Below are 71,685 nucleotides of genomic sequence, written 5' to 3'. Positions count from 1 at the left end.
GCTTACCAACAGAAAAAAGTTATCGAAATAATCTTTCTAATAAAATCTATAAATTATATATAGGGTTATTTACTCAACACAATTTATTAAATGCTTCATTTAAGATTTATTTTTTTATGAGGACCCTTTTAAAATTAAATTATTAACTTTTAATTAATTTTATGTATGTGTGAGTATAATAAAATATTATTTTAGTAAATAATTTTTAGCTATAATTTTTGTATATATTTTAAGATGGAGAATATAATAAAAAAAATAAAAACAATAATGCAGGAGAATTTGAAAAAAAAAATTTCCAGAAGAAAAAAATTCTATTAAAATCTTGAAAAAAGCGAAAGAAAAATTTTGAAAATTTTTATTTATAATAATATATAAAAGCTCATTAAAAAAGTATATAAAAGTTAATGGCTATAAAAATTAATGACTTTTTGAATACTAGCTCACTTTTAAAGACTTTATAAAGTTGTAATTGAATACTTCTAATTTTTATAAATTTTCTTAAAGTCTTTAAAAGTCTATATTTGAATAGCTATGACTGAGTTTGAGGGACTATTATCCATGAAATTCAATATTTCATTCTAAAATTTGAAATATATCAAATTTCGAGTAAAATAAAATTGAATATCCACAAATATATATATATAAAAGCTAACCAATTAGTACGAACGGGATGTAAATCAAAGTTATGAATTATATTATGGTTGTCATTCCGGATTTGTCATTGAAACAAAATATTTCGGTACTAGAGCATTTTGGCATCCCATTTAGGATTGTTCCAGATTATATATATAATTTAATTTTAAATCATTAAAATACAACACTACAGAATTATTACCCATAATCTAATTAAATATCATATTGGAAAGCAACAAATACATATATACCCAACTTTTCATTATTATAGAATTATAATAATGAAATTCCTTTCTATAATGTAACTGACTAAATTATAAAATATTATCTTGTGGGATAAATTTATGAAAATCAAATTACATAAGTTTTAAGTTGTTATTATTAAATAATATAGATTAGATCATAAAAAATTATAAATTAGTGAAAAGAAATATGGTTAAACTATGGAGCGTAAGATGATGTGATAGATAGAAATAAAAAGATGATTATTTGAAGTTTTAGATTTAATTCGTTTTTATTGATAAAGAGAAAATATATTTTATTGTGTTAGGGTTAAATGTTACCAAATTGCTTAATTCAGCTTAATAGTATATTTAAATTTTACCGAACTATTTAACTCAATTTAATGATATATATTTTTTCTATAAAGTTGTCTCATTTTAACATATCTCGTTAGTTTCGGTCAAAATAACAATTTCGATTATTCCGATTCTAGATAGTCAAGATTTTCACCGATATAGAACAAAAAAATTTTTATTATATTTTATTTTAATAAAATGTGATATCTCGACTATAGATGAAAGGAATCAATTTCAATAATGCTGAGAGCATTCTTATATAATGTCAGAGTAATTCGCAACGTGAAAAGTACAAAAATGCCCCCACGCAGGATCGAACTACGGACCTTCAGTTTACAAGACTGACGCTCTACCACTGAGCCATAGGGGCGCTTGCTTAGTAAGGCTGTTATTATTTTTTAATATCTTAACTATGGTACCGGAATAAAACTTTCATTGTGTTTATCCACATATATGCAAACGTAACGTTAGACCTTAATACAGTAAAGAGATTAGCGAGGAAAATTAGTACAAGGAGTCATTTTGGGGCCAGCGGGCAGCAGGGAGAGGTCAAAGCAACAGAGCATGCCCAAACAGCAATCTCTGCGGAAAGAAACCTCAAAACACCCTCGTGTGTGTTACTGTTACATCACCGAAAAGTTGTGGGAACATGATTCATTTAGATAGAGAGAGAAGAGAGAGAGAGCTTTTTCCACGAAAACTTACAACATTCATCAACATTGTGGGCTACTCCATCATATATACATGCGTGGGGAGACACTATTACAAGTTATCAATTGAAGTGTATACATATAAATTTCATCAAATGCTACAAAATCAAGTGCGCCCTAACTCGTAGCATGATCATATGACTATTAATAATGGAAAATCCTTTTTCTTTTTCTGATATGATCAGATACTAATTTAAAAAGATTTTATTGAAAGAGCTCAGCTCAGCCTAAGGAAATAGGGAATACTTAGCATGTTTCATACTATAATGGATCTTATCTGAGTCACAATTATTGCAGGAATGTGTGATATGTATGAAAAAGGACTATTGCATCAGTTGAAATGATAGAGTTTTTATTTATCTAATTTTACGTGCGAGTCACATGAACCAGCTGCAGCTTTAGCATTTACATTCGAAAATGGATAAATGACAAAGGGTATCACCGCCATTAATAGTACTAAGCTCGTACACTCTTATAGAAATATCTATCCACATGAACCCCTTTTTTTAAACAAGTACAATAACTCCTTCTCACACTCAGTTATTGTTACTCTCTTCTCTTCTCTTATTACACATCTCTTCTTTCTTTCTTCCTTTCTTTTCATTAAACTTCAGGCCCCCACCAGAGTTTCCTCTTCAATTATTGTACCATATTGTCCTAAAGTTGCTTCTTTAATAAAATAGTTTTTTTTTTTTTTCCTGAGAGGAGCCCAGAAAGGAGGATAAGCATATGTAAGAGTTCTTTGCAGGGATATAGCAGTTGAACTTCAGATGTTGTCATGTAGACAAGTGTACACCACGCTCCCTTATAGGGTTGTTTAAAATGTCATTCACCTATTGCATCTTATCAATTTGACAGTCAATTTGATGTGGAAAGGAATAGTTCATAAAGAAAAATAAATGATCCAGTCAAATTTTAAGTTGCACTATCAGCAATTTTTCTGGGGGCCAATTGTAACAAATACTATGACCCTTTTTTGAGTAAATATCTGTAGATCAAATTGATGGGTTTGGAAGAATAGAAAAGAAAAAGAAAAAATGGATGATGGGTATGCAAAGGAACAGAAGAAATACTGTTATTTCTTGAAGAATTAATGCATCACTTTCTAGTCCAACAATGCACTCATTGACAGATAGTTCCCAGGCAGGCTGCAATATTTCTTCCCTAGAGCTAGCTACTAATTAAGAAACTAAATGATTCCACGTTTAGTTGTAAATTTTATCTTGAAATATATTTTGTCCAGTCAATCACGTTTCTTGTAAATAAGAAGTGAGCATCAATCTAGAAACAGAAAGAGAAAAAAATGGACTGAATCATTGGCCTGAAGAGAGAGAGAGAGAGAGGGGTTCACTTTCATTCATGAATTATGAATATGACATAGAGTTTGCTGTTGTATTGGACAATACTCTTTGGACTCTATAAAAGTACCTAATAACTTAAACTTCTAGGCTAGCTAATCTTTTAAATCATACAAAGTATCTATACTAGTTGGTGGGATTTAAAGGAACAGGACCCACTTTGAACTTTGCATGATCGTGGCTAGCTTTCAGTATGTGATTTTATTCCTAAAAAGAAAAAATAGTATGCAATTTTCTTCTTTCTTGGTTAATGGTAAAAGAAAAAACCTTTGAATGTTCCAACTTCAATGAATCAATATTGATTATATTGTTGTAGAATGTAGGTCTGGCTAAAGTGACAGTGGACTAGCAGCACAAATAAATAATTTCTAATTAATAAAAAAAATTAAATGACCAAATATTTAATTAGTTCTAACTTTTAAAATGGTCCGGAAAGAATTTTAATATGGATTCTAATCTGAAAACATCTTTTTTAATTTGAAAAACAACCATACCTGGCTACTATTTTCTTTCTTTTGCCGCCTTTCCTAGCTAAAGCCATCTGTCTATCCATATTATTTAGAGCCCACTGCACATCGGTGATGACCGATGCCATACCACATAACTAAATTCCATCCAGTTTTGTGTACATAAAGGCAAGAGCATTTTTGGATAAAAACAATGATAATAATAATAATGCCCAATTTGGAGGTATTTTTTTTTTAATTATATATATATAGGTATATAGGTGGAGATAGGTATATGGATTGATTTGATAGATTAGTTTGAAGTTCGTGTTTATTTATGTAAGAGCTTTCGACTTAGCTAAGCTTTTGGGGTCTATATAAATAAATCTCTAGTTTCTCTGTAGTTTCACTTTTACCAATCAAAGACAACAAGAAACTTGACTAAACCTCTCTCCTCTCTCTCTCTCCCTCTCTCTGATATCTCTCTCTCAGACACAGAGATAAGAGTGATCACATATTCTATATATATATATATATACACAGTATGAAGTCAGGTAGTCCTAGAGTAACAAAGAGGATGTGCAATTCCAGTGAAGAGGAAAGTGAGCTAAGAAGGGGTCCATGGACTCTTGAAGAAGATACTTTACTCACTCATTACATTTCTCGCCATGGTGAAGGTCGTTGGAATATGTTAGCAAAATATGCAGGTAACTTACAACAGAATAGTTATATATATATATATGTATAGATTACATTTGATGTCTCTTTCTAGCAATAAATTATTTCCTCTGCATATATATATATATAAAAATATAATATGTATGTATGTATTAACCATGTTTTATCAATATACAACTTTTCAGGACTGAAGAGAACTGGAAAGAGTTGCAGATTACGATGGCTAAATTATTTAAAACCTGACATTAAGCGTGGAAACCTTACTCCACAAGAACAACTCTTGATTCTTGAACTGCACTCTAAGTGGGGTAACAGGTAATAAGAGCCTCAATCTGGTGTGGAATTTTATATGACTGGACTTTTATGTGTTGATATTATGTCACTTTTTGTAAAAATTTCTATTGTTTTGAAAAAATTATTAGGTGGTCAAAAATTGCACAGCATCTGCCGGGCAGGACAGACAATGAAATCAAGAATTATTGGAGAACAAGGGTGCAAAGGCAGGCACGTCAAATGAATATTGAGTCTAATAGCAAGAGGTTTCTTGATGCTGTTAGGTGTTTTTGGATGCCAAGATTGCTTCAGAAAGTGGAGCAAACTTCTTTTTCTACTGCTTCTTTAACAAACCCTGACTATTTACAGACTATTTCAGCTACTTCTTCATTATCAGTACCCAATTTCACAACCAATCCTTCTTCGTCAGAATCTTTTGATCCACAAATCCATAAATTAGTACAGTACTGCTCAAATCTTGGAAGTGAGCATTCAATAAGTTCAGTCACTACTAGCCCTAGTACTACTGTCCTTTCCACAGATTCCATTGCAATCCAACACCAGCCTGAAATTCTTGAAAACCCAAAAACTCCCCCTGTACTTGATGACACTGGCGTCTACAACTACAATAACCTAATTCTCAGTGAAGGTTACCATGTGGAGAGCAATGGGTATGACATGGATCATGGACTCAATCCTGCTGCAGCTTCAATGCCTGAAATTGGCACTTTTGATGATTCACTATCAGAATGCCAGATGGCAGAAAGCAATTGGGTCTTTGAGGATGAAATGGCAGATGCTTTATGGAACATGGATGACATTTGGCAGTTTAGGCTTTAGTGAAAAAGAAAAAGGCATCTACCATATCTAGGATGGCTCTGTTATTATGGTTAGGGTCCATCCATCTACTCATCTTGACCCCAGGCATTACACTGATCTACATTAGATTTTTACAGATTTAAGTGGTGATTACTATTATTGTACTTTACAAGAATGCATAATGTAATCACTCATCTATGAATTAAGAGTGACATAGTCTTATTGTAGTTCAAAAGATTGTATGAATTTATGAACAATTATGTAGTGAACTTGATTTAAATGTCGATGAGTACCTTTTCTTTTCCTAATTCTTGATAAAACATATAAAAGATGTACAATCCGTAAAGGTTAATGACAAAGACTATGTATTCTTTAAATTATGAAGATGATGACGACCAAGACTTTGGTAAAGAAAAATTTAATGTTCATAAAGGCTGTATATGTATATCCAACTTTGTTTTTTCTTCTTACATTTGTAACTGAAAAAAGATAAAAGAATAGAAAGGTGGTGGTCAATTCAAGGAAATGATGGGTAGAAGTGACAACACAAAGGATTCAGAGGTGGAGTCATCTCTCTGTGTACATGGGACACTAACGCCTTCGAGGACTCGAAGGAAACCCAAAGGATTTTTTTCAGAAAAAAAGCTAAAATACATATAGTCCAATAATATTTTAAAAGATATTAATCATCAGGCTTTAATAAAACGTACAAGTGTCAATCTCATCACTAAATTTGACGAATTATTTCCTATAATCAAGAATCCCTCCCCTTAATACTGTCATTAGAAACTAATTATTGAAAGTAACAAGAAAGCCATGCAAATTGAAGTGGGTGTCCTTAAAAAAGGGAAGTAGAAAAATGGCCCTTATAGCTCTTTCCCCACATACATCATTTCAAATAAAGTTGTTGACAATGTATAAACAAGCAATGTGTATGAGGTAAAAGTAGTGGAGATAAAGAAAAATGTCAATTTTAGAACTTTTTTCTTTAAAATTCTTTAAGTGTATCAACTAACTAGATGAGGCACTAAGAACCCTTCACACAAAATTATATCTTGAACTTGCTATTTCATCACTAAATTTGTTTAGTTGAGTTATTTTATTATAAATTTATTATTTCATATCAGCTCATTATATAATCTCCCAACCATTCATGCTCATCTCCACTATGCTATGGGAAAATATATATAAGTACTTATGCTTCTCAAACTGGAAGCAATAAATATAGATTCTTGACATGCCACCACATAATAATCCCCCATTACAAGTCATAGAAACCGCCCTATAGCACTAGGTCTTTCTAAACATATATATATATATATATATATATATATATATATATATATATGCTATTTCAAACTTTTTTTTGAGATTGAGAAATCTGATCATTTCTTATTTTCTTGTCAAGTTGAGTCCATAATAGACCAGTTTAGCGAGGGATATAAATGCAAAGGAACCCTTTTGGTTCTTTATGAATATATAATTATTAGAGAGAATTTTGTAATACAACTAATATTATTTTCTACTTTGATGGCCATCACCACCAAAAAATAGAAACTTCAATATATTTTTCTATATGGAATTATCTTAATTTTGTCTTTTGGGATTAAACCCAATTTCAAGAACAAATTGCATATGGAGCCTTACAATTAATATGGTTATTGGAAAATTAAAAGGGAATATGTAGCTTCTCAATTGGGGTTGCAAGGTTGCATATTAAACTTTGAGCTTTCAACTCAGATTGAGACATTTCTCAGGAATTTATATATATATGTTCTTTTGCTTTCCTATGACTCATTTGAAGGGTAATAGAGTAGGGCAGTAAATTTTTCTTTTTGTTTATGGTTAATCCTTACCCCGCCAACGATATCATTTAGGAGACTTAATAAAATGTTGATTGATATATAGTCTTTATTTTGACTGTGAAAGTGATTGCAAGGAGCTACTATTGTAAGTTCAATCCATGCTTAATTGAGCAACGGGTAATATGAAAAAAGTTTAAAATAATAATAATAAAGATCCATAAGTACAAATTGGTAGCTTGCTTACAAAGAAAGGACAAAATAGAGGTGCATGGAACTCTCTCTCTCTCTCTATATATATATATATATATAACTATCAAATGCCACAGGACACGCATATGGAAAGACTCGAGTTTAATGAAACTGGTGTTTTGCAGTTCTAAATAACTATATCAATGTCTTTAGTCTTTTTATCAGTTTCAAATTATAACTTTTATATGAACAATTGCATTAATTTAAGTATAATAACTAAATTATCTTTTTCTATTTTTAGAATTTTACATTAAATTTTTTTCTTAAAAAAAACCTCTTTTTCACTATAAATTTTTTCAAAATATAATAACTATTCACAGTTCTATCATACATAATTATTAATTAATTATCAACTATAACAGCTAGCTATCAGCTATCCGTAATACCTTAGCCAAAACATGCTCAAAGCCTTTTTTTGCATTATTTAGTATTACATGATATTAGCTAATGTCATAAAAATTTTACTTTTAATAAAAAATAAAACTAATATTTTTTTAAAAAAATTATATAATTAATGGTAAAAAATAAATATTATTGGATTTTTTTACTTATATTATCTGTAATCCGTAAAAGAATAATATATTATTTTATTAATAAATTTTTATTCAACAATTTTAATTAAATTTAATAATTTAAAATATCCATGAGACTTCTATCATATAATTCCGAATCAATTTCTCATTACAAAACTCTAGAAAAAGAAAAAAGATTTAGTAATAATTACACTCCACCGGCTTCCGGTAACCGCTTAACCAAACATGTCAAAAGTCTTCCTTTGCATAACACGACTCTGGAAATAATTTAGCAATGATACACTTCATTTTAGGCGCGCAAAAGATGATTATGATTGACCGATTACTTTAATTTTCTTTCGCCTCCTTACCTTTTTAAAGAATAATTAAGAAGTTTTCACTAATCAATTTGTAATTTTCAACTACTTTGTGGGTGCGGGAAAGCCAGAATTCCATTTGTATTGTATTAAAATATTATTAAAAGTTAAGATCATCAATATATTTTTTAAATTGGTATAACTAAAATTAAAATAGACTAGTCATTTAAAAATATTAATTTTTAATATTTTAAAAATAATAGTAAATTAACTATTTTTAAATATTTTTAAAAATTTTATTAATATAATAATATAAAAATTAATTTAAATTATTTATTATATATATATATATATTAATATTATCAATATAATTGATATTACTATTTTTTAGGATTAAATATTTATTATATAATTTAAAATTATTTATTAATTGATTTTATACTATATATATTAATATTATCAATATAATTGATATTACTATTTTTGAATTAAATATTTATTATATAATTAAAATTATTTATTATTAACATAATTTTAAAAATATAATTTAAGATGTTTTCTAAAATTAGAATTATTATATAATTAAAAAATTAATTTATTTATTAATATAAAATGAAGATATATTTAATATATTAGAATAGTTAGAAAACTATTTATTAGTTAATATAATATTAAAGTATAATTTAATATATTATTTTTTAAAATCGAGTCGGTGCTTAATTAGAAATGTAATTTATTGATTAATAAATTAATAGAAGAAATTTATAATATTACACATAAACTTAAATCTCATGTGTTAAAAATAAGTATACATATAAAATTCTACAAAAATTAAATATACATATAAAATAATTAGATTTTAAGAATTAATGAATATATATATATATATATATATATATATATATTTATTTATTTATTCATTTTGTGTTGAACTTTTAGGCTCGTTAATCTTATTTTGATGGTTACAAACAATTAAGAATGACTAGTTTTATTTTTAAGTATTTATGTACAAGGATTGAAAATGGGTTCTTCTAAATCTGGGCAGATTCATGCTCGTAAACTCTTATTCACAACCGTAAAACTTCAGTCTTTCAGCCGTGAACAAAAGTTTACAGTTATCAAGAATTTTCGCCTCAAACAGAAAAAATGGCAGTAGTATTCACAGGATCCTTTCTAGCCGTGAAATGAGAATTCACAGCTGTGAAGAAATGTTCAAGCCTCTGAAAAATATTTTTCTCCAAAAACTTGAAGAAACTGCAGAAGACTTCACGGGAAAAGTTTTCAAGCCGTTAACAAGAGTTCCCAGCCATGAAGAAAAAGTTTACGCCCGTGAATGATGGGAACTCTCTAGAATCTTCAAAAAATCACAGTAGAGGTCACGGTCAAAATTCCCAAGCCATGAAATATAACTTCCCAACCATGAACAAAAGTTCCCGGCCATGAAAGCAGTTTTCACGGCCGTAAAAAAATATTCACAGCCATGGCGGATTCCAACTTTTCAAATATGCTTTTTATGGTGATGCTTCACGGCCGTGAAGAAATATTCACGAGCATGACGAGTTTCAACTTTTCAAATATGCTTTTCATGTTAATGCTTCACGGCCGTGAAGAATTGTTCACGCCCGTGAAGCTGCATTCATGAAGGTTATTGAAATGACTATTTTTGCATCTAATTAGGGTGCAACGTCTTTGTTTCACTTAAAAGTATTTAAACATTATTTCTAAGTGATCAAGGTCAAGCAAGAGCATTTATTTTGAGTTTCCTTTGTGCATTTACTCTCAAAAAATTTAAATCTTTATTTTTCTCATCTTGTATTAAGGATTCAAGCTTAAGATTGAGTCATTGGTAGTTAGGTATTTAATTCTTGTATTCAAAACTCAAAAGGTAAGATAAAGTGTTTGGATAAAGGATTAAAAAGCTCTTGAAACTAAGAATGAAAATCTTAGAGTGGGTTAGAGTGTAAGCATTTAAAAAAACACTTGGATTAATTTTTACTCTTGTAAAAGAACATAAATAGAGTTAGGTTTATAGTTCTATTTGATAGTGAAAATCTCAAGAGAATTCTTAAAGAATGAATGTAAGCAAGAGTTGAATTGAGGTATTGTGAGTTGTGCTTAATTTTCATTGTTTGTTTAAATTTATTTTTTATTTATAATTTCAACCAATTTACCTCCTCTTAGTTGCCATTAGAATTATAATTTATACCAATAGACTTAATATGATAGTAGGTGTCAAATATTTTCTTTATATTGAAAAAGAAAACTTCTTCATTTTTCAAAAAATTAAAAGCGGAATCATCTTCTTTCTCTTGTAAATGGCTTCACTGCGGATTGTAAATACATTAAAACTTTTCTATAGTGATAATTTATATAAAAATGATCTTATGCATTATAAATAAAAATAATTCTCTATAAACAATCAATTTATGAATGAATTATAAATTTTTTAAATTTCATCTTAAAAAAAATATTCTTCTAGATAATAATATTTGTATATAACTTCAAAAAATATATGTTGTGTTACATTTTATTTTATTATAGTATTATTTTATTTTATCAGTCATTTTTTATAATATGACAAGATATTAACGTATCTTATCTTTGGTTAAATCATTTAGTCTCTAAGATTAAGTACTAAGTTCAAAGAAAAATTTAAGTATTTCAAATCTCTATTAAGTTATAATCTCATCATAATCATAAATTTTATTTGGTTCTAAATGTATGACTATAAGTGCTAATTAGATCAATAAAAACCTTATTTGAAGTCTTAAAAGAAACTTTATTCGTAGAATATATAACATAAAATTATAGTTGTAATATATCTAAATTAACTTAGAACAAATTTCTGCTGGTTTATGAAGAAAGTAAATTTAGAATTTTTTAATTTAATCCACTATTTTTTTAATTTTCTCTACAAACTATTTTCATCTAATTTATTATGTAATAAACTATTTTTTATCTAATTTTTTAGAAAATAGTTGTTAAATTTAAAAGAAATTTTAAAAAAAATTGATTATTCAAAGGGGCTTCATTCGAATAAACTAGTCAAAGAAGTGAAGTTTTATGCCATTAAATAATGGGAGATTTGTTGACATCATAAGGATTAAGAGCTATAATAAGAAATAAAGGTGCTTTTGGAGCAAAGAATCTCAAACCAAATTCCGTCCTTTCTTTCGTTTCCTTTTTGAGTACTGTTTGGGAATCTCCCCTGGAAACTGCCTCCATGATCATCAATCTTATCACCTTCATTATGCCTCACAGCTAAAGTATCTCTTCGTTTTCTTTCTTAAATCTTCTTTTTCCCTTTTCTCCTTCTGCAATCCAAAATTTGATAATCTTTTAAAAATTATAAAGAGGTTCTTTTACATATAACAAAAAATAAACTCTGAAATTTTGCTCAACTTTCTTTTTACAACATAAGATTTAAAGTTTCTTTTATTTATTCATACATTACTTTTAAAAAGGGTCATTGTAAATTTATACGTTCATCTTTTAAAAAAATCATCTTCCATGAAGTTCCTTAAAAAATAAATAAAAAAACTTGTGACATTTATAATAACATGTACAATAAGACCTTCTAATAACTAATATATTTAGTAGATTAAAAATTTATTAATTATTAGAAGTATTAATTTATTGAATTTATAATAATAAAAAGTTAAAATAATTACTGACCAATATACTCATAGTATAATACATTACACAGATTTAAAATTAATAAATTACTATAAGAAGAAATATACATTCAATAAGTGATTATGGAAAAAATTCACATATACTTTATTTTTTAACTTCTTCATATTAATAATAATTTAACTTGCTCATATTTTAATTTTCCTTGAAATATTTCCTGTAATAATTAGTAGTTACAAAAAATGATTATCAAAATTTATTAACTATTAGATAATAGAATTATTATTTATCTAGTATAAAATGATGTTTAATTAATATTATTAAATATTATATATAAAAGAGTCGACTGTAAATATAAAAAATAATTCAAATATAATAAGCTGAAAAGGGAAGTCTTCACGAATGAAATGGAAAACGTTTTGGTGGATAGGGTGCTCTCTATAATTTAGGGTCCATCTATTTACACAAAGTGTGGTTTGGAAATGTCAAATCTTAAGTTTTATTTAGATATCAACATCAAATTTATCATGCCTATTAACTGTGTAAGTTGACATGTGAAGAAACATGCATTCAACAAAACCATCCATTATTATTTCAAGAAAATTCTTGCTATTGATCAGGGAAAGGCTGTCGGTTTTATTTAATTTTCACTCTGCTGTGGGCGTGGCTAAACACTTTGACTAATAAGTTCTAAAGACAAACAAAAATGCTTGATGTTGATACTTATTAGGTATGGTGGATTGAGTTTTCTTACAGATTAAGTAGACTAGTAACTTTCATGAACAACTCATTATATAAATAATAGTACTGTAGTTATAAAATAGCATTCACGGATTTAGCTCGGTGGCGGATGTATATTTCAATTTGAGTAAGATGTCAAGTTTTTTTTTTTTTCCTCGTTCATATCTTAAAAAATTACTTAAAAAACAAAAGTGATAACATGCTTAACAGAATAATAACTGTGTAATTAGTTATTAATTATTGATATAATAAATCATTAGATTTATCATTAGTTTTTTTTTTTTTTTGGATAGTCTTGCCTTTCCCATTTTTTATTTTATTTTTTGGATATAGGAAGGGAGTTTGCGCCTGAAACAGAAATAAAGGAATTAAATAAACAAAATATAGGAAAGCAATTTGTTTGTATTATGGCATGTAGCCAAGGATCTAGGAGAGAAAATGGATCGAGAATAATAAAAGGCTAAAATAATGCAATCCAACTAATATTTCAAGTTGTATTCCAACTGAGAAATCAATTGGCGAAACTAATTCATTGGGAGAAAGTAAAAGATTGAATAGGGGAAATTATGTGTTGTACCTTTATTTGCATTTGATTCACCGATTACCCTTGTGATTAATGGTATAAAGCAAGTGAAATTAACTTCTTAGCCGTTAAATTTGTGTATTCTTAAAGGTCTATTAATTTCTTCTTCTTCTTTTTTTCCTTTTTTCCCCTAATCAGGGTCCGATATAAAAGATTTAGCAAGGGTCTAAAGCAAAAACAAAGAGAAGGGTTGATTCTGCTTGTGTCATGGCATGTAGCTAAGGATCTAGGGAGGGAAGGAAAGTATCAGAGAATAAAATGGTTAAAAAAATGATACAATCATATGAATTTATGCTATAGTGCTAAACCAGATATTATACCAAGTTGACAAAATAATATGGTCCAGGGCAGCACTATATGATCAGTATCTTATTCCGAGATGTTATTGTTATTGTTATTCTTCTTCTACTATTTCTATTCTAAAGCTTGCAAGTAAAACTAGCGAAGTTATCCTTTTGAAAAAGAGTTGGACTTCATCATGTGACTTAAAGAATTTACTTAGATACTCATCCTTTCAAAATCTCTATCAAATCAGTCTTTCACTATCATACATAAAGCGTGAAGAGACTAAACTCTCATGATAGAGAGGGCCTTTGTTTCCATGACTGGCAAGAGTTCCTGACCTCCCTTATTGGTCCTTTCTAAGCTCTTTAAATTTCATGACCACTTCCTTCATCCATCTCCACACATAACACCCAATAGATTGACAGAGGAAAAAAATTTCCTCAAGCTTTTATGGTGCATGAACTAAGGAGGCCCTTTCAATGATGGTAGGTCCGGTGAAGTGAAAGCCACCTTCTCTCCCCCATTGTTAAAACCACCGTTTGTCCTGTGAAAAGCCTCAAATATGCGGCTTCAAAAATGGGATGGATAAGAATATGCCCACCAATTTTTTAACTACCTTTTCCCTATGTCTCCTAAAGGACTATTATCACATTGCTCTAAAACTACTAAAAATCTTATCACCTTACATTTGAAATAAAATTGTCTGGCCAAGTATGCAAAAGATGTATGATATCTCCCTCAATATATGGTTTGAAGGTGCAGGAACATTATTTATTCAGAAACATTTGCAGGAACACTAAGGAGTTCGGAAGTTTGTAAAATAATATCAGGCAGTAATCGAGTTCAGATGCAACTCATCTTGTTTCCAGTTTTCTTCAAAGTTAGACAATTTACCAATTTCCAGATATAATTAAAAGCGTGACTACTTTAAATCATGGAAAGAAAGAGTATTTATCAGAGGCAAATACAGAAATTGGAGTCAGAGCATCACATTTCAATATCAAAAGAAACTAATGCTATATTTGGTTAAAATTCATAAAAAAACTTATTTCATTTGAAAAAAAAAAATTAAAATAATAAAATTAAAAGAGATATTCACTTACAAATAAATTCCATAAACTTTATGGATTGCAACCAAATACTATGTAAAAGAATAAATTTAAACTCAAAGGAAAAGAATAAACCATTTAACTGTGAAGGATCATAGAACTTCCATGCAAATTTCTAATAGCCATAATGGGTAAGACTTACAAAATGAGGTATATTATGATGATTTCACTATCCAGGAAACAAAATGTACATAGTTTATGGTAAGAAAAAAAGACTAATTCTTCAAACAATTTATACACACGTATGAGATAAATAACAAAAAGTGTTTGCTCTAAATCGCTCATCACATTCCTTGGTCAAAGAACCTACTTCCCACCCTTACCATAGCTGTCTCGCAGAGTAACAGTGCGATTGAAAACAAGTTTTTCAGGTGTTGAGTCCTTATCAACAGTGAAATAGCCTGGGTTGGAAATTTAAGAAATTGAAAATATTAGATCAGTCGAGAAAACAAAGTGTCACTAGTGGACACAATAGTATCCAAATAGTAAACAGAGGATATGATTGATTACCACAGCAAAAGAAGCAAGCAATAGTTACGGTAATATTAGGTAGAATGACAAAGGGCAATTGGCAATTTAGCATTTCGACACCAATTAAAACAGAAGATTCAAATATCATGAACAGAAGATAGAAATTGATGTGCAACTGCAATCAACATTTGACTTTCCAAGTCAATCTATATTTCAAGCCATCCTAAACTGAAATAGGGCTCTAAAATCTTACCAAGGCGTTCAAACTGGAAACTTTCCCCAATAGTGGCATTTTTAAGTAATGGTACAGCATATGCACTTGACATGACGACCTTGGACTGTGGGTTCAGATCAGCAAGCCAATCATCAAGTTCAGCAGGATTCTGATGCATCAATGATTGGATAAGTTATCAGAAATTGCCATCTCCAGAGTGTAAAACAGCCGATAATTTTTTTTTTTTTTTTAAAAGCAGTGTAAATTAAGCAATTCACACCTCTGAATTAAACAGTTTCTCAAATAATCTGACTTCCACCTTCAATGGATCAACCCCAGGGGAGGATTCAGCGACCCAGTGTAGAACGCCCTGTACAGAGACATCCATTCACAAAACATTAGCAACTTATGAAAATACTCATTTTGCAAGTACACTACAATATGTAAGAGGAAGGGAGAAGAAGAAAAAAGAAAGAAAAGAGAGACCTTTGGCTTTGTCTTCTTGGAAGGATCATATTCAGCCCGGATCTCAATAATAGTTTCATTATCATCAGCCAGGACTACTTCTGTGCATTTTATAGGAAAAGCATATCTGCACAGAAACAGAATCAGAAGCAAAATCCTCAATGTATAAGCAAACTTCTCATAGCAGGATTTGTCATACTGAAAGACCAAATCTACTGCATCAATTTTCTTGTATACCTGAGTAAGACGGATTTACCCAGTGCAAGCCCATAGTAATCCTTCGAATCTTTCATCCGAAAATCAGAATTTTCGATGTATACAACATTAGAAAATGGAACCTAAATTAAAAGGAAAAAAAAAAGATGTAACAAATTATGAAGAGTGACATTGAGGTACAAAGGCCAGGCCACGAAATCACATTTCATATAAATATAATCCAAGCCATAAAAATGTTTCTCTTCAGATCAACAATGGTATGTAACTCCGGTATGTTATAAACATCCAACCCAAGCCGAATAAGCCAAGATCTAATAGCTAAAAGGGAGAAGACATCTTATGGTAACAAATATCTTAGTTTTGAGCTGCAGTGTCCCCTTGTCAAAAGGATAAACATCTGTACATTTTGCATGTCAGTAGATCTCTATGCCCCAGTTAGACCTAGATGGAGAGCTACAAGCCAGGTCTAATTGGTATTTTAACTGAAAACTATAACAAACATATAATCATAATTAACATTTATCACTTAACATAAGCAACCCCAAACTTACATTCTTTCCTATCTATGCTCTTCTCATCTTCTACATGTTCCTCTTTATATCCTTTATTTTCCTCCAAATTCGACCCCTCAAAAATAAAAAGAGTCAAACTAAAAAGTAATGCGTAATATCAAGCCTACATTGCATTCCTTTTACTAAAGTATAATTTGTGTTATGCACTTATGAGTCACTGGTAAATTCTAATATCATGGATGCATTTAAATTGTTATTGTATTTTTGATACAGCCTAATCAAACTTGACAAAATCTACTTCTTAGGACAGCTCCATAAATTCAAATAAGCTGGGGCTAACTAGCACTATCTGAAACTCAAGCTAGGATTGCTAGGGTGGTCTGGCATCCAGACTTAGCCGGAATTCCACCCGCTGTCAACAGCTGATGCTATACAAAGTAAGGCACTGAGATGGTCTTCAATTTGAAAACATTATAGCATTATGGGAATTTAAAACTCTGGCTTCGACCAGACCTATATATTCACCTTATAAAAAGCAGAAGCATCATCAGTTTGTGCATCGGGCCATTTCTTTGCCTCAAGATCCATAATTGAGCCAGGTTCTAGGTTGGTAATGACCACCTAAGAACACAGAAAGTTGGACAGGTAAGCTAAAACACATTCAATAAAATAAAACAAAGAAGTAACACAGATAAGATGCATACCTTTAGAGGATGCAAGACAACCATTGTACGGGGTGCAGTTCTGTTAAGTTCTTCTCTTATGTGATGCTCAAGACGATCCAAGCGTATCAAAGTACTATCACTGCAGCAAATATAACAACAGAGTACAATAGCTATAATCAGTCCATCACTTCATCTAACAAAAATTAATATGATTAGTCAAGTATGTCTCTAACTAAGTGCAACCAAATATAAACCTTCTAGTGATTCCAATTCCTCGGACAAAAGCATTAATTGCAGTTGCAGTAACACCCCTTCGCCTTAAACCAGCAAGTGTCATAAGACGAGGGTCATCCCAACCATCAACATAATTCTTAGTCACCAAGAAATTTAACTGCAAGAACATAGCACACAGAATGGCAATTATATTAATCACAAAATAGCATGGCATTATCAGATTTGAAACTTAACAAAAAAGGGTGGATCAAAACTCTGCTCACTTTACGCTTTGACATCACAGTGTTTGCAACATTCAACCGTGAGTATTCCCATACATAAGGCTGATAAACACCCAATGCATGTAACAACCAGTAATATGAAGCACGCCGTGTCTCAAATTCCAGAGTACAGAGCTGTACAAAAGGAGGGAAAAAGGGTTGAAAGGAAAATGAAATAAAACCCCAAATGATATCCAGCATATGCATATAGAAATCAACATTCGCAAGGTTGGAACTCAGATAAGGAATCACATGAAGGATTTGAGGAAAAAATACAACACCAGCTTAAACAGTTGAAATTGGAAGTCTTTATTATGGGAATGGCATCTTTGACTTGTCACTCATTTATTGTCTACAGAATCCTAGAAATTAAAATAGAAGAAAATACTGAAACATGAAGAACAAATACACTATACCGAATGAGTGATATTCTCTAGAGAATCCACGATGCAGTGGGCATAATCATAACTTGGATAGATACACCACTTGTCTCCTGAATGTGGATGAGGAGTAAACTAAACAAAAGAAAGTCAAACCCATTAATGCACACCAAAGAAAAAATAGTTTTGCTCTATCAAATGAAGGTATGTTATATACTTGCCTTGATTCTATAAGCAATTAGATCATACATATTAAAATTATCACTCTGCATGTCTTGCTTCATTCTGAGTGTTGCCTTGCCTTCTTCAATCATTCCCTGTCGCATTTCATCAAAAAGTTTCAAAGACTCTGCAATAGGTCTATCCCTCCAAGGACTGTTCATCTTCTTTTCTCTGTATTCCTTAATCTCATCAGGTGTCTGCAAACAGCATTTAATTCCTTAAATCAGCACTTCTGACTTCTATGTTAATCAACTCAAAATAAAATGAAATGAGTGCAGAATTTCAGTAGCTATTCCATTCAAATCTCCCCCATTGACAAAAGAAGTTGCCAATAATAAGACTACTCCATAACTAAATAGTGAATACTTCAATATACATGTATGTGGGTGTGTGCGTATGAGTATGTGATGCAAGCAACCCAACATAGCATGCAGTCACTCAAGGAATAGGGATATGGCCAATCCAAATGGCTATAATAACTGAATTCTGGGGCAGGCACAGCAGCGGTCACCAATATCACACTAAAACTAAACCCAAATGACAATTATTTGGGTTATACCTGGTGATCAACATATGCATGACCTCTTCGTATCAGCTCCACGGCTAAATCATAAAGATCTTGGAAATAATCGCTAGTATATGTGATCTGCAAAAGGAATACGTACATCACAAAAGGCACATCCACATAAAAATATATGCCAATCAAATAGAGAACCAATAGTACCTTGAATGGTTTCCAACCCATCCACTCAACAATTTCTTCAATGTGATCGATATATTCCCTCTTTTCAGCTTCAGGGTTTGTATCATCATATCTAATTGTATCAAACGCCAGGCGTTAAGCTAATGAATAATGGCAGATGAAACATCCATAGTTCATTTGTATCACAGATGCAAATAAATTTCAAGTAACTATGCTTTATATCTGGCATGCTAGACTTTGCAAGATCCTCCATTCTCATATAATATGTGACCTCCAGGAGAGTGACGAATGATTAGAAAGTAGAAAGGTAACAACAAAAATTACAGGAAGCAAATAAATAAACCATATAAAACACTAGGAACCAATCGCTAAGATAAATCCATGGCAGAAACTATTTTAACCTTTTCTCACAATCATAAAGATTTTCTAGGTAATTTAATTACCTGTTTGCATATTTTCATTAGTCTAAATAACAAAAGATTTACATAACTCTTCATCTAATAACCAATCACTAAGTAACAACTGTTATCATGACTGGCAATGGCCTGTTATTGATGTAAAAGGCATCTATCCTTTGCTTTTGCCGCCAATTTCAGGTCTAAAAATACCCTTAAAAATATGATTTCAACATATTTCTCTCCCTCCAAAATTTATGATTTTATTCTTTTAGAAGTCTAAAGTCACTCATCTCTCCTTATTTTGCTTAAATTTCACTTAATAATTGCAATTATATTCTTAAAAAGGTAGCATATGCCCTTTTGACATAGATTTATAAATACACATTAATTTGGACCAATATCCATAAAATTTTGAAACATTTAAAAGTATTTATGGTGCACAGGAGTATGAAGCTTAAAGCTCTCGAGAAGACACTCAAGACCCTCCTAGACACTCTTTTTGGTGATGATAGTATGTTAGATTTGTAATCTTTTGGAATTCTATTGTGTTTTTGTGCTAAAAATTAAAACTACAGACTTATTGTCCTGTCTTTAATGAATTTATGCTCAATAGATGGTTGTGTTTCTTTAATCCAGTGAAATCCTTTAAAATCTATTAATTCTGAGTATTTTGCAATCTACAATAGCAATAGTCCTTTACCATTACATTACAATTGTTGCAAGCTTATTTCTGTTACAAGTGGTTGTGACCACTATAACGGCAGTTCTTGTTAATTAAATCGATGCATGCAACATGCTTAGCTGGATTTATTAGTTCTCAAAAGACCAAAAGGTAAACAGCATATAGTAGCATGACTATTGTAAATCAGAAAAAAAAAAATAATAATAATAATAAGCCCTCACCTAAGGTAGCAACATCCACCTCGCTCTTTCGCCAGACCAAAGCTAACAAACATGGCCTGAAATATTTTTCAAGATGAGGATAACCATGACTATGATAAGTGATAATTCTCAATGCCTAGTTCTCTTCCTTCCTGTGAATTGTCTCAAACAGAATTACTGATAGATGATACCTTAGCATGACCAATATGTAGATATCCATTTGGCTCTGGAGGGAAGCGAGTATAAACTTTCCCACCTGTTTCTTTCAGGTGTTTATCAAGCATTTCCTTTGTGTTGCAACATCTCAAAATGGACTTATCACTGAATAATATTTCAGTATGCACCTGAAAAAAAAAAAAAAAAAGAGGTTATCAGATGTGCTTTAACATAATGAGAAAACCTTGACTGAATAGGATAATGAGAAACAGACAGTTGAAGATTTAATGAGAAAATTTGCAGCAAGGAAGCAAATAACAAAAGCGTAAACATCTCAAATTATTTTGCAAATTTAAATCTAAGACAATATTTTAACTTACACAATGATGTGGAAAATCATAAAGCAACTACCGGTAATCAAGAGGAAAGCCCAATTTGGCATTTTGATTAAACCAAAAGCCTAATAATCCTGACATCACATTCAAATAGTACCTTAAAATTTTCATCAGGATTGGGAAATATCAGGAATGGATTAAGATCTTCCTCAGACGGCTGCACTGGACAATCAGCAACCTTTTTCTCCTGCACAATCTCAAAATCCACAAAACTGAAGTGTGAAGGAAAAAAAAATAAACAAATTATATTTAACCCAACAAAGGCAACTGCATGCAAGTCTTCTCACCTGAACTTTAGCAGGCTTTTCCTTTTTCTGCTTTGAGGGCTTCTCATTATCAGCTGCAGTCCTTTCACCAAGTAATTCAAATAATTTTGCATCTATGAGTTTCTAACAAACAAGAAGACATGGAAAGTAGAGGAGTATCAATAAATAAGATAAAACATAAACATTGCTATCATTGACAAATTCATACAAAAAACATAAATAATCACCTTGACAATTTTAGGATCAGCCCAAGGAAGCCTCTTGCGAACATGCCCAAATAGATCGCCCACTACAAACAAACGTAGAAGCCAAATGAAAACACATATGAATGCACGCAATAATATAAATAAATCAATAACAAACACATAAAGCAAAATAATTATAAAACCAACATTGCATAACAATGAAATAAATAAAAAACTTTGAATTCATTACTAACCATTTGTTCGGTAGCGCAGCTCCAAAATTGACACCTTGTTCTGTTCAAATACTTCATTAGCAGCCTTTTCAATGTCATCAGCAGAGACCTCAACACCTGCTCAGAAGGACCAGTTAATCATCATCTTTTCTCTTGAACTGTTGAACAAAAAATGATCAATTAAAGGATTCCAAATAACAACCCAAATAGGTAGTAAATATTTGAAACAGTGATGAAATAAAGATGAGCAACTATTGTGGAAATTAGAAAAACTGGCAATAAGGGAAGGAAAAGAAACACTAAAGCACAACCCCATAAAATCTAGCGTGGTTAGTTAACTTAATGAAAAAGGAAAACTTACCCACACCACATGCTTCTTCAAAATCATTCAACTTGAAACTCTCTGAAGCAGTATTAGATAAAAAGGAAAAAGCAGCTTCTAGTTGAGCTGACGTTTTAATCTGCAAATATTTTTGAAGAACAAGTGTTTCTCGTTTAAATTCCAAAAGGCAAAACTTTTTTCAAGTAATAGGGCAAAAGAAGTATATTAAAACCTTGGAAGAGACAATATATTCGAGCAAAGCAGGCCGATGTACAAGTGCATTTGTTGGATACTTCGTAGCAACCTGTCAACCATAAAGAAAGCAACAACGTTTTTCAAATTGTGCGAAAAGAAAACCAATAAAGACCACAAGTTTCATAGAACTGGAATAAGTCACAATTCAATTCCTAAAATACTCAGTTGAATTACATTGCAGAAATGTACAATTTGCACATAAAAATGAATCAACTTACAGTATAAAGGAGGTTTCCAACTGTTCTACTGCATCCTTCATTAACACCCGCCTGAAGGCAAGAAAACAAATTTAAAAGAGTAACAAATGCTGCACTATTTGCACCTTAATTTTGTGAAAATATAAAGGTCAAAGTTCTCGAAATCAGAGGAACTAAACAAAGAAAAATAAAAATGAAAAGATACCTCGTGAATGACGGTAGTGAGATTGTTCGTAACTTTGTTGTTAGCGATGGTGTTTTTGGCAGTTCTCTCATCCAGACCGATCTTCAAAAACAGCTCCAATGGCGGCGTCGCCGCCGAGCTCTCTTCTTTCACCACCATTGTTCTTACGATAGAGAGCTGTTATTGGCGTGTGAGTGGAAGGCTGGCTGACTAACTGACTGACTGGCTATTATACGGATGCTGATTTGACGATATGATATAAACCCTAACTTAACGCTAGCTTCTGATTGATTCTGCGTGCGTTTATTTTTTTTCCTTTGAAGATATTTTATTAAGATTGTTTTCGAATTTAGATTCTTTTTCTTTTCTTTTCGTTTTACTCTTTCATTTTGAGGAAAGCAAATTTTATTATCTTCGTAATGTGAAGAAAATAAATGAAAAGAATATCTTCGCGTTATGACTTGAGGTTGAATGAGGGAAAGAAAATCAGCCATTTTGACGGATTCATCTTGGGCTCCAAGAGATGGGCCCACTGGGTTCTCTGCTGTTGATTTTGACTTTCAGAATTCAGAATTAATCACGAACTAACAATTTTTTACAAATAAATTTCTAAAAATAATTTTAAAATCAACAAAAAAATTATAATTTTTACTTTGTATTTTTTAAATACTGTTTTTTAATTTATTTTCAAAATTACAGTGATCGTTTTTCAGTTGTTTGTTATTTTTTTGTTGTTTTATTAAAAAATAATTGAGAAAATTAAAAGAAAACAAAAGTATAATTTTGAAAAAAAATTAAAGAAATCATATTTTTAATATTTTAATACAGTAAAAATAAAAAAAAATAATTTAATATTTTTAATTTGATAAAAATAAATAAATATATATATAAATATTTTTATCATTTTTTTATTTTAACAGTGATGCAAAATCAGATCGGATATATGGATATGTAGAATAGAATTATAATAAATAAATTCATTTATAATGGAATTCAAAATTTAAGATCAAATAAGTTACCCTGTATAATTGAAATAATACGAAATTGATCTATTAAATTGAGTTTGTGCATTATATGACACTTAACAACCTAAATTTGTTAATAGTATATAAATATATTAATAATAATAGTTAATATTGTTAGAGAAATTTTAAATTTAAAAACTGAAACCACATTTTATCACTTATATATATATACTACTTTATCTTATTTTTCTATTTCTATATTATTTATATCTTTAAGGTTGACCCTTTTGGTATTCGGTTTGTTGAAAGTGGTTTTGTATAAATTGAAGTATATAAAAATTTAAATTGACATGAATGTTTAAGCGGATTAAGATTTTAGACTTTTAATAAGATTTATAAAAAGAATAAGATTAATAAATAAATGGATTAATGTTATTATAACAATAATATGCCTACAAATTGACATGAAACATTTACCACACAAAATCTTAAATTGTTAGCTTTAAAAGAACCATACGATATAAGAGTCTTTTATATCTCTATTTTATTTTTTGACGAAAATTACTTACCTAATCAAATTATTTTAGATGTATATTTATATTTTATATTTATATATTAAAATAATAAATAATTAATACATTATATATTAATTATTTAATTACGTGATGTCCTATTATGATATACATACTTATTTTTCAAAAATAGAAATAAAATATCCGTTTGGAAGAAAAAAATATGTCAGCAATTAGAATAACAAAATATCTTTTTAGGTCGCTAAATGAATATTAAAACATTTAATAAAATAATTAAGAAAGACAAAACATTTATCATATGTAGCATTATTTGTGGGAAGAAGAGAGCTTGGAAGGAATTTGTAGTCACGGGTTACAGCCTAAAACATGGAATTCAACAGGTTATAACTATATCCAAAATTTCTTGCTTGTTTACACAATTTAAAGAGTTCCTGGAGAACAATTTTCACTTCAACATCTTCATTTATATGTAAGAACAATGAATTATTAAATAGCCATAACTCTGTGTTCAAAATTAATTAAGATACAATATAGGACCACCCTTTTTGTACTTTTGTATTTTTGTGTATATGACGTATATTCACTAATCTTGGTATCTAAATGGAAGAATCCTTAAGGAATCTGCTGTTTACTCCAGCTCTGTACAAGTGCAGCTTCGTTGATTTGGCTGTTATCCTGATCTCTGTATAGGCAGGCACAAAATATGCCTCGCCCTCTTTGACTATCTCACCATCACAAAATCCTGCATCAATTGTCCCTCTCCCCATGATGATTAAGAAAAGAGATGGTCCTGGAATTGAAGGAAAAACTACTGATGCTGCCTCGGGAAGAATTGAGAGGTCTACTTCGAATTCGTCGAGGGGTGGGCGATATCTTGTTGTGAATGGACTCAATGGAACACCTCGCAGAATTTCAGGAAAACCCTGCAATAAAAGTAGCAAGAGGAAACATTAAACTCTCAATGTTTGGCTCAAAACAAGCATTAAAAACTACTGAGGATGCGTTTATTGTCCATGTGAAGTTAGTAAATAACAAAAACACCAGAAAGATTAATGTTACCAATGGCATTAATATGATCCAGTTGCATGATCCCATACACTGTTACGTTTTCGAATTACCTGTCTATATTTGAGCATAGAAAGAAGAGTCTGGACATCCCTTTGCTTGGGGGTAAGGCCGGCACGAACAACGTTATCTGAGTTGGCCATACACTCAATACATTCACCACCAACATAAGCATGAGGTTCATTTGCTTCTAGATACAATGCTTCACCAGGGCTCAGCTTCACATAATTCAACAAAAATGCAGCCATGACACCTACATCAGCTGGGTATTGACTCTCTAATCTCAGCACCAACCACTCTTTATCTGTCAACTCCCTTTCCTGATCCAGTGAACCAGAAATATGGTGATTGAAGGAAAGAGAATCAAGCAGTCCACACAAATGTAAGAAAATCAAGACAACTACAAAACAAGGAATAATGAATTTGCAAGTCATTAACATCAATTCTGTAAGTCAAGTAACCAAACTTAACAAAATCTAATCTGCTATAAGCATGATTTTACACGCATGTCTTTAATTTTTTGTTTAATGCTGCAGGTACATATCTGTGCACGAAGCATTCTACTGCTTAATATGGCCAGTACCGCCACTTTTGTTTATTATTCTTATTGTACGGCACCAACTTAATACAAGATTACTGCCATTGCTGTTATAGCGTTAATATCAAGCAAAAATAGTTAAAGATAGGCTTCATGCAAAAAGCATATCTTTTTACATGTATATAGCATATGGCACCAAGTTATGTACTAAAAAAAAGTTTCTGCACAACTATTTGTTATGACACACTTTACTTCAAGTTAAGCCTCATTAACTGAAGCATGTTAGTAGGATCAAATAATCGATTATCAGAGCAAACTTATGTTTGTTTTCATTTGATTATGTTTTAGATAAGCAGTGCAGTTGAACTTTGTGAAATATGTTCTTATAAAATTTGGCAAATGCATAAAAAGGCCAGAACCATGACAAGAGGATCTAATTGGTTGTTGAATTTCTCTATACTGTGTTTCTCAGCACACAACCAATCAAGAGAACAATAAAAGTAGCACCATATTCACTATGAAAACTGTGACAAGTTCATAATGCTTCTATTTCTAAATTGGTAGAAGTGAGAGATCATTGCAATGCTTTTATGACCTCTGGAAGGGAGGTTAGCAGTAAAGAATAATCAAGATGCACATTACTTTCAACAATAACAATGACAGAATATTTAGCAATTACCTGCATTTCCAGATGCAACCGCCTTTTCATGTTAGAGATCAGTTCACAAATTTCATCACTGCTTGACAGAACAATTTGACTGAAGATAGATTGCAGAAATGTTTTTCCTTTATCATCCCTATCTTGCTCATTCATGTGTAAAAATTGCTTCACATTGCTATCCCCAACCAATTCTACAATCTCAGGAAAAGTACATAGCATGTTCTTAAGCTCCTGCGAAAATAGGTGCAGTGCAAGCAAATTATATCATGCATAGAAAGCATTAGCATTTTAACAAAGAAAAGAAATTTGGTCTTTCAATGTCTAAATTGTATCTTTATCATCTTATTATTCTGGTGATTAGGCAAAAAGAGTACAACTTGCACTGAAATCAATTCGCATGACCTAAGTTTCTAATTTAAAAAATGTCATAATGTTTTTCTAAATTTCCATTTGGGTGTGCATCACATGGCAATGAATAAAATGCAAAGGAATAGATGTTGAACAATTCTAATAATGTGCAAAGAGCTTTAGAAGGCAATACCTTTACACTGATAAATCCGCAAAGAGCCTCAAATTCTGTAAGTGCTAATGCCATCTCAGGCTTGTGATTATCATCCTTATAAATACTTGGCTGAGCCTTGTGCAGGGCCTTTGCCAATTCCTTATCTGGATGGGCTTGTATAGACAAGGCTTTCCCTACAGAAATTACCTATACTCCAAAAACAATTCAAAATATTTAAGATTTTTCTGCAAAACAAATGCAGAAACATAGACAATATATCAACTTATCAAACCACATTTATTGCAACCAAGCTACAACAATGTCAAAAACCCAGAAAATACAACAGATAAGAAACCAAGATTACATTTGTATTTGACATACATCATGAAAATAAAGAAAGAAATGCATGAACCTTGAATAAGAAAGGAAGATCACCACCCCATTTCTTCATAACCTTGTCTCCAAGAACTTTATAGGGATTCTCCAAGATCCATTTTTTTAAACTCAATGATCCATTTCCATTACCATGATCCACAAAAGAAGGACCAGATTTATGAGTTCCAATCCAGAACTCGGCATAAGGCTTACCTGGGTCAATATCAGAGCCAGAATTGAGAGAGAAGAGCCTTGCCACCTGAGAATTTTTGCCAACAATGCCCCAATCATAGTTGTGTACTGAACATTTCAGTCTTTTAGGAACATTCTTGTGCTGTTTTAATAGCTCGTCATTTGTCTCCCTAGTGGGATCATTGACGCTATTAACAGAACAAGAAACCATGTTTGAAGTCTCAGGCTCTGATGAGGCTCTCTTTCTTGGCAGTTCTGTTTCTTTTTTTAAATGGAACTGAAGCTCTTGTCAGTTAGATGCAAACAAACAGTTACTTGCAGAGGTATAAATTTCTGAAAATCCGGTCAAGCTAAAATGTAGAAGCTATTTATACGATGCAGGATTGAATGCAGTGGCCTCTATCTGATATGTTCATGGGCTTGAGCCACAAGAGCTAAGATTTATATAAGCCCAAGTATGCAGCTATATATGGATCATCTCCTGTTGCTTGAAATCCAATTCACACTGATTCTTATATGTGTACCAAAAATCATGCCCAAAGCGGGACGCCACCTAATAGTCGTATTGAGAAACCCGTTCCAAATGGTTGAAGGGATACGTGTTGAGAAAAGACTTGATTCGATTGGCTTGTTATTTAGCCAAAACACAATCCAAAAACAAACAAATAGGATTCCTTGCTTGGCACTTAACAAGAAACCCAAATACAACGGTATATTTCTTTTACGATCCTTTGTAATAGTATTGCATGAAACTGCACAATTTTATCTTTTAAAATTAAAAAAGAAAAAATTGAATTTAAGACTTTCAAATTAAAATAGGCGTCTATTGACTCTTGCGAATATACAAACCTTACATTCTAAATCATATTATGATTCTTGTGAAAGTACTCGAAGAAGTCACTACGAGGAAATGAATGACCACAATGTCCGAAAAGACATGCCAATCACTTCAACTGGAAAAGAAAAGGACATCTCATTACGAGCATCAGTAGTTGAAACTGTACTCAGCTCTAATTTCTGTTTGTTTTACAACTGACTATATATAATTAAAAGTAAAAAACTTAATTAAGCAGAGCATATAATAAAAATAATTTATAAAAAAGTCTATTTTCTTTTGTTATCTTTACTATTGTTGTGGCACAGAGATGCCTACTTGTCCCGATCCTAATTATAATGATCCTCTTATTATTCACAGAATCTCATTTCATTTAGTGTAGGCGATTTTTACTGTAAGAAATCATGGATTAGAAGTTAACAAATCATGCATACGTAAACTAAAGTTCAAAAAGTGTAAAAAGAAAACTTCTACATATAAGAGCGAAAAACTCAAAAACTTTCTCAGTTTTTCGTGCTCTGGGGAACCAGAAATACAAAGCGGTCATTTTGTGATTAGCAACAAAAATGTAATTCTATGTGTCCTGGCACAGAAACAATTTCCAACCAACTTTAAGAATGGTACGTACGTCCGCATGGAGACTGGGGGCAAAAGCAAATCAATAGAACTGTGTAAGGAGTAAGAGTAAAAAGAATATGTCACAGGAGATGCCAAAATGTGTCACCAATAGCTCAGTTTTGATCTAAATCGGACATATAACATGTGAAGGAGAATGAGTACTCGACACACTGACACTGTCATTTGTATGTCTATCTCTCCCTCTCTGATTTCCAGGTTATAAATCTCTGGATCTCTAATTATTCTTCTTCTTCTTTTTTTTTCTTTCTTTTTTTTTTTCCACGTCATCACCTGCCACCATGCACATCTATAACCAATATCTCAGAACATTAATGCAGGAAAAAATAATTATTAAAAGAAAGCCAAATAAAATATCCAGAGACATGAGGAGGAGGTACTTCTCATTATATGCCTTATGCAACATTTTGATGTTAAAAAAAAAAAAGGGACAAAGCTCAACTTGTTATTGGACAAATTCTTGGAAGGTACATAATTCATTACCAGGCAGTATCAAAATAATTTGTCGGTGTAGGATAAGAAGCTGTCTGGAAGGACTGTAGTGGTTATTTAGTTTTTGCTTATGTTAGAGACATATCACGTTTATGGCTTTACAAAGGTTTGCTCCCTTTGTCTACTTGCCATGTAGATTAGGCAGTCGTATCATATCATATGTTATTGTTCAATTAGACCTCTTATAATGAAATCTTAAATAATGGGTTCTATAAATACTCTCAAAAAGAAGAAACTGGGTACCAAAATGATTCCTAGCAGTTCCAACAAAAACACCCTTATATTTTATTAGATATTATATAATGTCGCCTAAGTCAATTATTTCCCAATGGACCCTACCTCTCATGCCACTCAATTGGCTAACCCATCAATTATCAGCCTTCTGTCTCCAACAGTTAGACAGTAACTTCTCAACTTCAATTTCTAAGTATTAGGTTGCCTTAAAATAGGGTTATTCAGATGATTTTATAACCAGTTAAAGAAGAACATAAATAAGCCTAGTTGGCTGCCACTCCATCTTTTAGGTGGGCAAGTTGGAGGTCCTAACCCGCTACACTTCCTCAATTTACACATTTCTCATGATTTACTATATGTGTTAGTTATAATTATGATTAGTTGATTAAAGTTTAAGATTTTCAATTTTTTTTTTCTTTTGCTGAATAAGTTTAAGATTTTAGGTACTAAATGCAAATATATAATTTGTGATTGAAAAAAGAAAGAAAGGGAAACCAGTATATTTTTAAAAATAATTTCATTAATTTAAATTTTTATATTTTAATAGAGCGATTTTAAGAAAATATTTCTCTATATTGGATTCAAACATTTATGAATAAGTCTTTGAGATATTCTCTAGAATGATCAACCAAACCATAGTTGACAAGAAAAGAGAGCACATTCCTTTACGGGTTTTAGTAACCGGTTAGGTGAACACACACAAATTTATAAACCATTTTTAATGAAATTACAGAATTATAAAAAATAGGAATACCCTATGTGATCTTCATTTACCTTCAGAAATTAAACTGCAAAGAACAAGATTGGGAGCAAACATTTTTAATAGTGTACTAGCACGGATTGAGATCCACCCCTGACCGATACAGCTCCACCCTTTGCATTATTTTGACATAACAATCAAATCTACATAGGTGGTCAGATGGGCTGCCACCAAATTTTTTATTAATTCACATGTTGTTGTTACTTGATATTAAAAAGTTTCCAAGCATATAAATGGAAAATTATGAATTGCTGCTATATCTATCCTATAGCCAAAGATGAAGCACTAGTTTCTACAGTAGATAGAAGGTTAAGGTCTTAGCCACTCAACTCTCATTTTGAGAAATAGCCAATTCCTTAAAGTGAAAGTAAGTGTCTTTGGAAACCATTTCTAGGCAAAGGATTCGTTTTTATAGCCTTTCGGTGCTTGAATTATACTTTCATTCTCTTTTATCCTTTTCTTTTTTTTTTGCCCATTGATATCTTGCAAACAATGGAATCAATCGATTGTTTCTCTTCTTCACTCCCTTGCATAATTTGATATTATGTCGTTATCCTCCGATGTTGGAACACGATGCTCTTAGCTTAGACAAAAAGCAAAAGCCAAAGCTGCAATTTCTGACTTCTCATTCCAAGAATTCTTTTTTTTCCCCTCTTCCTCACTCTTTTTTCTGCTTTCTTTTGACTCCAAAATTTCCAGCATTCATTGCTCTTTCTTGGGTTGTTTGTCATTTGAAACTTTTGCCCGCTTTCTTGAGTTTAAAACAAGCACGAGTTGTTGTTTCTTTTTAGAGTTTCTTTTTTTTTTTTCTTGGAGGTGTGAGTATGGCTATAGATGTCTGTTCAGAGATTTCAAGTGCAGGAATTAGTCCAAGAATCTCATTCTCTCATGACCTCAATCAAGCTACAGATTCCGTATCCATTCAAGACTGCAATCCGAGATTAGACTCGTGTTTATTAGATTCTGATTTTGATTTCTGCACTGGCAGCAGCTTTGTTCAAGAATTGTCTTCTGCTGATGAGCTATTCTCCAATGGCAAGATCCTGCCTATTGAAATCAAGAAATGTAAAAAACTCTCAGTTTCCACTAAAAGAACTGATCAACCAAAGCCTATCACTACTCATTCTCTAAAATCTAGCACTGACACTCCAGAGAAGAAGCTGCTGAAGGAATTCTTGTCAATGAGTATTGATGCAGATGAAAAGCCAATAAGTACGAAGTCTTTTTGGCAATTCAAGAGAAGTAATAGTCTGAATTGTGATAGTACTACTCGAAGCAAAGGTCTAATTCGCTCTCTTCAGTTTCTTTCAAGAAGTAACTCTACTGGGTCAGCTCCAAATCCTCCAAAACTGTCATCAGTATGCTCCAAAGAAAATCAAAAACCAAGGTTGCAGAAACAACATTCTGTTCCTACTAGGAAGTCTCCTGCTACAAATTTCGGAGCATTCTACGGGTACAATTCAGGGCAGAAACATCCTTCTCTAAGGAAGTGTGGATCTTATGGCAATGGAGTTAGAATTAGTCCTGTCTTGAATATACCACCTCCTTACATTTCAAGGGGAACTGCCAATCTTTTTGGTTTGGGTTCTTTGTTCTGTAATGGTAAGGTAAAAAGAAAGAAGAGATGATTACTTATCAAGAATCTTTTCTTTTTTTATTGTCACTATTTTTTATTTGTTTCAAGTACAGATGTATTTAGCTGTGATTTTGGTTGATGAATTAGCATGTGATAATATCTGTAAATATTGTTCAAGAAAAAAAACACAGGAAAATGATTAGATCCTGAGAAACTATTGAAAGGATAGTTAAATATGTTGTCAAAGGAAGTGAAAACAACAGTAAAGGCTTTATCAGGAAAAAGAAAAGTAGAGGGATTGAAGGAGGAAATTTTCTAAAATTGGATGATGATGGTGATGGTTGTTGTTTATGTCCTCATGCCTATCAATATGATAAGGGCTTGGGAGACATATAAACAAGGTATGCGTCTTTCATTTGCTATATACTTTTTTTTTTTTCTTTTTATCCTTTTGAATTCTTGTTTCTTGTATTTCTTTTTTCTTTTTTCTTTTTTCTCTTGGAATCTCAACATTTTTAATTGTGGCTCTCTTTTATTGTTTTTTGAACTTTGATTGGGGATTCCTTTGGCCTTTTTTCTTTTGTGTATATTATATAAAACTAAACTAGAAAACTTGCCTCAATTTTGACCATATATGGGGTCCTCTAGCTTTTGGTCTTTTTGTTCTATTCTATCTTGATTACAAACAAAATAGTTGCCACGTTGAAGTGGTTTAAGAAATAGAAATCAATGATCAAAGAGGTCCCTCTTTGCCATTGTTAGAGTAATGCAATGGCTTCCCTTCAAAAGAAATTAAAGAAAAAAAGTAATATAATATTGAGTATCTTTGTAGTACTAGTAGGGCAGTGAATAAGGGTGAGTATATCAAACCAAAATATATATATATATATATATATATATATTAACTGATTCAAGATTTGATAGAAATTTAATCAAAAGAATTGGTTAATCTAAATGATAATTCTTTTTTACTTAATTTTTCTTTTATATTAAAAATCTTTAATTAACTGAACTAATCTTAATATAATAATATTAAGATTATAGTTTTCCAATTCTATTTTCATAATCACCTCAAGATGTCGGTACTCATTAAATGGAATATATCTTACTTTTTTAATTTTTTTATAACAACCACTTAAAATGATATAAACAAAATTAAGCTTTTAATTTCAATCATACTAACTAAAAGTACCGAGTATCTAAATATAATAAAGTTGCAAGTGTTTTCTCTATTTTAAGTTATTAAGTTCATAGTTAAATGTATATTTGGCTGCATTTTCATCATTTAATTATTTTAATATTTATTTTTATTTTTATTTTAATACAACTTGATAGATATCGAATTCATTTTGATATGAAATTTAAATAATTTTTAATATGTAATTTCATTTAATATATCCATATGTATTGTATATAGAAATTTAAATATTATAAATATATATATATATATATATATATATTTAGATTAAATCATAAAAATAAAAATATTTAAAAACTATAAAAATAAATTTTAAATATCTATTAAATTAAATTATAAATTAATATATTTAAATATTTAAATGATTCAAATTTGTACGTTGGAGTAGGCATTCCACCTAATTTTACAGTAATATTCATAGATCTTTCAGCAAATAAGCCAGACCTAAGCCTTAGCCCAGTTGCAAATACCAATTTCCCAAGCTGATTAGGCCATTCCAAGTTAAATAGGCCAAGCCCATTGACCCGTTGAGCCTCTTTCCCTGTTTCTTCAACAATATGCAGCAACGAAGGATAATCTAAAGAAAATAGAAGAAAATAAAAAGAGAATTATCTTCAATGGTGTTTAATTTATAAAATCTTTTAAGAAATGAAGGAAATTGAAGGAAAACAATCCCTCTTTTTTTCCTTTGTAAAAATTAAAATTAATTACACGTGTAAAAAATGTTATCTCATAAAAATAAATTAAAATCTAACTAATTATTCTTTTTAGTTATATTATTATAATAAAAATTCAAAAATTAATTAATTCATCTACATTCTATTTTATAATTATTTTTATATAATCAAATACATTTGAGTAAAAAAAAAATTATTTTTCCTTCTTTTTCTTTTAAATTACCTTCTTCTCCTCTTTCTTTTTCATTGTCGTATGCATACTGTCGTAGCATTGGGCGAGGAGAAGGTATATTCTAACGACGAATTTCCAGTGGGTCCTTTCATTTCAACCAATTGAAATTTCTACTATTTAATATTTTTACTATTAAATTATGAAAGAGTTAATATATGATTTAAAATAATTAATAATTAAAAATATTAATTACCAAATTATAAAATAAAAAAATTCTATCAACTCCATTAAATGATATTGGGTACAAATTGTTATAATTTGAGTATAATTTTTTAATAATATTATTTTGATTATACTTACTCCTATTTTAATAATTGAATGATTTATATTATTATTTTCAAAGGAATAAAATTAGATTTAACAATTTTTATTGAAAATAAATAAGTAAATGATATAAATAAATAAAATTAGCTGATATTTATTCTCGGCCACAAAAATTAAGATGGACAGCATGATTCCACCCAAAATGTCTGCTACCCAATTGTTAATAGGACTGAATTACGCAGAAGGATGAAATGGAAATGTCTCTGGAAATAAGTATCAACTTCATAATATAAACAAATAACTAATAACTATAATAAAATGTTCAAAAATCCAATAAAATCATTCTACTTCAATATATACCAGACACTGGATCCTAGCTACGCATAGATACATTTCTACAGTCAACTAGCCGTTGCCTCCGATTTTGACGTCAATTTTCTGATTTTTTGTATGAAATTTCAATTCCAGCAACTAGATTTAGTGTCGCAACTACGTTTCATTTTACTTTCAAGTTTTATAAAAAGAATTTTAATTTTAAATTTTAACTCGACGTCAAAATCAAATTTTAATTGCCTTTGAAGAAGAATAATAGAGATCACACGTTACTCATAAATAAAAAATATATATATAATATATGATCCTTCAAAATCCAACTGACCATGTAGTTAATTTTAGTCATTTTAGTATTGATTAGATTTAAATCTAAATATGTCAGTGAATTTAATGGTTGGTCCGTTCATTTAATTCCCACCTCAATCTATTAATTCAAATTTTTAATAAATCTAGCTAGTTTTTATTTTTGTATATGCATTGCATACCATAATTTGATGATACGAAGATGACAAACGACATTTTAGTTTGAAGCAGTGATCAGTTCAAATTATATATAGATATTTAAAGGTATCCTAGAGGTTTAATGATATATTTTTATATATAAAATGGTCAAAATATATACTTTTATCTCACTTAACTTAATTATCTATTTAATGTAATATTAGTAAAAAAATAGGGAAATATGGAGCTAAACACTCGAAAAAAAAGTTTAATTGTACATGATCGTGTCAAGGCCTAAGTTTAAGACGTATAGACTACTAATTACAAGGTCCAAAGGACATTTTAGTTATTTTATATAATTATTAGAATTTATATTAAGAGTTATTTATTGGATAGTATTTAGTGGAGATAAAGATACTTAAAGTCTTATCTATTAGATAGACTTATATAAGTATATTTATCTCTAGGGTGATTTATATAGAGAATGACTATTTTTTATATATATCTCTGCAAAACCTAATTCTAAGAGTAGAGTTTTCTCCTACCTGCTCTCTACACATGCCCACAGTTATTCTTTCTATAATTCTCTACGGTTCTTTATAAACATTTAGTTTTAGTTTTTATTACTCTTTTGAAGATCTAAGGTGTTTTTCAAGAAGTAGAGAGTGAGGATCAATCTTCTTTCTAGTTGAACAAATTCTGAATCTATGAGAAGCTTTAATTTTCAGTCTTATTTTATGTCTTTCTATTTAATACCATAATCATTGGGTTAAATATGTTAGGCTAGTTCTCATAGGTGTTTAGTTTAGCTTTTTTACTTTTGTACGAATCTTGTTATTTGTTTATTTAATGAATAATTTATTTACCTTTATATATGTACTAGTTTCATCCATTATTATTTGTTGACTATTATATCAATTTAGTAGTAATATTTGTTATGAAAATCTTTAGATTAAAAGTATAAGAAACATCGTTTTTACTTTAATCTATGTTGGTATAAGAAACCTAGGTTGCATCATTAGCTTGAGTGCTTTAGGAAAAAAGGCATATCACTATCTCATTTATTAGATTTAGACTTAAAGTAAAACAAGGAAATTACTAAATAAATTGCTAGACTAAATACTATTTTTAGCATATAGTTTTAGATCATAAACATTTGTATTTGCATTGTATATTTATTTATTGTTCAGTTATTTTTTTTATAAATATTATTCTCTCAAAATACTGATTTAGAGTGTTTAGATTTACTTTTATTATTTTATGTTGATAATTAGTCTTTATAATAAGTGATCTTATAGTTCCTTGAGATATAGATCTCATGGTGAATTTACACTTACCATAAAAACGGTTTATGCACTTGCGAATACTAAAAAAAGAAACATCAAGCATTGAGATTTATTTTTATTTTAATGGAGATCGGATAAGCGGTAAGCAACTTCTTATTCTAAGCACCTTGTGCAGATACAGTAAGATGAACTCTTTCAAAACCTTCATAATACGAATGCCACTTATATCTCCACATTGATGGTCTTAGTGGGATTGATAAATTTTGCTTCCACGAACAAATTATTGCTTGCTCCCCTGTCTTAATGCATATGCCGACACTTCAATTTTTTAGTGATTTGTCACTCTGCCCATTTCGATTTATATTTTCGCCACAGAATACTTGAATTGATCTTTTTACTAAGTAAATTTTTAAAAATTGGCTATTTTTTTATGATACGAGCACATCTGCAACATACTTTTGCTAATTTTAGTATTTTAAATATCCTATTAAGTCATTATATTTTTTTATAAGATACATTTTATAATAAACATATTAGTTTCTCCATTTTAAATAATTAAAAAAAAAAAACTAGATTTATGTTTTTATTTACTGCTGCCACACTAATGTTATCTGCAGCTGCAGCCGCCATTATCACTCAATTTAGTATCCAAATTGTGTTATCATTCGTCCCTAGATCTTAGTGATATGAAGAACAAGGCCTTCTCATTATCCTCATAACCTCATTATTCGTCATTATTGCTTAAAGAGAACAAATCAAAGAGGAAAAAGAAAAGGATGCATCACAGTTGCTATCGCTGTTTCCAACATTGTCACGACTGCCATCATTTTAAATTAAAATTTAGTATGACTATCTAAGAAAGCGTAGTTTGTTTTGATTTTGATCTTAAAAAAGCTTAAGTCAATGTTATTTTAGAACACCTTGAAATATTTAAAAGAATGTGGAGGTCAAAAAGTAATTTTATAAAAATTGTGAGGATTTAAGAGGATATGATGAATGTGGGCGCTCAAATTTAAGTGTTTAAATGGTCAATTTAAGTGAAAAATTATTAAAAAAGAAAAATAAGAAAATTTAGGTGTCTGCATGTCGCATATGCATTAAGCCCCAGCTTTTTAATACAGCATCTGCTCCAATTTTCACATGTTTATCGCACATTTACACTATGCTTTTAGAACAGTTATGTTGAGGTCTGATTTTTATTACTTTTGCAAGGATTTTGGTCCTAACTAGCATCATAGTTACAATCCACAAGCATTTTTTACAAGCTGAGGCAGCAAAGATAAGAGACCTGAACTTTCACTCAATTTGTTCTGGCTTGCCAAAAGGTGGTCTAATGGTAATTCAACCAACACCCAACAACAAACAAACATCTGTTAACCCAAGGAGGCTAGCTAGTCGTGCCATCTGGGTTCGGTCCAGTCGGTGAAATAAGTTCGCATCTGCATGTGGATGAGGAGTGAGATGAGTAGAGAAGATTAATCAGCAAAAAGACAGGCGTCGGTGCATCATCAAGTGCGCCATGGAACTGTTTCGAGTATGCGATGCATTTGGACGTTAAAGGGCCAGACTTGAAGGCAAGTTGGACACTGAGAAAGCCAGGCCAAAACTTTAACGGTTCCAATTGATTCATTCAAAACCGTAGGCTAGAAAGCCGCGTATCCATGTTCAACTTACGGGTCAAAGCAGCCCTTGGAATTATTATTGTTTTAAAGTCCATATGCAAAAATAAAGTTTCGAAAGGTATCGCATGAAAAAGGAATGTAATGCATGTTTCCATCTCATTTCTAGGAACTTGACTAATGTCGAGCAATAAGTGTCTGAAATCTGAACTTGGAAGTTGGAACCCCACTGAAAGGAAGCACGCTTGGTGTCCCACTGCCCCAACACTATATATACACAAGGAAGTATCGTCCCGGTTTTCCATTTATGCAGAGAGTACCATCCCAGAATGACAGAAACTATTGTCAGAATTGGATGGCAACTGCAGATTTAAGAAACGTGCTTCCAGCTTACTACAAATGAGAGCAACTCATTGTCAGCGCTTAGAACAGTATAGCATTAATGGTGACTTATAAGCTCCTTTGCTTCTTCCCTTGTCCCTGATTAGTGGTGGTTTAATAGGATTTCAGAAGGTTTTCAGGGATAATAAAGAAGAAGAGGAATCCTGACTCCACTTCTTAAGAGAAACTTGTGATGAAATTAATTCTGCAATTTTAATTACAAAGGAGGGGGTTTTTTTTTTAGGCATCTTGGACGACAGTTAGAACTCAGGAAAGTGAAGGGAAGAAATAAGAACCTGGAAAGTAGAGAGCCTGCGTAATTTTCCACCCAAACCATGTACAAACTACTGACGAAATTTAAAATCAGTTACCTGGGCAGCATTGAAGTCCATTGGCATCTAAGAGAGAGAAGTTGCAAGTATTCCCTCCTCATAGGAAAGACCATCCTTGTATCAATAGAAAGATTTTTCCAGTGCCCTAACAAATCTACCGCCAGTTGACTTCAATATTAGCAAACAAACTACTTACTCAAATTATAACATGCAAAAACTACTTGTTCAAGTAAATAGCTATTTACTGATCAATGTAGTAACACATAAATGTAGAAGAAATGCAAACGGTAGCTCTTCAAGAAGCTAGCAGCATGCACTACCAATATCGCAGTTGCAGACAGTCGAGAAATCCACCAGTCAAATATTTCCCTGAAACTTCTAAGGCCCAAGAAATTGTCTAACAAGTGCTTCAAACTGGTATTACTTTGAATACACTCGATGTTAATGATCAACAAAAAAGAAAATAAAAAGCTGCTCTTGATCAACGTTCAATACCCATCAATTTTGTCACTGTCACATCAGGGGACCTAAACTTCGGTTGCCCTGGAAAAAATCCTCTTAACACTTGAGGCGAAAAAACATGTAAATGGCAGAAGTATCTTGTTTTATAAATGGTGGTTAAATGTGCTTCAACTGTTTAAGCAGCCTCAGTAAGCAAAATAAGGAATAAATGCGAGTCCCTACACACATTCCACCATTTCACATCATTCCTCATGCAACAATTCCCTCACATACCACATCATTGCTATAAGAAATGAAAATTGTTAAAGCATAGACAAAAACAGAGCATGTGCTGTAAAATTAATGTTAAATCTAGCTTACTCAGAACCAAACAACATCAGAATTAAAAATGAAGAATGGACTCATTAACCTTAAGCCAATTTGATACTTGTCATTAACAAGGTCATAGAACAAGGCATTCCCTTTCAACTAAGAACATTAGACTGCACTTCCTTTACATTAACGTTATTCTATTAAAGAAAAAAGAAAGAATTAATAATTAAGGAGAACAAAATTAGCATTTCAAAGCAACTAAAAAGGGTTAACCAGGATATTAATCACTTCATCAAATCCTTAACTCACAAATACTGAGAGCTGCTTTGGTATATAACTCGTTAGTCCCAAAGTTACCACAGTAGTCAGCAAACAAAAGCCTTCAAGTTTCGAACTTGTCGTAAAGTCCACTGCTTAAACAGCTACCTCTGCAAGGAAAAAGAAGAAAAGATATAAGCTTGAGAACTCTGAAGAATAGAACAATCATTTGCTAATTGCAGAAAACCAAATGCACCATTTGCATTTGGTAACTTAGAAATTAGAGAAAAGAAAAAGATTTTGCTGAATAGCAGAAATTTTCCCTTTTAAAAAAATAAAAATAAAAAAAGGTTCTGTTTTGATGGTTGATAAAGAAGGTGAAAAGGCAAGAGAAAAATCAAGTTAAAAAGATTTCATCCTCAGAAAACAAATCATCAACAGTTGAAATCAAGAACTCAAAACATTACCTTGCCATTATCAGGGAGATCCGGCACCTTATATGTATCAACAGTAACCTCCGATAACCACAATCCAGGAAACAGCGACTGTAACAGGAAAAAGAAAACAGAAACATCAAAATTAAGTCCGTGATTCATGAAAACACAATTAATCCCTCCCTTAAAATCATGATGATTGACTTACATCCAACTGTTTCTGCACGTATCGGGAACGTTTCTTGGGCCGTCTGGGTGGTCTATGGCTCACTAACGCCATAAAATCTTCCTCGATCTCCTTCTTTGACAGCGCTACGGAAAGCTTGGGTCTCGCCTGCTGCGTGGTGTCGTCTTCATTTTCCCTCAGCCTTGGAGATTTCGAGCTTTCACTTCTCAACGGCGAATCAATTATGAATCCTTTACCTGTAACTGAATTCCCAGCTACGGCAATCGGTGATTTACATGCTGCTCTCCTTGTTCTCAGATTCCATGGTCTCACCTCTTGCTCGGTTGCTGTCGTTGTGGTATCAGCAGGTGGGGCCTCCTCATTACCACTACTAAAAATCGCATCTTTCATCTTATCAGCAGCGGTTTTAAAATCCAACATCAGCTTTTCCCTCACTTCCTCGACGCTGTCGTTTCTTTGTTTCGGTTTCTTGAATTGTCGGATTTCGTAATGAAATTTTGACGGAGGAGATCGGCTGCTTCTTCTCTGGAGGCCATCGGTGGTGGTGGTGCTAGTGCTAGCAGAGGAATCGGAGATTTTCATGCAACGGAGATGTTTCTGATTCCCCCACTTTAAGAATGGAAGATCAAAATTATGAAGCGGTGGCTTCGAATTATTCCATCTCTGACCTGCTGCTGCTCCCATCCCCATAACCAACTCTCTTTCTCCTCCTTCTCCTCTCTCTACAGAATAAACCATTGAAAACACAGCTCAGAACACCAAAAATCTGCTCCTTCCTCGAGATTTTGAATTTCTATGGGAAGAGAGTTTTAACATGCAGAGTGAAGGGAAGGGGAATATAAAAAGGGCGGTTTTAACGTCCGAGTTGGGATGGGAGAAGGACTTGAGCTGAGGGTTGTTTTGGTAATTCTGGTTTTATGCGTTCGGGTTGCATATTGCTAAAATGCGCTAGGGGTTGTAGAGATGAGTGATAAAATGGGCTTTCCCGGGTAATACGTCGTTTTTAAGTGATGATAAATAGTTGGCGTAACTACCGTTGGATTTTACGTGCATTTTTTTCTTATATTTCTTCTTCTCACCCTGATGTACATAAAAAAAAAATTATTTCAATATATATTTAATTTTACCATATAAATTCAAATTTAAATATAATTTTTATTTTCTTATTAATTTATTAATTAAAATTTTATCTTCCTAATCAAATATTAATTTTAATTCTAAGAAGATAATTTTAATTATATTTTAATATTATATTAATTGATAAATCAATTTTCTAATTAGAATATAATCTAATTTCATCTTAAAAAATATTTTTCTTTCTTCTTTAAAAAATTTTATATACTTTTATAAATAAAATTTATAGTTGACATAGTAATTGTTAATGTAAAAATCCATTAGCAAACTGAGTTTTATTCGCATTGCAATGATTGTCATATAGTCAACAATGTAACAATTATGCATTGAACTTTCAAATACTCACCTTGAAAATGAGAAGTTAAGGTACAATTTAAATAAATGAATTAAGTGCTCATGCTCTAACAATAAAATCATTAAAATTAAGATTGAACACTGCCCATCTCATTATAAAATCATCAAAATTGTTTTCCTTTAATTAGTGGGTCCTAGATGATTCCTAAATAAGATAATCCATTCGGTATTGTTTTGTATAGGTTGAATTCACTTCCGTTCTATAGTAATTTTATGCCACTTATTTTATAATTTTATACTATTTATTTAACCTCGCATCTAATATTTTATAATATCTTTTTTATAAAATAAGAATTTTGGTGTAATCTAAATCAAACTTTTTAGTAATTTTTTACTTTAACCAATAACCAAATATAAAATTCAACAAAAGCAATTATATACTTTTAAGGAAGTATTAGTGACGTATAGCATATATCAATATCCTTAAGCTACTAGGAGTTTTTTTTTTTTTTTTTTTTATGAAAGTTTATTTACCTTCCATTATAAGAGTTAGTATGATTTTAAATTTGATATTCAAAAAATCGGACACATTAAACGATAATAAAGTTAATTTATATTTAATATAGCTACTGAGTGGAATGTGTTTCTTGTTGATGCTCCTATATAAAATTACTCCATCAACACGGTCAATAAAATTTAGATGAAAAATCATCTTTATAGAAGATTAGTATATATCTTGATCGTAATCAAATTTACTTATTTATTATAATTTATATTTATTAATCATTATTTATAAAAAAAATCCTTTTATTTCAAAATACTCTTAAGCTATAAAGTTGCACTCATTAAAGTTATATATATATAAAGAAAAAAGAAAAGTAGCTCCCCTTTTCTATCTATTTATCTTTTCTAGCATTTTCGACTATGTAGATTCAGAATAGTTCATAATCACAGTTAATTTGAAGTGGCTGTGTTTCTTTTTATTATCATTGCAATTCAAAACCTGTATTTCAATTTGTTAATTTGCTACTAAGTTATTGTTTCAGTTTTTTTCCAATGTATTGACACTCAGACATCTATCAACAAAACAATTTAGATCCATTTTCTATGACTATGCCCTTGTACTCCATCAACATAGTAATTTGCAAAAAGGGAAAACTGCAACTCTTAAGGTTCTTATATGCATGGAAAAATTGTAATGGAAAAGAAAAATACAACTTAATTAAGAAGTGTAAATTAATATATCATTCAGTTTTATATTTATCAGCTATTAGCTTTCAACTGTGGACTATCAATCGCTACAAATAACTAAACAAAATAATATCTTAATACATACTATAAAGGCTTTTAGCTTTTGGTAGAAACAAATTGCTTGATGTTTATTGGGGTCAATTAAAGCTTTTCACATCAATAATAAGTATATTAATTGTGCATATGATTAATTGATTGCTTTTAATAATATTTGTTTTTATGGTCTGCAATTTAGGTTATGACCATGGTGATCTCACACTCCATAAATGATGCCAAGCTTCAGTAATCAAAGATAACAACCGATTTTAATTTAGTTTGCTTACTCATTTTGTGACACAAGGAAGGGGAGCGGTTGCTTCAACAAACCGTTAAAGCATCTTAAGACTGCAGATAAACTGAAAGCGACACAAAACAGAAGGAATGTGTGAAGGGCAAGCAACCCTCTCTTTTGCCGAAAATCAAGTTATTATGAGATGACTAATCCTTCTACATTACTACAACAACAGGTCTTAGCTTTGGAGCCTCTCCTTTGTCCCATGATAAAATACTCTTTACACTCGCCCTCGCATAATCATCCACCCAACCTTATTATTAATAAAATTTCTAAAATATTCTTTACGCTCTTTTTTTATTTTAAGATATTAACATATTTTATATATAGTTTTTATCATTTTACTGATAAAATTTAACATAAATTAAAAAAAATTGTATTTGAACCTCTATTAAATTATAATCTGTTTATAATTATAAATTTTATTTAGTTACAAGTATACGATTATAATTTTTTTTACTGTATTACAGTATTTCCATTGGAGAATAACCGAGAATGTAATACTTTTTTATTACCTTATCTACTAAACTCTCTTCCATAATGGGCTTGTAATGACCATTATATGTATGATGACTATAACATGAGATGAAAAGGTTGAAAAAGAAAAATATATGGAGCTTATATTTATAATTGTTTGAAAATGTAATCTCCAGTGTAATGAAAACTGTATCACACGAGTGAACAAACTTTAGTAAAAGTTTCATGTAATGTTGGACAATTGAGGCCAATTTAGATGCACCTCTAATTCATTTACAAGCATGATTTAAAATATATAATTTTTGAGTTGGATAAATTTGGTGTGCTTTCTTAAAAATAGTACCATTTCAGTGTTAGATTAAAGAACCCAGTAAAAGAATTGTTTTCACCCGAGTACAATCTGAATCTGTATTCCTAAGAATGAATTGCCTCTTATACATTTGCAATTGCTGATACTAATTGATGGGTTTAAGAATATCCCATAGAATTTTGTAGAGATTAGATTGCTCACTTTCTCTCCTCTAAAGCATATAGAAATAGAAGACTATAGAGAAGAGAATGTGGGATCATTATAAAGTAAATTGTATATGTAATCAAAAGTTAAGAAATAAAGAAGAGATTCTACCTTTTTATTATTTAAATATATAGTGAGAATTAACATTCTTAATCTGCTGACGTTTAACTTTTAACTTTATAACTTTACACTCATTTTATTGCTATGAAGAAATTTAGCTCAAAGTGAAAAAATAATTATAAATTCAAAACAAAATAGTGAAAATTATTAATTGATAACGAAAATGAATGAGATTTAGACCAAAGGCATAATTAATATTAATCTATCTTCATAATATTTTAGAGTTCTGACAAATTACAAGATAATAACCTTTTGTTTTAGGCAATTACTTCTGCAACAGATTATTAATTTAAGAAAGGAAACAGACAAACAAAGCATAAATGGCATTGGCATTAACTGTCTTTAAAATAAAACAAAAATTACTAATATTTTTAGTTTTGAAAAATAATCAAATAAGGTCCGAATCATTTCTATGTTTTTAAGTCAATCTTAATCATAGCGTTGCTTAATCATTTTGACCAATTTTTATTTTATTTTATAAATATTTAATTAGATAATACCACGTTATATTTTACCCTCAAATCAGTAATACCTTTTATTTTATTTTTGTAAAATATAGATTAGCGAGAGCAACTTAAAAATAATGATTAATAAAATTTAAATCAGTATTATATATATGAACCTTCCATGAGTTAAAAATTATTTTTCTGATCTGCTTCTAACAGGAAGTTAATTTAATTAATTAAACTGGTCAATAGGTAAGAATTTCCCTTAATTCAAACTTGAAGACCAGAGGGTCCAACGGCTACTTGGTTATTCACTTATATAATAAGTCCAAAGCACAACCGACCACACCCCTTTTTACAGCTTGGCTCCCCACCACTAATCTCACCTTTCTCTGCTTCATTCGCCTTTTCCTCTTCCTTAAAAAGCTCCCCCCCTTAATACTACCACTGCCATGATTATTCAGCCATTGAAATCCCTTTCTGCAACTAAAAGATTGTACTACTTTCACCCAATCCCGAGCATCAACCGCCACAAAGAATGCTCAAACAGAAAGTACCCATTTTCCGTAAGGTCTCAAATATGCTCAGAATGTCCATCTTTGTTTCTAAAATGAGGAAACCGGTTATACCCAAGCTCATACTCTTTCTCAAGAAATCAAGAAAGCTTAAACGGTCCAAGTTCTTGCTGCTGGACGAGTACCGTAATCGTAATAACTATGGGTTTCTTCACGACTATGAGTTCTCTCCTTCGAGCACTCCTCCTCTTCTCTTTCATTGCCGCAAAAAGATGCAGTTCAAGAAATATGGAAGTTACAAAGACAGTATATACTCCATGTTTTTCATGTGTAGATGCTCGGGTGGTCTCAAAGGAGGAGAAGTGGCATTGCCATTGGAAACAGTAGTACCATCAGCATCTGCTATTATTCATGCAGGGGATTATTTGCAGCCGTTGGATTTGTGGGATGAAGAAGAGTCAGTTGATCAGAAGGCCGAAAGGTTCATTGAGAGATTCTACCAAGAGATGAGAATGCAAAGGCAGGAATCTATTTAGCTGGCCGGTTATAATCTATTCGACATTTGCTGGCTGGGCTGGTGGTGTTTCTTTAAATGTTCTTAAATTTTTTTTGCTCGATTATTGTTTCACTTATTCTGATTTTTCCACATGATATTTTTCAAATATGTGGAAAATTCTTTTATTCTTTTTTTTTTTTTTTGAGAATTTTTTTCTTTTCATTTGTTGTATGTGGATCCCAAGAAAGTGACTTTTCCCCCTAACATCTGCTGTTTTATTTTGTCATTTTCTTTTAGAACATTTGATTAAAATTCCTATAAAAATCTGTATTGGGTTAAAAGTCCAATCCAACACATAAAAATTCTTTTTCTTTAGGGGAGAGAACAAAAGGAAAAAGTTTTCATTCAAAAGGAGCTGGGCCTAATGTACAAAGAGTGCACATTTAGCCCATATATTGAACAATAATAAAAGGCCCAACTGGGCTAAATATAAAAAAGAAAAAACCTCTATTTTCTGAGAAATTACATCATGAATTAGAATTTTTTTTTTTGAGAAGTTCATGAAATATAAACAATTAAAGAATAAAATGAAACAATAAAACATTAAAAAAAAATTTATTTGTTAATCAAAATCCAAGATGTTACTTATGTTAAGAGGTCAAATAGATCAGATTTTAATTTTTTCATGAACAAATAAGTCCAAAATTTTCTATTTTTCATACCAAATTGATTTCAATCTAAAAGTCCAGAATGCGGGTGTATTACAGACTCCTCTTTAAATTAATTAAAATAACCTAAGACTCAATTGTGTTAATTTTTATTATAAAAAGAATTTTATGTTCCGCCACAGTAACCATATTTCACTCCTTTATCTTATCGCTATTCCGACATCGTAATTCCTGCAACTTGCAAGCAACCTATTTAAACACTAGCTCTGCAAATCACCATTACACCCCCTCACCGCCACACTCATTAAATAGAAATAGTAGAAAATCAGACAAGGAAAGCTTTCCACCCACTGTTGCATTCAACAAATACAAACATCTTCGTCACTATAATTAATTCTAGCGTTTAGATTTTCAGATTTTCCTAATATAATTGCATGCCTTTGTTTTTGGCAATTTAACGATCATGGCTTCCATTATCGGTTTCAATAAGCACATGGCTATTTTCTATTAACAAAACCAAAACCCGTATGCAATACTTTCTTATGTTTCAAAAATGTCATATTGCAACACAATCAACCTAAAGCCAAATATCATCCGCTAACTCTATCAAAACTAAATTCACATGGTATCATTATCAAAAATCAATCTATTATCATCATTAAATCGATTCACCTTCACTGTTGCTGTTAGCTCATCTATCCTCACCAATAAATTCATTTAGTTTATTGAAGCAATTAACCTCGTATACCATCACCATTAAGTCCATTTATTGTTGTTGCTGCTGTCAAATTGTTCATCAAAACCTCCTAAACAAAATTCATAAATTCAAACCAATAAATTTTTGTCATCTCAAAATCTCAATAAAAACAACAATTAGTCTTTTTTGCTAAAATCACTATAGATTGGTGAACTCGATTTATTATTTTAAATTGAATCAATAGTCATTTTAGTCAATACCGATCTATTAAAAAGAAGAAGCAAATGAAGAAAACATGTGAATAAAAGGAAATATGGAACAAAGAGAGTAAGAAAGAGAAAAATAATTCCTTATTAATTTAATCAAGTTACTGCTTTTTAAAGTCATGTATGAGGCACGCGCTTTGGTCATCCCAATTTTGGGTTTAAATGACCCAGTATATGCAAGTTGTAGGCCTATCTGTTGAAAACCTTAGAAATAGGCTTATTTGACCCATTCACACAAGTTGAGGGGCCAAAATGACCATTTCTCTTATTTCACTTGGTTATCTTTCCTGGAAAACCGAATTTATAATATAATTTTTCCTAATTCCACCGAGACATGAATCATCATCGACCGACCTTTGTGTGACAGCACTGCGTCGCTATATGGCCGTGTCGTAGATTTTTATAGTTTCCATTATCGTCGTTTGGACACCGGCCCTGCCGTAACGTTTAAGTGCACCGCCATTTCTGTCGCCTACAATAGCTCCTCCCTTTGTGGCTGCGGTGGCTCTTTCTCAAGTAAGTTTTGGTTGTTGAAACTCAAATCCGCATTTTGATGCACTGAAAGAAACAGAAGAAATCTATGTTTATTTTGTAATTTCTAGCATTGACTTATGTTTGTTTCCAACAATTTTTTTTTTTTCTTTTAATGTAGCAATGTATGTACTTCTTCTCTCAGTTAATCCAGATTGCTTTATCCAAGACTATGTTTTATTATTTATTTATTGTTCTGAAATTCTGCTACTGTCCAAATAAAATCCACCTCAAGAATGGTTATTATTCCTTTAGCCTCTCTTATTAAGGCCTCTTACGTCTCACCACCATACCATACACCGGTGAGCCGTCAATTGTTTTCTCATCAAGTTCACTGCTTTGCGTTATATAGTTATTAGAGTTTCAGTTGCAGATTGACAAAACCTGGTGAGCTGCAATTGTCAGAATGGCGAAGATGGTGGAATTTAAAGTATACAGTAGAATAAGTAGACATTGGAAGTCTTCAAGCCACGTGTCCCCCGAAAAGTCGGCATGTACGTCTGTGGTGTCACTGCCTAGGCTCCGAGCCACATCGGTCATGCACGCGCCGCCGTTATTTTTGATGTCCTTTTCATGTCCCTATCTATCTTTTATGCAATTCAACCTTCTTTTTTTTTATATAGTTATTTCTTTGTTTTGATTATGTGTATTTTTTTTATTGTATAACATATTGATAAATAGAATTTTATTGATAATACATGGCAATGTGGTTGACATATGCTGCATAGAATATGAAAATGAATGCAAATTAAGGAAATTTGTGAATTTAGAAGGATGATGGATTGAATTGTTTTGCACATAATTAAGCGAGCAAATGAGAGTGATGAGGATCCATTTTCTTTAAGTAGCAGATTTTGCGAGGAATATCTTGTTGACATGGATTGTCTGCAGTGCCTTCATCCTACGCATCAGCCACATGTGACCGATCACATAGAACAGATCAAGAATAGGATCACACAGGTTGGTTATTGTTAAAAAACACGAATATGGAGTCTCAGAGGTTGTCAGTGTGTTATGGAAGAGAAGGAGGGCTTACAAGTCCGGCGCACTTTGATTTTAATTGACAACTGTAGATATTGTTTCAAGTACAATCTCTGTCTCTCCAATATATAATGGTAATTTATTACTAATAAACATGCAAAGTTATTGCGAAGCTGCAGCAGGTAGCTTGTGCTTGGCGCTGTATTGTGAGTTATCTATATTGGTCCTTGGTGATTGAATTAATGCATATTGGAAACATCAGAACTAGTTTAACACAGACTGGGGAGACAATTTAAAAATTTTGTAGTCTGCTATTTGTTTTATCAGTAAATAAATAAATAATTGGTGTGAATAGTTTAAGAACATTGCATTTTATATTTGTGTTTATTTATTTCTTATTAATTTTGCTGATGTTCAACTGCGCTGCACTTACATGTCAAGTGTTGCTAAAATGTTCAAGAGAAGTAAATCCTTTGCCTGTTAAGGAGCTTCAGTTGTCTTCAGGTGATTTATCTTCTCGCTCTCTCTTTTTTTCTTTTTTCTAGTATAGTGGACAATGATTTTTTCTGCAGAATATCAACAATGGTTTGCGTACGCCTCTGAAGGGGATGTCTTCTTTTCTGTTGATGAATTCCCAAATTACGGTCAGTTGTCTGGTCAGAAACTGGAAAACCATAGAGCTGGTGAACGTAATCCTGATTCCAGAAAACAGAATCCTGCAGACTTTGCACTATGGAAGGTAAAGCCCTCAGAAAATTATATCAATTCAATGATTTTGTTAACGCTATGTGATGCCAATCTTTCACTCATTTTTGCAGGCTGCTAAACCAGGCGAGCCAAGCTGGGAAAGCCCATGGGTTCCTGGAAGACCGGGGTGGCATATAGAGTGCGGTGCAATGAGCGTACAGTGTCTAACCTTCAAGTTTGATATCCATGGTGGTGGAAGTGATCTAATTTTTCCACATTATGAAAATGAGATGACTCGAAGCATTGCTACATGCCAAGAAAGCAATGTGAGTTATTGGATGCATAATGGGCATGTTACCAATAACAACGAGAAAATGTCAAAGTCCCCGGGTAACTATTTCACAATCAGTGAGATAAGAATGTGATCTAGTTGGTGTCATTCCTCTTTTAGTTCTTATATATATATATATTTTTTTATTATTTTTATCTCTCTTATCTAATTTTTATTATTAACTGAAAGGAATGCTGTCTCCACAAGTCCATGCCCTATAGATAACCTCTCTAATTGTTGTAGGTTACTGAATGATACCATCCATTGGCTGTGAGACAATTTCTAATGAGCGCACACTACCGTTCTCCCCTCAGTTACACTGTTTTGCTGCTGGAAAGTGCATCAGACTCAATCTTTTACATTTTTCAGGTTTAAAAGCTTATTCTTGTTCTCCCAAGTTTTTTATTTGAGTGTTTGACAATCCATGGAATGGGGTTGAATTTGTAAATGCATTAAAGACATGGATAAATAGGACAAACTTAAATCTGTTGTGTAATGAGTCATCCACTGCTTCAAATTTTTGCTTATCGGCTCACCTTTTCTCCTAGAAACTTCTAATTTCGTACCTTCCATCCTTTCCAACTTATAGGGGTTCTGCCTGGTTGAATAAGCTATTGTCTTTGTTAAGCTAGTTTTGGACCTTTTGCTCTTGGGCCAAATTGTACAGAATATTGGGCTTCTTCCATCCGTTTTGTCAGTGATAAATATGTAATACATTACTTGGATATTTCTGCTTTGTTTCCCTCCCTTGATACTGTGAGTTAGTTTTCACATTTGAATAAAAGTGCAAGATGAAACATCGATGCTTGCGCGAAACTTTGACACCTCTGATACTTATTCTGCTGGGAATTTCTTTTGTTGTTGTAACTATAGACATTGCAAGATTGCGAGGATGCTTTATCATTGTTTGAAGATGGAAGTTTGAAGGAGGGTGCAGGACAGAATAGCAAGGTGTTTGGAATTACTGCTGATGCCAAAAAATGCATCAATACACATCGTGATGAGTTTGAAACAAAAATGTCACATGATTTGAGCACTTCACATATATTGACTGGTGCTTTCCAAGATGCCTTGAAGTTCATTAAAAGTTCCATAAGCATGCTGAAGGTGTGATTGGCATGTTAAGGATCTGTTTTAAGATTGAATATCCTTTTCTAAGTACGCATTGTGTGCAACCTTTCATGTGTAAGTTAGGAATAACATTTTGTTTCCTCGACCTTTGCAGAAGAAACTGCAAAAGCAACAACAATTATCATTGATTCAATCTCTTACTGAAATAAAGAAAGAAGTAAAACTGGTATTGAATATCTTAGGACTTATATTTGGTGACTCCTGGCACTTTTGGTGAGGTGAGGTTTCCCATTTTGCCAAATTTTCTATAATTAATTTAAAATATGGATCTTATATTTTCTTGACTGAAAATTACCTGCAATAATTTACTTTTGGTTGGACGGATTTTGCAGTAGTTAAAAGACAAGGCAATTAAAAGGGCTGGAGTAACAGAAAATGATGTGCTCCGTAGTATTGAGGAAAGAACTCAAGCTAAGAAAAATAAGGAATTTTCAAGAAGTGACAAGGTGAGGGATGATTTGGCTGCTGAAGGCAATTGCTAATGGATGTGGGCAAGGAAACAGTTTGGAGACCATGTGTTCTGTTGAACAAGACCCGGAGGCCGTATCTGTTGTAAAAGAGCCAAATCCACCACCAGCAATAGCAAGTTGATGTTTGGTTCCAGCTCTTAGTTGCAAGTTGTAGAGGCCCAAAAACCGGATTACACAAAATCAAATCAAGAAAACTAATATTGATTCTAACCTAACGCTGTTCATTGTTGTAACATTGAGGGGCTTTTACTTGTAATGGCCTTCTTACAGGACACGATATAGAATTCATCATAAATTTGCAATTTTGTTTTTCCCATGAAATCCAGGAATCTATGGGTTGGTACTCGTGTTATCTCATAGAGTTCAATTTGTTTTGTCTTATTTCCTTCACTCAGAGTTCTGCTTGCTTATCCAATACTATGCTGCTTTCTTATAACCGAGACCAAACCTGAGTTGATTTCATACCCAAAAGTTGTAAACGATTTAGGTGTTGGCTAATGCCTACCAGTTCACGAATTGTATATTATCTCCATTTTCAAGCAAGTGAACAGGTCGAAATGCTGATGGACAATAGTAACACAAAAATCACAATGGATGTGAGTTAGACCAGCCGCGAAAAATTGCCTTCCAGACAAACTCTCTGTTTTAAATGCTGCTCAAATTAGGCTGAGTCCTTCCTGCTTCTAGTTGACAAAATTCCATTACCTGCCCTGTGATTTTACTTTTAGGCTTACAGGACTGCTGCTAGGCATTTACAATAACAGATTCTTAGAATTATTTTTGGATTGTAATAGATTCTTTTTTATAAATTATTTTTATTCGATTCCCTTTTGGAAAGAGTATTCTGGAACTGTTTAGGATTGCTGTTAAGTGCTAAAATAAGGTTTAAGATTTTATTTTTTGATTTAATAGATTTAAATTCTTTATGAAACCTGTTTTTTAAGAAAAGAAAAAATCTATTTACCTGGTTTTCTTCAAAAGTAGTTTCCAAACCTCAAAAGATCTGAAAAATTTCTTCAAAAGTACATTTGCTAACAGCACTTCCAAGATAATTAAATTACCTACTTCCTTGGAAAAACAGTTTTCAAGACTTAAAATTTATTTTTTGAAAAACAGGTTCTGGAAAATAATAGTATCAGGATCCTAATAAAGAAAATGTTTCTTGCATTTATGCAACCTTACACTAACACTATGGGAAACAATATATAGGTTGAATCAGTGGAGAGAGGTCCCGACTAGTACTGAGCTATATATCTCATGAGAAGAAACATAGCAAATATAATGTTCATTTTTGCGAAAGGCATTACACCAGTGTAGCTGTCGACAAAGGATTCAGATTAGAGTACAGAGGACCACAAACAATTGTCCCTAACCTGAGCAGGACCATTAAAACACATATTTTTGGGTTAAAGTCCTGTGCTTCTTGTTTCCTCTGATAATAAAATGACTTGTCCTTGTCCTATCCTATAATTTACAAGCAAAAAAATGGCGTACATGCCTTTACTACACATTGAAAATGCCCCATGTAGGGACTTGTACATTTCTTTAAAAGGAGAAAGCGTGGGGGTCTGTCCTTGCAAAATAGTCTTTGCTAATTTGCATACAGGTTCTATGAAGTGTCTTAAAAGTGATAGAAACATGGCACAAGACAAAGCTAATGTGTAATAGAAACATAGTACAATTTTCTGATGGGTTGTTTTCTCTTTGCCTTTTATTTTCTCGGACTAGTATCCATATATCCTGTTATATCCATTATTTTCCACATCTTGCTAGCAGAGTAAGTTTACTTCTGAATCGCCATGTCTGGTCCCATACTATTTCAATGCAAGAAAAAGACAGCCTAACTAATTTACAGGGTCGCCTATAACTATAAGCTATATAACATAGGGGCATAGGTTTGGATGTACAGCTTCTTCCTTTAGCATCAAATTTGCATTTTTCTTTATGTTAACATGACCTTATAGTTGCATGTGAACATCAATGTGGGATTGATTGCTAGTTTTTAGTTTAGCTGCTTGTTCAAAAGCATCTAAATGAGTAGTAAAAAAAGATTTCATTGCATGTGTCTGCTTTTGCTTTTCCTTTTATTCAAGATAAGCCTTTAGAATAATAATAACAATAATAAGCATCTTGATTAAAAAAGTAACATGGGTTTATTCAAAAGATTGATAAAGATAATAATATCAAAAGCTTTGAGAACAAGTTGGACTTTGATGTACAGAGCTAAAACAAAACAGCATTGCCATAGGGTTTCAGATTCTAGGCTTGAGTTTAGTTTCTGTGGGGCAAATTTATAAAAGAGAAAGAAACCAATAGCAGCTAAACTTGGAACCAGCTCATGCATTACTTTGTATGCTCCAAGTCAAATGTTGAGCCTGAAACTCTTCTGTTTCAAGAGTAATAATGATAGGTGTAATAATCATACAATTTTCTTCTTTCCTTTCCTGACGTTTGGGGGCTCCTTCCACTACATTTTGGTACTTGGAGAGGTGGGAAAGTTGTCTCTGTATTTTGATTTGATTTTGTTCACATAGTCGCCAAAAACAACAGAAAACGTGGTCCATGGACTATCGAAATTAGTCATATTAGCATGTTTCTCTGAAGAAAAAGAAATAGTAAAACCAAAATTACGGTTTCGTTATAACTCTTATAAATAGTAATAGAAGAAAATTTAATTTCTTTTCATTTTTAGAAAAATAACTGAAAATACCAAAAAGAATAAAAAAACTTAATATTCCATGAACTAGCGAGACTAGTAGTCTCTATGAGTGATATTTCCTTTTTTAACAGTGAGGTTTTTCTCTAACATTATTCATGAGTTATGAGAATGAAAAATCCTAAATTCTAGGCTTTAGTTTATGATATTCTTATGTTCCTCTAAAGGAAAAAGAAATAACAAAACTATTATTGTTGTAAAATTTGTTCAATCTTACAAACATTTAATGGAAAGAAATTCAAATTCGAAGAGTTTTTAAATTTTATAGATTAAACAGATTTAGGTATAATAAACTTAACTCTGATTACATCAAATCTAATATATTCATGGTTGATAATAATGGGTAGACACCTAAGAGCGTGTAGATAAAATAGTAAATATCTCTTTTAGCTTAATTAAAATTTTGAATTCGAATTTTGAATATACAATTATATTTACATTTACAAAAATTATATCTGACACGCTCTAAATTATACCAAAAAATATAATGATGGGTAAGCCTAATACTTTTTCATAAAACATAATTTGATCCTCAAGTTGGAAAAATGATGAGATATTTGTACTGAATTGAGTTAAACTCAAGTCAATGTAATCGTATCAAGAGTTTAAGAATAGGAGTTAGCCATCTTGGAAAAAAGCATCAAGTGAATAGCCATGGATCAGCAGAATGATGCAAATTTGCCATCATTTCTTTTTGAATTTGTACACCCAAAATTAGGAGCAAGTCATTTTTTTGCTTAGTAAATATGCCTTAGGTCCCACTATTGCTCGTAGAAATTGAGGCCTTCTTCTAGGGATTTTCTGACCTTTGCTATGGTTACGGCTTTAAAGTTATGGCTTTTTGTCACATCTTTTGTTTCAGTTTTGGACTTTGGTGGTTCTATTAAAGAAAAATGATTATCTATCATAGTCTATATATATAACTTCCAGTCTAATTTTGAGATCACAGAATCCTGTGTACACACAGATTTATTTGATCAAGCGGCAAATTTCAAGCTCATGCCAACTGCTAGTGCTCATGGAATCTATTTGCTTTAAAGATGTTTTTTGAATTTTCATCCTTTCCTATGAGTCACAATTTCAGAATATTATTACTACGACTCATGATTCCACATGTCTTTGATTTTTGGATTGTAAAATAGTATGAGTTAGAAATGAATAAAATTCTTAAAAGTACTGATAAAAAATTTAATTTAATTTTATAAATTATAAAAGTACTAATCACAATTTCTTTATATATTTATAATTATAAAATTTTAATTTTATAAAGTTAATTTTGTATAATAAATTAAAATTTTCTGTTTTGGCCATTTATTAAATATAGTTTGCATGTATTATTAACAAACTAGTTTATTCGATTCAGTTAAATTTACATTTATAAAGATTTTAATATGATAGTTAATTAAACCGATCAATCAAACATTTATCAGAGATAATGATAACTTTAGAGTTAGCATGTGTAGAATGTATTTAATGTTGAGGATACCTTATTAACTACTAAAATTATTCCTTTCCAGCTAATACTTGTTGATTGAAAGTAAATAGAAACTAAATGCAGATAGTGGCAGTTGTAGGAATCAGTAGCCCCATGTGTTTGAAAGAAATAATTTGACAAGGGGAGCAGCAGCAGCAGCAGCAGTACATGGTAACATTGGAACTTAACAAAGGGGCAAGCCATTGATGGCGTGCACTTTTGTTAGGAATGCATACTTACTAAAGCTCCATGATAGTTACCGATCAATCAATTTCACGAAAGAAAAAAGAAGCTACAAAATTGTCAGGGGAAACCTACCAAACTCACTTCTATAGGGACCATGCAGCACCAGTTTTTCTTTTGATTCTGGTCCATTCTGAGGGTCCTTTTGGCACCCATTTTTCTTTTATTCTAACACCGAAATCCCATTGTCACAAAATGTTCAAAAAGGTAAGGAAAGAAGGGAAAAAAGAAAAAGAAAAGAGAGGAAAAGAATTTGGAGAAGAGCTATTTAATTAGGTATGGAATCTATTCTTTGTCGCAGGGAGCTTCCACTTCCTTAAAAAGGGTCCATTATTATGGGATTTAGATGTGTCGCTGTTCATGTACATTGAGTGCCTACAAAGATGTATGAATGTATGTATGTAAGAATCTAGAAGAGCATGTTTATAGTATATTATTAGTACTAACCCCATACAATAATATTATAAAAAAACAAATAACTATGATTAAGCATGCTTGCAAGTTTATATTTAATTATTTCATCAGAATCCCAAAATTATATAATAAATACATATATGTTCAAGAGGAATTTAACAGTAATCACTCACTAGTGATAATCATGTGAAATTATAATTCAATCTTTGCTTATTAAAGAAAACAGTAAGCTAAAGAGGGATCGAGTCGTAACCATTATTCAATTCCTTGTCAAAGACCAATCTATAATAGACCGCTCCTTACACAAGGCAAGGCCAATTTTTAAACTCTCTTCTCTTAGGCCACTTTCCATCAAAGCCACCGGTAATATTAAGATTTTATTTAGTATTTTATCATATCAAACAACATATGCACAACAAGTTAATAAAAAAGAGCATAAATGTATTAAAAGATTTTAAAGTAAATTTTATGATACGAAATTTTATTAAACTCACTAGATATTATAATCTATTTTTAAATATGAATCTGTACTCTTCCAGTGTTGGGTGGTACTTTTAATATTAGACTCATAATTTTAGCTAAATTATAAATAAATCAATCAATTACAAAGTAATCTTTTATCATTTTTCTTATCTTAAAATGTGTCATCTCTAGTTAGGTTTAGATAAAAATTAACAAATCCTAGTTCAAATATGGATTGAAGTTCTTAAATTTCTACTGGAGAAATCAATTTAATTCAAACAATCAAAATGAAATTTTGAATGAATGGGTCATAACGATTTTTTATTAAAAGTATGAGAAAAGAAAAAAGAAGAGGAAATGTTGCTATACTATTAAAAAAGAATTTATAGTGACCATAGAAACATGTTTAAACAAATAGGGACATTTAAGAAAATTCAATTAGAAATATATGGGACAGTTTGTGAAGCATTTGATGACTTTTCACACAACTGATAGATATTTTTAATTTGTAATTATTATAATATTTAAATATTTTTTAATATATGAAGTATTATTAAAAATAGAATTTAAGTGTCTGTTAAATTAAATTAAAAATTAAAAATATTAAAAAATTATAAAAATAAAATTTAAATTTTTATTAAATTAAATATTAAAATAATTAAAATTTAAATGCCTAAATATGCATTATACTTTTTAGATTGTATGTGTATATTAAAGACGAACTTAAATAATACTAGTAATAACAATAAATTGAAAAGTGAGAGAGTTACTTGGTTGTGATTTACCAATCCACCCAAGTGTTTTGAAGTCATTTTCTGACAACACAAATGGATGTACTTTGCATAGCCAATCTGGGTATCACTTGTATATGGAATTGTAAAAAATTGCCAATTCTCTAATTCAGCAAATTGTGATTGATTATCTTGCAAGTTTTCCCTTCAAGCTCTAATAATTTGGAAAAGATAAGGCAATCAGAATAAACACTACCCATATTAAGTACTTATAATTTCTTTTGTGGTCCCCGCATACGTCTTTCTTCAATAATAAAATTAGTGCTTGTTTGGCATTAAGATTGAGATCACTTTTTCTTCGAAATATTATAACTTGAAATTCCTTGATGTTTATTTATTTATTTATAAACATGATACATTTACTTGTTGTACTTAACATATTTAAGAATTTAATAATTCAAATAATTTTTGAAGAGAATATATATAAAACTGTAGGAAATAAATATGTAATAATTGAAAGGTGTAATCCACCTATTGACGTATAAATATTAAATTATTGTTATTGTCTACTATCACTAAAGTCTTTAAACTTTAATTTGTAATAATTTTTTTTTAAAATTTTAATATTAGTATCATAAAACTCTCTATGTGATTATCCGTTATATACATTAATGAAAAATTGATATAGCAATCCGTTTGTCAGTTTTTTTATTAAAAAATTTATATCATTTAAATATGATGTATCAATAATACTTATTCTCTTTCTTTTCACTTTTTCTCCATCTCTTATTTTCTTCTCCTTCATTTTTTTCTATCCTTTTTCCAAAAGATTTAATCTAAAATCAACCGAAACCCATGTATAACCATTACTCTCTTACCGTAGTCACCAAACATCCAATATCACTGCCACAAGTTGAGCTGCGTATTAGGTATGGTAGAAGCACAAAGAGAACCAACAAGCCATAGAAACTCATTTGTAAAGATAAAAATAACTCATCTCCATTGAAGAACAACCCATTTCCATCACAGAACATCATCTAAAATCAAAAAACCTATAAAATCAATCTCCACCAAAAACAAGAATCAATTTCAAGAACCCATATCTTACGTGGAGAAATAGATTTCAAAAACCCATACTAGAGCGTATCCAGAAAAGATAGAAATAGAAAAATAAAAGAAGGGATATTTAATAAGGAAGACAACAACGATGGCGGCAAAACATGTAGTTGACATAATATAGATTTTCTTCAAAAAAATTGACATATGAGCTGTTACGTCAATATTCTGTCATTGCTTATAATGAATAATTATTCTGTCATTGCGTATAATGAATAATTATAGTAGGAAGTTTTGTGATGTCAAAATAAAAAGTATTGAAATGAAGTTTTAGATAATTTTTTCTTCTTTTTTTTGTTGCCGTAGAATTATGTACCTTAAGATATGGTCGGGTAAAATATAAATTCAATGGATTATAATAATAATTTATGAAAAATATTATCATATTTTTGCAATTCAATTAGACGTGAAATTTAGAGATTTGGTAATACTAGTCTTCAAATTAAAGGATAATAAGAGTAATTTAGCCACAAAAATATTAATAGATTTTGATTGGATTATGGTGACTAAGCAATGAAGAGCAGATCAGAAGATGGTGATAAACGAATGAAATGATAGTTTTTGTTTTAAGCTATATGTTAACACCTAGGCTGCTTAAACTCATTAATGGAATGTGACTTCCACTAGTGACCAAGTTTAGAAAAATGGAATTTAAATGGAAGTGCATGTCAATGTCCCTTCAAAAGCATAATATCGCTGAAGTAAAAGAATATTTATTTGGTGTCCAATCCCATCTATTATATTAGACAAAGTTGAGTGAACAATTAGATTGATTGATTTTCGCAGTTCTGCCTCAACGATTGGTACATGCAAAAGTTGTAGGAAATGGGTTTGATTTTCTTTGGTTCTGCCTCAATAGCCACTGAGAATTGTGAACTTGTGTGATGCACCTTCATTCATGTAAAAAGGTCTAAAGTAATAAAGAAAGAAAGAAAAAACTCAAGTGCTCAACGCACCACTATATTATCATCAAAATTGAAATCCAACAGGATCACGAAGCAAAACAAAAAAAAGAAAAAAGGAAGGAAAATAAATAATACCCATTAAATATTTACCTAATATATAAGCTGTAAAATGTACTAAAGCACCCCGCCTTATATTATATATATATATATATATATATATATATATATATATATATTGTTTGACATTTAAAAGATTATACACAATCAAACTATGCAGAAAAGGGGTTGCATGGAGTTAGGTGCTCAACTGGCCTGCAATATCTGTGTCTTAGTTGTTGCATTTACAGGTAAGCTTTGTCATACCAACAAGCTTCTGGCCTATTGCCGTTATATATGTTTTACTGAGAAGCCACTGTTGCCTTGCTTAATATTGTTTGACCTAAAAGAAGTGGAGATCCTCTAATCATGTTAAGTGATTAAGAGTGATGTTGGAAAGAGAATTATTATACATGTGATTGGTCCCACAAATTGCATAATATATATCACTGCCCTACCCTATTAACAGACAAAGAGAGAGCGAGGTTGAGAAGAAGGCACCCAACAAACTATCAAAGGGATGGTTGGAGTTTTGGAGACGGGAGTTTCTGCAATCATTTTTTTTTTTTTCTTTACCTTTCTTAAGGAAACAAAATTAACAATTTTTTTTTTAGTAAAAAGAAAAAAAGGAAGAAGAAGAAAGAATGAAGTTTCAGTTCTGATTCTATTGATGTTATTAGGTTTTCTTTTTGTCTTCTTCATACATAATCTATATTTCTTTTGGAGATGTAATGTATAGGGCATAGATATATATTAGGAAATTAAAGTTAAATCAAATAAGCCTTGAGATTAGAGAAAGCTTATTATTGATTTTGGTTAGCTTGATTTAGTGGAAACAAAAAGCCACTCCTATTATGATGTCCATGCAAATTAATCACTCCTTACCTTTAATCATACTTAAGTAGATCTTATGTCGACAATATCTTCTTTTCCTTTCTTATTATTATTATTATTAGTTTCTTCTAAATAACTTTCTTCATTAGCTTGGTAATATTAGTTAGAAGACTTGTTTATAGTTTGAAAAGAAGCAAAGCTGATTGATGAACTTACAAAGAAGTAAATTTGATAAATGAACATATATAATTTCTGTCCCTAAAAGATAATTCGTTTTTCTTGTTATTTTTAGATTATAATTTACTTTTTTTCTTTTAATTGTTAAAAAATATATTTCATTAATTAATTATCATATACAAATTAATTTTCATATTTTATACATTATATAGAGTTTAATAAGATATATTTCTAAAAATAATGATTAAAATTAATAACATTAATTAAAAGATTTTCTATTTCTTATGAGTTGAAAGTAACTATTTTGTTTCTTTTGAAATAGTGATATATATGTAAAATGAAAAGAAATAAAGTTGAAGTTGAAGGGTTCTTCTTTCTCACTAATTTAGCTACACTTAGCTAACATGCCACAACCCAACCTGTTATCAATCGATATTTTCAATTTCTTTTTCTTTTTTTTCTATGTCATGAATGAGGGAGGAAATTTTAATTTGAGAATTTAACTAAATTAAAATATATACATATTATCTGGCTAAATGTATGTATTTTTTTTTTCTTTCATTATCACCATTATTTATGTATTGGAACATAAATATATTATCTGGCTAAATATTATCTGACCCGGAAATTTTGGAACATAAGCAATGAATGTCATTCAAATATATAATCTCTCTATCGAAAAGTATTTCTAACCAATGAGTTAAAAAGGTTGATCCAAAATCTACATAGGATGTTAAAATAGGGTTTTATCAAAAAATTTGTTAAGCACAATCACACTTGTGCAATTTGCACCATTTAATTTTAATGTTACATTTACGATAATAAATAAGTTTGACGGAGCTGATAGTTGTTTTTATTGAACAACTATATTAAAGCTTTTTACAAAAATTTAAGAAATAACAGTTGATAGCTAATTTAGTTCCAATTAACTGCTGATTGTATCAGCTCTATTTTAAAACTTTTTCTTATCAGCTGATAGCTGATTTGATTTGATTTATTTATTTGGATACTATTAAAATTTATTAACAATAAATTACTTTAAATTGATATTATATAATTAAATTTTTATATTTTAAAATAAATAATTATAATTTTTAATAGTTAAATAATTATAATTTTTAAAATTATATTATTTAAAATTAGATTTTTATTAGCAGAATTTTAATTTTAATTTTATTTTTAAAATAACTTTTATAAATATTTTTAATAATAAACACAATCGAGTTAAAAAAAATTAACCATAAAATTTTTGATATAATAATTTTATTAATTTGTATCATTAAATATAATATAATAAATTAAAATATATTTAGCGATAATTATATATTGAATAGTAATTTAATATATTAACAACAACCGCTAATAGAATTATACCATATGATTTAATTTAGGGTTTATGATATAATTTATCAGCATCAGCTGCCAACTATTAGCTGCATTGATAAGTTGAACCAAATATTGCCCTAAATTATATTATTAGCAGAAGATTCAGATTCTTGTTCACCTATTATATTTTATTATTTTTATTCTTAAATTCTAATTAAAATGGTTTATATTAAAAATCTAAATTTAAATGATAAATAGTAAATATTTATTTATCACATAATAATATTTGAATAATTAATTTTAGATTTAATTGTTAAAATATCATATACTCCCCACTTTTTATCAAATTCAGTATGTATTTTTAAAATTTTAATTTATGAATTATATTTTATTATTTATTATAATTTTAGCTTTCAATAAAATTATCAACTGAATTTATTGATATTATGTCTACTATGATGAGTACAAAAAAGAGACTAAATCATTGCTCCTATTACTAAAAGATTATTATTTAAGTACATAAAATTAATAAAATTTTGAAATTAAAAAAATTATATACTTAAATAATAGTATTTTAGTAATAGAATCAGCCAATAACTCTAATAATTTTAATATTAAATCAATCTTTTTTATTATTGTTAAAATTCACTGTGCATCAATAAATCAGGCTTTTAATTGTACTAAAAATTAAAGTTAAAATCAATATGATACATAAATTAAAAATTTAACAATTAATGCAAATTAAATTTAATAACGAACACAAAATTCAAGATTTTTATACAACTAAGCCATGATTTTAAATATAACTTGTCATGTTACCCAAAATATAAAAGGATATCATTCCATTAACAAAGTATTTTACAATTTACTTGTAATTTTCATATACATTCAATCCAAAATTAGGCTCTCCTATAATTTTCTTTTTCCATTTTTTTATTTTTTTTCCCCTTTCTTATCTCCGATAGGATACAATACATTGTCAACATTAACTTAAAGGAAGCTGTCTTTTTCAAAAACAAAAATAATAAATAAAAATAAAGGGTAGCTAGTGCTTGACAGCAGCAAGAAAACAATAATAATAATTGCTAGACCCTCTTGTTTTGAATCATATATATGTAAAAATATGATATAATCTATTTACTAATAATTAGGAAAATTGCTAAAAAGTCAGTAAAGAAATTCCTGAGCTAGGGAAATAAATCATCACTTCCATTAATAAATAAATAAATAAAATGTGAAAAAATGTACAAAAAGATCGGACTCGAAAAATATCCAAGTCTGACCCGAGAGCGAGTCACGGAGCAGCCGGAGCAAGACTAAGATGCAAATCCAAGCCCAGTGCTTCATCAAAACTAGGCCCACCATCGCCTTTGGAAAACCTGCTCAACGACGTTGGCCCATGAAGCCCATCTGGCCGTCCATTATGAACTCTACTTTGGGCTTGTTGCGGCCCATTTGAAAATCCCATGTCCCCAACTGCACCACCGCTATACGGCAATCCGCCTACACCTTTACCACCAAACCCACCAGCAACACCACTAGCGCCACCGCCAGCGGGACCAGTGGGAAAAACACAACCATGAGTAACATGAAAAGGGGGTGCGGGCCTGGGCAAGTAAACCCAAGAAGAGGCAGCGGCAGGGAGCACAACGGGGCCAGGCGGAGCCAAGAGATGAGGAGGAGGAGCAAAGGCAGAGATCATAGGGTTTCTACCAAAAGAAACGGCGGCAGCAGCAGCAGCAGCGTTTCGAGTAGCTTGCATTTGGGCACGTTTAAGCTGCTGTCTTTCTTTCTTGTGAGCGTTCTGGTGGCCACCAAGAGCTTGTGAATTAGCGAATTCTCTACAGCAGTATTGGCACTCATATTTTCTGTTACTGTCAGTCGAAGCTGCCTCCGGAGAAGTAGAAGAAGAGGATTTGATGGATGAGTCTATAGGTGTAAGAAGCTGATCTTGATCATCATCTGAGACGCTGAAGCCAAAGAGTTTTAAGCGTGTGGTTGTGGAGTTAGGTTTAGTTTGATAGTCTAGCTCTTCCATGTTACTAGTTATAGATAGACAGACCAAGAAAGCAAGTCACAAAATAAAGAGACTTCTTTTTTATTTTTTTGGTTGAAGAGAGAAAGAAAGAAAGAGTAGGAGAAAGAACGGTGAAATGAGCAGTATAAGTGAAGATGTTGCATGAGTGGGGTATATATATATACACACAGAGATTAACGATAAAAATAATAATAATAAATTTTTTTAAAAAGGTTTCAAAAAAATGGGATACAGTAGAAAGAGAGAGAGGGAGAGAGAGAAATGGTTGCGGACATCCCAAGGAGAAAGAAAGTGTGTGATGGTATTTGGGAACACGACCCAAGAACACTCGGGGACCCAAAGGATTGCACTTGTCTCTCTTTCTTTCTATTTCTTCGCTCTTTTCTTTCAAAAAACTTGTAGTTTATTTTCCTTATGTGTATATTAGCAACACTGCCCTTTCTTTATTACTATATTATATAGTAATCCTCATAGAGATTACTTTATATTATTAATATATATGTTAATCTTTGTCTTATTTTGTCTGTTAGGTGTCAATGAGAGATTAAGAATGTTATGCTTGTGATAATGAGGATGAATAATACAGTTTTTTTTTTTGTTGGGTTCTACATATTAAAATTATTGATGTACATTCACTGTTTTAAGTCTAAAAATTCATTGAACTTTGATGAGTTTAGTTGGGTTAGCATCAAATCTCATTTGATTTGAGCCTTTTGAATTGAAAGACTAGGTCATCTCCCATTACTGATTGATTGATCTCTAGTGGACCCATTTGTTGCATATATTTTCTTCACTGAACCCCTGCTTTTCTCCAACAAGAGCAAAGACTGATTGGCCATGCATGCACACACATAAAAGAAGTTTCTTGGAGGATTCTTTTGCACCAAGTTTTATCATACATAGGAGGAGAGAGAAAGAGATCACTAATTACAATTAGGTTAGAAACCCTGATGACTAATTGCAATTAGGTTGGAAACCCCCTTACAAGAATAAATTATACAAAGAAAAAAGCTGTTGTTGATGATCTGGGCCACTTGCATTCACTTCACTGATGATGAAAAGTATAGTTAAGATGGCCAATTAGAAGTTAACAAATTTGTACTGATAGTAGAAATTAATATATACTACCAACTATCACTCTAATACTATAATGGACAGGTCCCTGATAGTCTTTACCCACTTCGTACGTGACACGTACCATTCTACTATAATGCTTATGCCAGTCTTTGTCCACAACAAAGAAATTTAATTGTTTCAATTATTTAAACATAATTAATTTGCACATGACTAATTATTTTATTGTTTCCCAAAAAAGGAAAAAAGAAAGGTTCAAAACACAGGGTACTATTGTAATTTTAGAATTTTATATCTAGATGAATGTTATAGTGGAACGAGCCCCAATGAACGCCGTGAAGCCCATGTCTCTGCTTGCTGACTCGACCTGCTAAAAGAATTGCCCAAACATTGCCCTACAGCACTTACCTCTCACAACTTAATCAAAATTGAATTTGAAGATGCACAGAAAGAAATATATATATATATATATATATATATATATATATATATATATTATTAAGTTGCTGTCCTTATTACAATAGAAAATTCCATTTTGCAGGAGGACATGTTGCTTCCATAAAAGTCATTTATATACAAACACAATGGTAGTTATGTAGATAGCCACCACCAGATCTTGGTTCGGTCCTTAATAAATTTCAGAGCAAGTCTTTTCTTTTCTTTTTTTTACTTAAATTATAGTGAACTCTTTTTCTTTAAAATTAATATATAAAAGAAAATGACAAAAAGCAGGAGTTGTGTTGAAAATTGTTTTTTCAAATAATTTATAGAGAGTGAAAATTGTTTTTTCAAATAATTTCTTTTTATTTTTTATATTAATATCATGGACCTATAGTTGGTAACAAGAATTTATACCCAATAGTAAATATTAATGGTTTGAAGTACAATCAGTTTATCTGAACAAAAACTTTTCTTTTTCAATATTTATCTGTAATTTCAAAATTAAACTATATTTCTACTTTTCAAATAAGTTATCTTTTCTTCAGAAATATAAATTACTTTTTCCTTATTTAACTTTTAATTAACTTGAAATTTAAACAATTGGAAAACCCATATTGCATCACCCGAACTAGAAAAATTAGTTTCCATATAAATAATGCACGATTTAATTGCTAAAAATTATAAATTTTATAATTGTTATTAAATTTAGTAAGTAATGTCTACTTTAGCACTATATTTTAATATTAATTTCAACTTTAGCATTTAATAAAATTATCGGCTAAATTTACTAGCATGACGTGAACTTCAGCGACAATAAAAAAAAGTTCAATCAACAATAGACCTATTGATCCATTCTATTATTAAAATATTATTATTTAAGTACATAAAATTAATTATTTTTTTATATTTTAGGATTTCATTAATTTTATATGTTTAAATTTCTACATTTTAGTAGTGAAAGTATCGACTTAATCTCATTGTATTTGAATAACTTATAGTCTTAGTAATCTAACTCATTCAAATATCATAGTTCATGCTACTTCAATAATAACAATTGATAATTTCATGAAAGCTAAAATTGAAATTAAATTTAAAATTTAATATTAAAATTAAAATTTAAAAAAAAAAATATATATATATATATATATATATTAAATTTAAATACATACTTTTTTTAGTAATTGAGCTATAACACCCACTTGTTAAAATAAATAAATAAATAAATAAATCTTAAAACTCCGAATCAAAATAATCCACAATATGTGAATTAAAAATTATCTAGTTAGCACTTTCATTTATAATAATATGGTATTATCTAAAATTTGAATTTCCCAATTAAATATCGACCAACATAATAGAAAAATATCCCCTGTATATTCTTTTGGAAGATTTCAAGCTTTTATTTTTTTTTTCTTTTCCCTTTGTCAATTTAACCCTATGATAAATCTTTCTAGAACTTGAAAGTTGATTGGCTCAATCTCAGGAGCCGACACAGATTAGCCACCACTCATAAGAAAGAGAAATAAAAATAAAATAAAATAAAAGTCAAAAGGATCCATGCATGCAGATGCAAACATAAACACATAAATACTGTCTTTCGTAGTATCTTATTACAAGTCTTATACCACTACCAGCATTTTAAGATCTAATAACACCGTCCGAAGTCCCACATTAATCACTTCTTGGTTGGGCCCACGTGTCATCATCATATTTATCTTTCATATCTATACTAGATACGCATGCTCCACATGATACATTATACTTTTAATACTCGGTTTAATTGTTAAAGAAAAATCTTGAATTTTTCACCCATTATGTAATTTTAAAAACTTTAATTTTACTATTATATGACTTCAATTTTAATTTTTAATAAAATTATTTACCAAATCAGTTAATAAAACATAAATATTGATGATAGCAAAAGACAAATTAAATCATTATTAATATTATTAATTTATTCTACCATTAAAATAATATCATTAAGTATATAAGATTAATATTTTATTAATTTTATATGTTTAAACGGTTATGTTTTAATAATAAAAATATTTTATTGTGGTGTATTTTAATATATTTAGCTAATAATTTTAATGAAAGTCAAAATTGGAATTAATAATAAAAAAATAATATTAAAATCAAGAAGACAAATTATAAGATTCTTTTTGCAACGCCATTAATATTCTTCACTCCCTTCTTCTACATCTATCTATAATATGAGTTACTACGACAATGGCACTTTCGTGTCATTTGAAGTCTATTTATTTACGAGAAGCTCATTAGCTTGGCTTTTTGTGCTTAACTTGTTTCTAAGAGTATAATACAATGTTGAAAAATTAAAATTAAATAAAGCGGACATTTTAAATAAATCCGATAAGATAAATTCAACCGCTATAGATAAAAAAAGACTTAAAAAAATGCCAGTTAATTCCTAAATAATAAATAATAGTAAGTATATATTTGAATGTTATATTTAAAAAAAGAGTAAAATGGTAGGTTAATATATAGAGGATGAGAGATGAATGTTCAGGTGGTTTACAAGTATGAAGAATGGACCTACCATTACGTGTTGATGAATAATTGTTTAGGATGATTGCGTGATTGACGTTGAAATTTATATTAGTATATAGTTTTCTTTCTTTTTGAGAGATCTCTCCGAATCTTACTAACTACAAGAGAGATGGATAGAGAATAGACATGTTATATATTTAATTAATTAATTATAGGTTTGTAATATAACCCACTTTGAAAGACCTCTAAAATAATAATAATAATAATTATAATGCATTATTAATTGTTCAAAAGCTACATAGCTCTTTGCAAAGTAGTCTTGATCACAACTCCAAAGCATGACCCCACTATGTCTGCTCTTTCTCATCTCTCTTCTATTCAAACCCATCTTTCACTTAAGTCAAATTTTCCCATATAAGAAAAATCTAATCAATCTCCCTAATATAATCTAATCTATCTAATTAGTATATATATATATATATATATATTTAACCTCTCATCACACTTTGGGTTGAAACTTGAAAGTTTATGGGTTTCTTTTTTGAACCGTTGGATTCCCTAATTAATCATAGATGTGTTTTCAACTTTGAATAATCCATATTTATAGACATATATGACTATAAAATGACATGGGCATGCATGTTTTTATAGCTCTTTTCTTTTTTGTTTTTTCAAAAGAAAAGTCAAGCTAGCTTCATGTTACTGGGCAAATTTTTGAGTTTCTTAACCAAATAATTTATTTTTATTTTCATCTTATTATTAGATGGGATAGTTGTGATGACCAATTCATGAATCATTCACAAGTGGGACCCAACAATTTGAAGTTCTCCTTTCCCACCCTAACATGGAGGTTTTGTAGGATGCTTGAAATAATGATGCACATAGATTTAGGACTTAGATTAGGATCTCCATTAGTTTAGAAAATTTGTTGCCTTTTAATTACTACTAAAACCCAACTAACTTTTTTGCTTTATTATGTTGGATCCAATGATCTTTTTCCTTTAGGTCTTTTCTCTTCTCTTGGATGGGAATAGGGTTAGAAAGAAATTTATTTATTTATCTTTATTTTTTATTAAAAAGAAAAGAAAAAGAAAAGGAAAGGAAATACTAGAAGAGGGGTTGGGCCACTATCACTCACTATTGGAGATGAAGAAGTTGGTCTCACTCAAAAGAAAAAAAAAAAATGTACTGAAGTGACCTTCTCAACTAAATATGAGTAGTCATACTCATAAAGGTTAAAAAGAGAGTTCATATATGTGTATGGTTGTTGGGACCAGTTGTGTCTAGATAAATTAAAGCTCTTTCTTTGTACTACTAAATCTTTGGCTTCACTTGATATCTGAATTGTCTTTAATCAATGAGTGTAATAATTCAAACAAAAGGAAAAAAAATAAAAAATAAAATTCAAAGAAAACCACTGCCAAGAAAGTTTTTATTTTCCTTTCAATAATTTTTGTACTAGTGGACTTTACTGGTTACTTTTCTTTGTACATGTGTATAATATATTTTGGGTATGCAAATTGAAAACATGATAGAAAGGTAGAACAAAGGGCAAAGAGAGAAAGATGAAGGTAGGGATCAGACCAGGGACCATGGATTGTAGTTGTTTGTAGGTATAAATTGTTAGAAGGTGAGTGTAAGTGGGCATAGGCACAAGGATTTCTCCACTAATGGAGGGTCATACATGTGAAGTAGCATCTTCTAATTGGTCTCTCACTTCCTGTTCTTTTTTCTTTATATATATATATATATATATATATCATATTTTAGCAATCTTTTGGTAGGACCCATCTATAAATGGAGCACATTGGGACCAATTTAGAGCATTTGGACCCACCATCTCTAGCTCCATGGAGGAGAATTATAAGTAATAGGGAGGTGGGGAAAGAATTGTCCAATCGCACTTTCACAATCTTGTTCCTTGATGAACAACTGTCCTCTATTACAAATGTTAAGTTAATTAATTAAATAATTAAGTAAATTAATTAATATATTGTTGTTGTTGTTGTAATGGTTTGGTTTCCACCATCTCATATAAAAAACACTTTTAGTAGCCTTAATCATGCTTACTTTGTTGTTGATTGAAGTGATGCTGATATTATCGTTTTAAGATCACCCAAATCCCAAATATGGCCCACCAAGTTGGGCTTATCAAGGAAAAAGAACAACCAATCAAACTAAATAAAAACAATTTTTTCTTAATATCAAACCAAAAGATTTTTATTATCTTAAGACACGATCCTATCATCTTACAACTCTCATTAATTAACTTTCTAATCATCTTTTGTTTCTTTTTTGCAACCATTTACTTTTGGAAGGATCCAAAAAGATAGCCCCATTTTGATACTTAGTTTTCAAGTTGGAAATCCCTTTTTATAGATATGTTCAAAGCATTTTCCTTTATATATATATCTTTTCTTTTAACAATCCAAACATTGTGGGTATAACTCAAATTAGCCCTTCCATATACTCCAAGTGACACTACCTGCTCCTTTCTAAATCTTTATTTTTCTTTCAACACTATTAAAGAAAAAAAAAAAAGAAGAAATATCAATTGGTGGAGTTAGCTTTAAGTCATGTGAGGTGACTTTTTCTTCCTCTTTCTCTCAATAAACCAAATTAATTAATCATTATTATAATGCATGATGCTAAGCCTAGATTACAGTCTACATTTGCCTATATTAATTATTATATTTCTTGAAACTAAATTATTGGTATGCATTGATTTCCATTAAGCCTCCTACTTTTAGAAAAATAAAAAATAAATAAGAACACTAAGGCCCGTGAAATGGGTAATGGATAGAAGAGGTTTTGGTCAATCAATGAGACAAAATAAATGTGCTTTGGTTGCTATTAAAGTGAGACACTTAAGACGGCTACACATACACACCACATAACATATAACCCACAGCCATGAATTAGGGAGACATCTGCACATGACTTGACTTTGGAAAGAAAACAATACAATTAAATAGAGAATAGATAAGATGATAAAGTTAATTTTAATTTTAATTTAAATTTTAAAATTACGATGTGTTAAAATTTTTAAAATAGTGTTATACTATTTTTAAAAGTTCTATCTGATATTTTTTAAATTAATTTTGGAAATATTGTATATAAAAAAAATAATAGTAATAATAGAAAAAAAAAAAAAAACTTCATGCCTTGATGGATTAGGTTCTACAGTCTAATATTATTATTTTTCTTTTTATTTATATATATCTTAGACAGTTTCTGCCCACATGGTTGTTAGTAATTAGCCTATAAATGATGCATGTTGCCCACTTAACAAATGAGCATACAACAAGAACTCTATTCACATTAACCATAGTGTCTCTCTTTGATGGATTCTGCGTATATTTTCTTGTCTTGCACGAAGGAAGCAAGGGGCAACTAATTCTTTTCTTAATATTTTTCTTTTTTCTTTCCTGTTAAAATATTAATTTCGCACCTCCTCAGAGTGAGA

At 30.6% G+C, this 71,685-nt stretch overlaps 8 protein-coding genes, 1 long non-coding RNA gene and 1 other non-coding gene across 12 annotated transcripts; 5 read left to right on the top strand and 5 right to left on the bottom strand.

The window, feature by feature from the left end:
• Positions 1-1,509: 1,509 nt before the first annotated feature.
• TRNAT-UGU lies at positions 1,510-1,581 on the bottom strand. Its single transcript has one exon. It is a non-coding gene; the product is annotated as a tRNA-Thr (tRNA).
• A 2,545-nt stretch (positions 1,582-4,126) lies between these two features.
• On the top strand, positions 4,127-5,773 carry LOC8271501 (transcription factor MYB62). The gene is made up of 3 exons (XM_015724074.3): positions 4,127-4,432; positions 4,589-4,718; positions 4,826-5,773. The coding sequence occupies exons 1-3, from the start codon at positions 4,270-4,272 to the stop codon at positions 5,514-5,516; spliced, it is 984 nt and encodes a 327-aa protein (XP_015579560.2). The 5' UTR covers positions 4,127-4,269; the 3' UTR covers positions 5,517-5,773.
• Positions 5,774-14,861: 9,088 nt separating this feature from the next.
• On the bottom strand, positions 14,862-22,968 carry LOC8260377 (glutamine--tRNA ligase). The gene is made up of 23 exons (XM_002526946.4): positions 22,566-22,968; positions 22,382-22,432; positions 22,141-22,212; positions 21,948-22,047; positions 21,608-21,703; positions 21,396-21,457; positions 21,190-21,291; positions 21,000-21,089; positions 20,543-20,695; positions 20,373-20,428; positions 19,093-19,183; positions 18,928-19,014; positions 18,368-18,565; positions 18,183-18,281; positions 17,770-17,901; positions 17,527-17,663; positions 17,312-17,411; positions 17,133-17,228; positions 16,117-16,217; positions 15,901-16,006; positions 15,695-15,784; positions 15,454-15,583; positions 14,862-15,130 (listed from the first exon to the last, which is right to left on the bottom strand). The coding sequence occupies exons 1-23, from the start codon at positions 22,701-22,703 to the stop codon at positions 15,036-15,038; spliced, it is 2,382 nt and encodes a 793-aa protein (XP_002526992.2). The 5' UTR covers positions 22,704-22,968; the 3' UTR covers positions 14,862-15,035.
• Positions 22,969-24,484: 1,516 nt separating this feature from the next.
• LOC8260378 (mannose-6-phosphate isomerase 1) lies at positions 24,485-27,722 on the bottom strand. Its single transcript, XM_002526947.4, has 5 exons — positions 27,221-27,722; positions 26,848-27,015; positions 26,325-26,537; positions 25,161-25,427; positions 24,485-24,965 (listed from the first exon to the last, which is right to left on the bottom strand). Exons 1-5 carry the CDS (start codon positions 27,584-27,586, stop codon positions 24,639-24,641), a joined length of 1,341 nt encoding a protein of 446 aa, XP_002526993.2. The 5' UTR covers positions 27,587-27,722; the 3' UTR covers positions 24,485-24,638.
• A 2,885-nt stretch (positions 27,723-30,607) lies between these two features.
• On the top strand, positions 30,608-31,995 carry LOC8260379. Its single transcript, XM_002526948.4, has one exon. The coding sequence runs from the start codon at positions 31,157-31,159 to the stop codon at positions 31,958-31,960; it is 804 nt and encodes a 267-aa protein (XP_002526994.1). The 5' UTR covers positions 30,608-31,156; the 3' UTR covers positions 31,961-31,995.
• A 5,524-nt stretch (positions 31,996-37,519) lies between these two features.
• LOC8260381 lies at positions 37,520-41,220 on the bottom strand. Of its 3 annotated transcripts, none has more exons than XR_007215574.1 (4): positions 40,346-41,220; positions 40,171-40,248; positions 39,755-39,873; positions 37,520-39,214 (listed from the first exon to the last, which is right to left on the bottom strand). XR_007215574.1 is itself a non-coding variant. In XM_002526950.4 (3 exons), exons 1-3 carry the CDS (start codon positions 41,060-41,062, stop codon positions 39,868-39,870), a joined length of 801 nt encoding a protein of 266 aa, XP_002526996.1. In that variant the 5' UTR covers positions 41,063-41,220; the 3' UTR covers positions 39,516-39,867. The 3 variants fall into 3 exon arrangements, 1 of the variants encoding a protein (XP_002526996.1); XR_001535782.3 differs by lacking the exon at positions 37,520-39,214 and adding an exon at positions 39,516-39,642; XM_002526950.4 differs by lacking the exon at positions 37,520-39,214 and having other exon boundaries at positions 39,516-39,873.
• Positions 41,221-45,246: 4,026 nt separating this feature from the next.
• Positions 45,247-46,166, top strand: LOC8260382. Its single transcript, XM_002526951.4, has one exon. It carries the CDS (start codon positions 45,430-45,432, stop codon positions 45,940-45,942), a length of 513 nt encoding a protein of 170 aa, XP_002526997.1. The 5' UTR covers positions 45,247-45,429; the 3' UTR covers positions 45,943-46,166.
• Positions 46,167-47,798: 1,632 nt separating this feature from the next.
• LOC8260384 (cysteine--tRNA ligase 2, cytoplasmic-like) lies at positions 47,799-52,009 on the top strand. The gene is given in 8 exon segments (XM_048373240.1): positions 47,799-48,049; positions 48,438-49,549; positions 49,618-49,784; positions 49,864-50,141; positions 50,303-50,432; positions 50,937-51,170; positions 51,289-51,412; positions 51,527-52,009. Coding segments are annotated over 6 exon segments (1,026 nt in total). The 5' UTR covers positions 47,799-48,049; positions 48,438-49,455; the 3' UTR covers position 51,412; positions 51,527-52,009.
• Positions 52,010-59,998: 7,989 nt separating this feature from the next.
• Positions 59,999-60,640, top strand: LOC125369923. The gene is made up of 2 exons (XR_007215626.1): positions 59,999-60,072; positions 60,291-60,640. It is a non-coding gene; the product is annotated as an uncharacterized LOC125369923 (long non-coding RNA).
• Positions 60,641-63,346: 2,706 nt separating this feature from the next.
• Positions 63,347-64,553, bottom strand: LOC8260385 (zinc finger protein GIS3). Its single transcript, XM_002526954.4, has one exon. It carries the CDS (start codon positions 64,194-64,196, stop codon positions 63,453-63,455), a length of 744 nt encoding a protein of 247 aa, XP_002527000.2. The 5' UTR covers positions 64,197-64,553; the 3' UTR covers positions 63,347-63,452.
• Between the last annotated feature and the right edge of the window lie 7,132 nt (positions 64,554-71,685).

The sequence above is a fragment of the Ricinus communis genome, chromosome 4 (genome assembly GCF_019578655.1).
Source record: "Ricinus communis isolate WT05 ecotype wild-type chromosome 4, ASM1957865v1, whole genome shotgun sequence".
Taxonomy (NCBI): domain Eukaryota; kingdom Viridiplantae; phylum Streptophyta; class Magnoliopsida; order Malpighiales; family Euphorbiaceae; genus Ricinus; species Ricinus communis.
This window is presented reverse-complemented; position numbering and strand designations above follow the sequence as displayed.

What these genes read in the sequence shown, in the direction of transcription:
- LOC8260381 (XM_002526950.4), bottom strand. Translation starts at nt 41,062, where the DNA reads ATGGTTTATTCTGTAGAGAGAGGAGAAGGAGGAGAAAGAGAGTTGGTT. An exon ending in ACGTGCAGAAACAGTTGGAT is followed by an intron (nt 40,249 to 40,345) that starts GTAAGTCAATCA and finishes TTCCTGTTACAG; the next exon opens with TCGCTGTTTCCTGGATTGTG.
- LOC8271501 (XM_015724074.3), top strand. Translation starts at nt 4,270, where the DNA reads ATGAAGTCAGGTAGTCCTAGAGTAACAAAGAGGATGTGCAATTCCAGT. An exon ending in TATGTTAGCAAAATATGCAG is followed by an intron (nt 4,433 to 4,588) that starts GTAACTTACAAC and finishes ACAACTTTTCAG; the next exon opens with GACTGAAGAGAACTGGAAAG. An exon ending in CACTCTAAGTGGGGTAACAG is followed by an intron (nt 4,719 to 4,825) that starts GTAATAAGAGCC and finishes AAAAATTATTAG; the next exon opens with GTGGTCAAAAATTGCACAGC.
- LOC8260382 (XM_002526951.4), top strand. Translation starts at nt 45,430, where the DNA reads ATGCTCAAACAGAAAGTACCCATTTTCCGTAAGGTCTCAAATATGCTC.
- LOC8260379 (XM_002526948.4), top strand. Translation starts at nt 31,157, where the DNA reads ATGGCTATAGATGTCTGTTCAGAGATTTCAAGTGCAGGAATTAGTCCA.
- LOC8260377 (XM_002526946.4), bottom strand. Translation starts at nt 22,703, where the DNA reads ATGGTGGTGAAAGAAGAGAGCTCGGCGGCGACGCCGCCATTGGAGCTG. An exon ending in GCTGCGCTACCGAACAAATG is followed by an intron (nt 21,458 to 21,607) that starts GTTAGTAATGAA and finishes GTTTGTTTGTAG; the next exon opens with TGGGCGATCTATTTGGGCAT. An exon ending in AGAAACTGTTTAATTCAGAG is followed by an intron (nt 15,584 to 15,694) that starts GTGTGAATTGCT and finishes TTGATGCATCAG; the next exon opens with AATCCTGCTGAACTTGATGA.
- LOC8260385 (XM_002526954.4), bottom strand. Translation starts at nt 64,196, where the DNA reads ATGGAAGAGCTAGACTATCAAACTAAACCTAACTCCACAACCACACGC.
- LOC8260378 (XM_002526947.4), bottom strand. Translation starts at nt 27,586, where the DNA reads ATGGTTTCTTGTTCTGTTAATAGCGTCAATGATCCCACTAGGGAGACA. An exon ending in ATCTTCCTTTCTTATTCAAG is followed by an intron (nt 27,016 to 27,220) that starts GTTCATGCATTT and finishes TTTGGAGTATAG; the next exon opens with GTAATTTCTGTAGGGAAAGC. An exon ending in GGTTGCATCTGGAAATGCAG is followed by an intron (nt 25,428 to 26,324) that starts GTAATTGCTAAA and finishes TCACTGGATCAG; the next exon opens with GAAAGGGAGTTGACAGATAA.